The 72089-nt window shown below is 41.4% G+C and overlaps 2 protein-coding genes across 5 annotated transcripts; one reads left to right on the top strand and one right to left on the bottom strand.

Moving 5' to 3' along the window:
* The first annotated feature begins 14198 nt into the window (after positions 1 to 14198).
* LOC133510223 (equilibrative nucleoside transporter 1-like) lies at positions 14199 to 39840 on the top strand. Of its 3 annotated transcripts, XM_061838019.1 has the most exons (13): positions 24072 to 24227; positions 24443 to 24545; positions 25538 to 25619; positions 26454 to 26635; positions 28171 to 28310; positions 29549 to 29719; positions 31089 to 31186; positions 31272 to 31353; positions 31420 to 31502; positions 36066 to 36174; positions 36328 to 36413; positions 36551 to 36750; positions 37890 to 39840. In XM_061838019.1, the coding sequence occupies exons 2-13, from the start codon at positions 24517 to 24519 to the stop codon at positions 37999 to 38001; spliced, it is 1374 nt and encodes a 457-aa protein (XP_061694003.1). In that variant the 5' UTR covers positions 24072 to 24227; positions 24443 to 24516; the 3' UTR covers positions 38002 to 39840. The 3 variants fall into 3 exon arrangements, with proteins under 3 accessions (XP_061694002.1, XP_061694003.1, XP_061694001.1); XM_061838018.1 differs by lacking the exon at positions 24072 to 24227 and adding an exon at positions 14199 to 14335 and having other exon boundaries at positions 31272 to 31502; XM_061838017.1 differs by having other exon boundaries at positions 31272 to 31502.
* A 1460-nt stretch (positions 39841 to 41300) lies between these two features.
* On the bottom strand, positions 41301 to 55036 carry LOC133510222 (atlastin-2-like). Of its 2 annotated transcripts, none has more exons than XM_061838014.1 (14): positions 54880 to 55036; positions 50692 to 50858; positions 50398 to 50607; positions 48546 to 48680; positions 48359 to 48463; positions 48242 to 48292; positions 48109 to 48165; positions 47901 to 47993; positions 46558 to 46696; positions 46362 to 46489; positions 46211 to 46267; positions 46053 to 46124; positions 45299 to 45730; positions 41301 to 41986 (listed from the first exon to the last, which is right to left on the bottom strand). In XM_061838014.1, exons 1-14 carry the CDS (start codon positions 54950 to 54952, stop codon positions 41840 to 41842), a joined length of 1866 nt encoding a protein of 621 aa, XP_061693998.1. In that variant the 5' UTR covers positions 54953 to 55036; the 3' UTR covers positions 41301 to 41839. The 2 variants fall into 2 exon arrangements, with proteins under 2 accessions (XP_061693998.1, XP_061694000.1); XM_061838016.1 differs by lacking the exon at positions 41301 to 41986 and adding an exon at positions 41996 to 43831.
* Positions 55037 to 72089: the final 17053 nt, after the last annotated feature.

Raw genomic sequence — 72089 nt, 5'->3', positions numbered from 1 at the left:
GTTATTCTGCACTTTTCTTAATAAAAAAAAGTTTGCAAGGCTGGGAGCCGAGTCGCTACAGATACGGAAATGCGCTCCCAGCCTAGTGTACTCTACTACTAAATCATACATTTTAAGCAAAAAATAACTTTATTTCCTAAATAATTTTATTATATAAAGTATTTCAACTATACATCTATTTCTACTATGCAGTTTATTATCAGGAAAAGCTACAAAAAATATAGATTTTAAAAAGCCAAAATTTAAGGCTTGGAACGCGTTATTTCTTTTTCCATTCATTGTAATGGGACACATCGATTCGGTTTTCGAACAAATCACTTCTCGAACCGTTGTGGTCGAAAACCGAGGCATCACTGCATTACAAATATGATTAAAACACGTTAGTCACAGACTCATTAGATTGCACTGTTGAACCGTTGTACCTAATGATCAGCCGTTCTCATGAACGCTGCTTAGGAACAAGTAATGTAAACAGGGGGAGTCTAAACAATGACGTTGTTTAAAACTTGGAAACTGATCAAGTGCCGCTGGTTTAGTGAGAATAATCCGAAAATAAGCAAGTGGCCTATTGGGTGGCAGTCACAGACCCCCACCCCACTGCCTGCACCCTCCTATTTTACTCCCTCCTGTTCTATGTAAACTCCATGAATGAAGCCTTTTTTTGTCGTTGTTGGTTTTTTTTTTTATTTTTCACGCCCCGATGACAGGTGAAACAAAAACCGTCTGGATCCACGCGTGACCATGTGCTTCATGCCGTCCCCCGGTTCCTGTGGGTAAGTCTGCCCGGCTACGTAACTTGCGATGTTGCATAATCTGTTGTTTTCGTGATGGAAACAAGGTCAAATAATGAGTTAACACCATGTTTGTCAAGCACCATAACCCTATTTACACTAGTGCTGTAGTGCGATCGGTATTCAAACTTCTTGGGTTGAAGGACCCCCATATTATCATAATTCAAATGAAATATAACGACCATGTCCACCCCTGAATGAGATTTATTTTTTAACACAATGTCAGTGAATTCTATATTTCAACAGTTAGCTGACATGCACTGCTTCCACTAACAACAAGGCTGTTAACAGAAGGGCTAGTTCACAAAAACACAATCATAGCAATTTGCTTGCCGTATTTAGTGACTTTTCTAACCACTCTAGCAACTATTTTTCATAAAGGTGTGAAGTTCGTTACCTAGTTTGCTGGACTAGATGCACAAATAATGGACAAGAAAACGTCTTTCTGATCAGGATGAGACTGGCCCGTTACAGTCTCCAAACACGTTCTGAACCAGCCTCTCGCATTCTATTTTTTTTTTTATTTCCAAAAACATACAAGGTCAAAAGGAGGAGGGGAGAGTACGCAAGTGAACATAGGAATATTAAAAAATAACGATGCGTGCGCATTGATGAAGTTGTCCTTGGCCACTTCTCGGAAGATAAGAAATTGGTTTATGCATTTGTGTCTGTTTCTTCAAACATTTTGAGTAAGAATGAAACCCTAACAGTTACAGTTTGAGAGGAAATGAAACCGTTAACTATAATAGTAATGATGTGCTTTTCACATGATGACTATAAAAGTAATGAGTAATCTTTCACAAATGGCGACTTCTGATTTTAATCCCTGGAACTGACTGGCTTTCTTATTGTTTTCTTTGACAAGAAAGGAGCTCGCGGGAGCTAATCACAGTTAGTTGCGCTCATTGTGCCAAAGACTTGGCGCCCCTTTGTACCTTGCGAAAGCAGTCATTTAGTTGGACTTTTTGACCTGAGGTTTGCCCTTCGAAGCTGTAAATACACGCCACGGTGAACTTTCCTCAACTGAGAGAGTGCGTGAGCGCTACAAATGCTGCACAAATTTCAGGATGACTGATTTATTACCACATCATTTATTGAGCTATTAACTGGGACAAAGTTGAGATAGGGAGGAGAAATTGCTTTACTATCTACTACTACTATTAGTTTTTTTATTTTTGGCCCTCTGGATCTAGACGCCTGTCTAGATACTGTATTAATCCATCTATCCATTTTTCTTTTGCCACTTATCCTCACAAGGATCGCGGGGAGTGCTGGAGCCTATCCCAGCTGTCAACGGGCAGGAGGCGGGGTACGCCCAGAACTGCTCGCCAGCGAATCGCGGGGCACATTGAGACAAACAGCCGCAGTCACAATCACACCTAGGGGCAATTTAGAGTGTCCAATTAATGTTGCAAGTTTTTGGGATAAGGGAGGAAACCGGAGTGCCTGAAGAAAATCAGGGATCGAACCCAGGTCCTCAGAACTGTGAGGCCAACGCTTTACCAGCTGATCCACCGTGGCGCCCAAAACACTAATTATTATTAGTTTTTGTTATTTTGCAAATCCCAGTTTGATAAACACTGTTAGCGTGGTGTGTTGTGATAGCTGAGCAGGAAGTTGAAAACTGACCTCTGGGACTCTGGAGATGTAACATCACAGTAGGTGATCATGTGACATTGCAAATCCAGAATCCGTGCACACACACACACACACACACATTTACACACAGTAAGGGCGCACATCAAGGAGTTGTGAGAATCGACCCCACTGAGCCAAAAGCAATCACTAGTGTGTCATGTAAATGAGTGTTCTCAGGCTTTTGCTGTGCGCACACACCTCTGTGGGGATTGTGAGGGTTGCATAATGAAAACAAAGAAAGAAAAAAAAAACAGTTTGTTTGCTTGTGCGCTGTGATTGGCCTGTGACCAGTTCAGGGTTTATGATGTTTTTGTCTCCAAACGTCAGCTGGGATAGGATCTGGGATTTGTCCGTATTTGCAATCTCTCTTGCCCAAAAATGACCATCAGATGGTTTGGTGCTGGCCCCTAAATTTTGCATCAGGCTTTGGAAAAAAAATAGAAGCCTCAGCTCAGCTTGTGTCGTATGGAGGATAAATCCTGTAAAATACATGAAATTTGAGTTCATTTTACTAAATAGTCTGGCACCTTTGATCAGAAATGGAAGCGAACCGAGCAGATTATATTTAGTTTGGAAAACCTCATGAGGCTAAACCTGTTGTTAGAACGCTATGAAGTAATAACTGGAATGCGGTCTCAAAGTTGCGCAAGTATGTAAATAGGCATATCTCATAAAGCACCCATTTGTGTACTGTATATACAGTCTATTGATCTGTAAAGAAGCTAACGGGGTAATTTGTATTTTTTTTTTTATAGTTTCCCCACAGGTTTATAAATGACATTAACCCATTCGTGGACAGCGTCCCATTTTTGGGACATCATGATTTTCACACATTATATCAAAATATTGAAGTGTTTTAGTCTGAAGCCATAATTTGGTATCAGTTGAAGATAACTCATCGGTCAAAGTTAACACAGAGTTATTTTCCTTTCCTTCCTGACCAACATGGCTGCCTCAAGGTCAGTATGCAACCAAGTTTGTCTTCAAAATACTAATCCATTGGTATTATTAATGAGGAAGTGTCGTTCAAGAATAAGAATTAATTAATAAACATATCTCTAGTATGTACCACTTCACGGAACTGATAACATACCCGTCCCAGTTTTGGGACTCTACCCACGAGAGGGTACATCTTTTTTGCCCTTTGTTTTATGCATTAAACGAAAAAGAAGTGTTATTTCCTTGATTGTGGCCTGTTAGGAGACTTTTATCTCAATAAGGCAAAAAATTGCCAGTCTGCCCATGAATGGGTTAAGGTATCAATTAGATTTAGTAATACAATTTGTGGCAGGACCATGTGTGTTTCATTAAGAAGGAAAACATTCAACGGGTGTTGAAATGAACCAACTCCCATCAACAAGGATTCCGTGGATTTTGGCCATGTTTCTTCCAGGTGTCTTCCAAAGGAGCAAGTATACTAAACATGGCTGACTCTAAATTGCCAGGAATTTGACTTTTATACACTGTGTATGACCGAAACAGGGAGGCAAAGTTTGAAGATGTGACATAGATCATGGAACTCGTAGTCATTACTGTATCTCAGATTGCTACCAATATATCTACGTATATATACCGTAATTTCCGGCCTACAAGCCGCCACTTTTTTCACACGCTTTCAACCCTACGGTTTATGCAGTGATGTGGTGCTAGCGTTTGCGCGGCGCTAGGATTAGCGTGGTGCTACCATTAGCGCACCTGGTTATAAGCCTCGGTACCGAGGCTGTGTGCTCTGTAGGCCGGGAATTACGCTATATAGACAAAGTATATATTTGAGTTTTTGCCACTCTGTGCCACCAGAGCACGGTGCTAAAGTCTTGTGACTTTTTGGAAAACAACTTTATTATGCCAAAACCTTGGCAGTGAGGGGTCTGTGACTAATTTAGTTGCTGGGTTTTGCAACACCACCTTCCAAAAACATTCCTTTTTTTTTTTTTTTTTTTTTAACATACCATAATCTGCATCCATGACTTTTTTTGTGGTCAGGTTCACTGCATTCAAGTGAGTGGGTGAGGAGGAAATGAAAAAAAAACATCTGTTCAGGTTAAAGTGGAACCACAGACAGACAAAGGCACACAAACTAAGCCACTTACCGGAAATTTCTGGACTATGTTTTAGACGTGTGCAATTTTAAGAAGTACGCCTGAGGACACACACACACACACACACACTTGTGTATAGCACGGCAAGCTGACTCGACATGTTTTACTTCTCATGCACGTGACGGATCATGTGTTGGACGCTGATGCGGCAACACTTCTTACCATCTCGGTGTCATTCATTCGGATTTGCAATGACGGTGCGTTCATTGGTCTATTAGTTGGCAGAATTATGCTCAGACTACTGAACTGGTTTAATTTGGTGGACCCCTGTCTATATCCGGCACCACAGCCTGCCCACCAAAAACAGAAGTAGAACCTATTGAGTTGGCATCATGAAGGACTTTTACCCAAATTTATCAAGCCATACGCACCGATCAGCACCCCGATCTTCACCACAAATAAACCTCCCCGTCCCACCAAAAAAAAAAAAAATGACAAACCTTTCACATAAAGCTGCATTGATTTCATGAAACAGGCCTTTCCAAACTTTTAAAGCCATGCACCTTGACAGTCAATGCATCTCTACCCCGAAACCCACATGAAAATCTTCTTTGTTGCACAGCTTTTCTCCATCACCTCAGCAGCCACAGCTGGCACACCATTATCACCTCCACTTTCACCACTGATCTAAAAAAAAAAAAAAAAAAAAAAAGACTGGATGGCTCATTGGCCAACAAAACTGAAGTCACCATCCATCATCTTGATACTCCAAAATAACCATGCCGACCAGTGCAGCAACGTTAATCGCCAGTTTTGTAGCTGTGAGAAAATATTCCACAGGTAAGTTACAAAGATTTATGTATACACTGTTAAAGTTTGTTTGTAAAGGGCTTTTTATTTTCTGATGAACAAAGTTTTGTTTACGGTTCTTGTTGTTCACTGTTCACTCTCTGCTTCACATTTATAGGCCGACAGTTTTTCGCAAAAAAGCAATCTCAATATTTTCCCAAACTTCATCTGTGGATAAGGAAGAAAACACATTTTCTGTGAAATTTGGATGAATTTCATAATACAGAACTCTACAAATTGAATTTGATTTTCAGATGCGAGGAAACAAGTTTAAATTTTGTGTGAAATAGGACGTCGCAGAGACAATAAAGGAAAAATGCGTTTAGCATGCATTTGCCCATTGCGAGTCCTTATTTCCAAAAATATATCTGATTGACTTAAAATTTTATGTTTTTATGATCAAAAATGTTTAGTTTTTTTGCTGTTATGATGATAGTGCTTCACAGCGTATTTTGGGAAAAGTTAACATGTCACGGAAATCGGGCCCGAGGTAATATGCACGGTTTCTTGGTAGTCACGGTGTTCTATGCCTTTCCTTTGCACTTAGCCTTTTTTGGCTTATCAAATCCAATTAAAAATCCTTCATGTTACCAGAACTGAAAAAAATGTCAAGCTCACACAACTAGTTTTAATTCTACATGCCAAACTTTGACAAAAACCCCGCCATAATCCAACCTGTAAACCAGGTCATCCACACGTTTTGGGAGTACCAAAATGGCGGCCAACTGGCTTCAACCAATCGACATACCGCTCGATGTGTATGGGCTATCCAGTCTTTTTTTTCACCCACTAAAAATAACAAAGTATCTAAATAAAAGGCTCTTTACCGTTGAGCTACTTTACGTTGATTTAACACCATAAAACAGTCTTCGCCAAGTTTTTGAAACCACACACGCCCTTCAACAACACAACAGAGTTGCCGCACCCCTGTACAAAGATTTAGTCTTTTGCGAGCGCTGTTTATTTGCATGACCTGACTTTGGACTTCAACAGTGGGGTCAATAATATCATAAGAGAACAATTTAAGTTGTTTGGACATTTCATTGGCGGTGGATCAAGAATAGCAAGTCGTCACGCAGCGAAATGGGAAAACAATCGAGCGATGGCCTCCAAGTGGGGGCAAACAGGATGCGCGATGGACCGAACCACACCACTGAAAACATGATGCAGCGCAGTGCTCCAAAATATTGATGAGGAAAAGTTATACCTGTATTTAGTTTTCATTTATGGTTGACAGGATAGATGACAGCTGCTGATACAATGGAAAAATAAATAGTTGAGCAAGAACTGATGGGGATTTTTTTTTTTAATATTCCATAAATATGAATCACCACCAGGAAGAGTTGTGTGCATGTTCTGATGATAACTCTTCGTACTTACTCCCATGTTGTCTTCATTTCATATTCAACAATTAGGTTATCGCGGTCCAAGAAAAAGCACGCGTTTCCAAATGTTCTTGACTGATTGCACACTCACAGTTTCCACTTTAAAAAGATTTACGATCAACCCAGGATGCCTTTTGGAATTTGCAGCTAATTATATAAACATGCCTCTGGAGATACTGTGCGAGATACTGTGGTGAGAAAACACTTAAATCGCGAGTTTTCTCAATTTTCCTCTTCCCAACATGAATATTTTTTTAAGTTGATGCAATAGTGAATGTCCAGTGTTATCAACCGCTCAAAATCAATATTTCAAAACAAAATATGAGAGGAATGGAAATGAAATGTAAAAGAGGTCATCCCTTCTCTGCTGATTTTCCACCGATTGGAAGCGAGGTGTGAAGCGAAGGTCACGCAAACAGAATTTTGACCCCGCACGCCTCTCCACGTTGGTTTCCGGTCCACGTCTCAAAGTGTGGAATTAATCTTCAACACCATCTGTGCACTTTTCAACCTTTAAGCATGAGAACCTGAGTGACGACAGGCCACGTTCCGACATTGGAAAACATGTAAATATTCATTCGGTGCACTTCAGGGATACAAGAGCACAGTAAGAAATGAAATATTTTAGTAGGCCATTGCCTCATGTTGAGAGCTATTCATCTAAAAATATGCACAAAGATCAAAGGACAAAACTAAGCTAAAAGGGAAGTCTAATAAACTATCAACAGTTGTGGAAAGCAACAACAATACACATTTTAATATACAGTAAATTATGAAATGAGAAAAAAAGGGACGTCTAATAATTAAACAATGCATCCATCCATTTTCTGTACTGCTTATCCTCATGAGGGTCGTACTGGTACTGCAGCCTATCCCAATTGACTCTGGGCGAGAGGCAGGTACACTGTGAATTGGTCGCCAACCAATCGCTGGGCACATACACTATGTATACACAAAAAACCATGAGCACTCACATGCACTCAGATGTGGGAGAAACCTGGAGTACCCAGAGAAAACCCACGCAGACATAGGGGGGACGAGCAAACTCCACACAGGTCAGGCTGGATTTGAACCTGGTTCCTCAGAACTATGAGGCAGATGTTAACCATATGTTTAAATGAAAAAAAAAAACAATTGGAACTCAAGTTACAAATTAAAGTACAAGTAAAATATACAAATTATTGAAAATCTAACCAAAATATTGAATTTAACTAATTATAAAAAATACATAAAATGGAATAAACAAATACATATTGAATGAACATAACCAGCAAATTCAAAATGTAAATAAATTGAGTGCCACTCCCACACAAAAAGTGCAGAGCCTACAATAAAAAAAGTAATTTTAATTTAATAAAATATTTTAAAACAAAAATAGTGACATTAAAATTATTCTTAAATCTTATTTATTGGACGGCACGATGGATCAGCTGGTGAAAGCGTTGACTTCACAGTTCTGAGGTCCCATGTTCAATCACAGAACCGCCTGTGTGGCGTTTGCATGTTCTCCCCGTGCCTGCATGGGTTTCCTCCGGGTACTCCGGTTTCCTCCCACATCCCAAAAACATGCAACATTATTTGGACACTCTAAATTGCCCCAAGGTGTGATTGTGAGTGCGGCTGTTGTCCGTCTTCCTGTGCCCTGCGATTGGCTGGCAACCAGTTCAGGGTGTACCCCGCCTCCTGGCTGTAGACAGCTAGGATAGGCTCCGGCACTCCCCGCAACCCTTGTGAGGATAAGTGGCTAAGAAAATGGATGGATGGATGTTTGGTTCACTGAAGCCCGTAAATTGCCCATCGGTGTGAATGTGAGTTTTCATGGTTCTTTTTCTACTTTATCTATGTATCATGTGATTAACAGGTGTCCAATCTAGTCTAGCCCTAGTAGCCCAAAATTAGCTCGGCCCTAAGGCTCTGACGCTTCGACCTTTCTGTGTGTACTTTGCATGTTCCTCCCGTGAGGAACTTTAAGTTGTGCAAAAATTACTAAAATAATTCCAAAAAATGAGAGAACGAGTAAGGCATGGACTAAAGAAGTTTCCAGTAAAGTTGGGTGCAAAGAATTCAGAGTAGATCCAAGCTTCGAAGTTATTGTGTAATTTTATACCATTTTACTTAATTTATTGGGAAATTTTATTTTTTGGGGTGGGGACATTGTACAAAGTCACAATTTGGACATGCAGGTGTCCCTTAAGATCTAGTCGATGAGTGGATTCCATAGTTTATCAGAGTTTGTAGAATATTTTTAAATATTCCAGAGTGAAGAACGTAGAAGCCACTTATGTCAGTGCTGAAGTGGCAGAGATAAATGAATTCCAGGACTTTATCTTCCTGACGGCGCACTGAGAGAAATCCATTCTCTGTGGCACATTTCATGCAGCGTGACAGGGATTTCTTAGGGGCATGTGACCTCTGCAGACCATCCACAAAGTCCTGCTCTGTTGCTAATCACACACTAAAGATACTGAGTCGATGCCATTTTCTCGGACCTCCCTTGAGGAGTAGTTGGCTTTTTGTTTGCTTCATCCTTTAAACATGCTTAATCACAGGTGGAATTCGTTTAGGCTCTCCGGGGCCATTTAGGAGTGAGAAAGATCATCTACTGAATTTCTTCCTTTTTTATCTCAGTGTGTGGTCAGAAATGCACTTAACCCTCCTTGGTGGGTGTTCCCAAATTAGATATTTAGGATGTTTGTTTGCTCCTCAACTCTTTCCTTAAATACATTCAGCAGATGTTGCTAGTCTGACATGGTGCAGTAGGTGGAACAATGTATCAAAAGACCGGCCTTCAGTTCTTGTTGAATTTAATTTTTGGCAAAAGCAAAGCCAAATCAACTGAAAATAGGTGCGGTTAGTTCAGTCAAAGTCACTGGGACACACGGCTGACTTTGGTCCACGCAGTGTGGGTTCAATACCCGTTCAGTGATGGCATCTACGGATCCCGCGACTGAATAGCGAGCAGTTCGGGGTGTAGTCCGCCTTCCGCCTAAAGTTAGCTGGGATAGGCTCCAGCAATTCTGCGAAGCATGTTTGGAGAAGTGGCTTTGAAAAATGGGTGGATGGATTGTTCAGTGTTGTGTAAACGCAAATATCTAAACCTTAGTGTGCACCAAAACTAACTTAGGCATGGTTCGTTTGGTGAAGGGAGAACATTATTATCTGAACCCTAATGCACCCTGAACAACTCTACCCTTATGGTTTGTTTGGTCAAATGTTAATGTCAGAACCTTAATGCGCAACTAAACTCTGGTGCTGATCATTTGCCCGCGTATCGGTTAGTGTAGATCAAGCAACTGAACTACGGTGTTGTCATGACCAGAACACGTGGCTGAACTCAAAATGCACGACTCACGAGACCAAAAACATTTCGGGAAGCGTCTTTATTCAGTCCAAGATCGAAACAGAGGCAGGCAGTACCAAAACCAGCAGGCGTGAAGGCAGGGTCATTAACGAGGCAGGGTTCGGTACAAGGAGTAGCAAAGACATGGGAAAAGGGTTATGGGAATGTGACATACTTGTACAATGATCTCCAAGCAACTGAAATCCACCACTGATTGCAAGTGTGAACTTTATCATCTGTATCTTGGTGTGCATCAAACAAGTGATTGTGATTTCTTCTAACAAGTGTAAAGGCTATTTTATGAACCTTTGCCCCACCGGGCAGCTGAACTCAGCTATGGCTCATTAAGTAAACTCTGAACATAGCCATTCAAACTCTGGTCCGGTTCATTTTCTCAAAAGTAAATTCTGTCTTCCAAAATACTCATGCACACTGACCAACTAAACTTTGGTTCTGGTTTGTTTGGAGAACACTATCTTGAACAATGATGCACAGCAAACTGAACTTTGGAACACCATAAAAACCCCAGTATGCAATAAACAATTGAAAATTGGCGCTGAACACTTGTTTTAGTGGAAACGCGATCATCGGAATCCTGCTACGCACCAAACACCTTAACTCCGGTGTTATCTGTTCATTCAAGTGTGAACACTATCATGTGAATTTTGGTGCTCATCAAACAACCAATCTCTGTCGGTCTGGTCACAAGTGAACTCTGTAGAAACCCTTTTCAGTTTCCTGAAGCCTATAAATACAAGGTAGAAGTTGTTCTGGCTCCATTTACACTTCGTGTATGAAGAGGTACAAAAAAAAACCCAAAATGTGAGGACACACATTTTGGAAAGTTTATGCGGCCCCAGCCACGAGTCTCTCGTCACAGATGGTGTCTGTCCAAGAAAACCCACAGCGGGCTTTATTTAGCAACGGGGTGTGGATGTCTGCGCGCTACCACCACTACTTTATGACCAAACAGTGGAGGCAGACAGTCATCGTGACTGTCGAAAACAGCAGAGGAGATGGGTTACACGAATGTGCTGTGACGCAGTTTTACGCAGGTGTCACTTTTGACAGACACCCAGGAAAACAAAGTCTAAAAGAGAAATTCGTGTTTACACCATAAAGCGGGGGTTATGGTCCCCGTAATACGACCAACATCCTGCAATTCTAAAAACCAAGAAGTCAATATTTGCATATGCAGGCACAATACGAGCACACTCATAATTACAGTGAAGAAAACGAATATTTCAACACTCTGCTATATTGCAAGTTCTCCCACTTAGAAATCATGGAGGGGTCTGAAATTTTCATCATAGGTGCATGTTCACGGTGAGAGAGATAATCTAGAAAGAAAAATCAAGAAATCACAATATATGATTTTTTTAAACGATTTATTTGTGTGATCCAGCTGCAAATGAGTATTTGAACAACTGTCTATCAGCTAGAATTCTGACCCTCAAAGACCTGTTAGTCCGCCTTTAAAAGTCCACCTCCACTCCATGTATTGTCCTGAATCAGATGCACCTGTGTGAGGTCGTGAGCTGCATAAAGACACCTGTCCACCCCATACAATCAGTAAGACCCAAACTTGGAACATGGCCAGGACCAAAGAGCTGTCCAACGACACTAGAGACAAAATCGTACAACTCCGCACGGCTGGAAAGGGCTACGGAGAAATTGCCAAGCAGTTTGGTGAAAAAAAGGTCCACTGTTGGAGCAATCATTAGAAAAATGGAAGAATCTAAACATCACGGTCAATCTCAATCGTAGTGGAGCCCCATGCAAGATATCACCTCGTGGGGTCTCAATGATCCTTAGAAAGGTGAGGAATCAACCCAGGACTACACAACAGGACTTTGTCAATGACCTGAAAAGAGCTGGGACCACCGTTTCCAAGGTGACTGTGGGTAATACACTAAGACGTCATGTTTTAAATTCATGCATGGCATGGAAGGTTCCCCTGCTTAAACCAGCACATGTCAAGGCCCATCTTAAGTTTGCCAATGACCATTTGGATGATACACAGGAGTCATGGGAGAATTTTTTTGTGGTCAGATGAGACCAAAATGAAACTTTTTGGTCATAATTCCACTAACCGTGTTTGGAGGAAGACGAATTATGAGTTCCATCCCAAAAACACCATCCCTACTGTGAAGCATGGGGTTGGTAGCATCATGCTTTGGGGTGTTTTTCTGCACATGGGACAGGACGACTGCACTGCATTAAGGAGAGGATGACCGCGCCCATGTATTGTGAGATTTTGGGGAACAACCTCTTTCCCTCAGTCAGAGCATTGAAGATGGGCCGTGGCTGGGTCTTTCAACATGGCAATGGAAGGAAAACCAAGGAGTGGCTCCGTAAGAAGCATATCAAGGTTTTGGCGTGGCCTAGCCAGTCTCCAGACCTAAACCCAACAGAAAATCTTTGGAGGGAGCTGAAACTCTGTCTTTCTCAGTTACAGCCCAGAAACCTTTCTGATCTAGAGAAGATCTGTGTGGAGGAGTGGGCCAAAATCCCTCCTGCAGTGTGTGCAAACCTGGTGAAAAGAACTACAGGAAACGTTTGACCTCTGTAATTGCAAACAAAGGCTACTGTACCAAATGTTAACATTGGTTTTCTCAGGTGTTCAAATACTTATTTGCAGCTGTATCACACAAATGAATCATTAAAAAAAAAATCATACATTGTGATTTCTGGATTTTTATTTATAGATTATCTCTCTCACAGTGGACATGCACCTACAATGAAAATTTCAGACCACTCCATGATTTCTAAGTGGGAGAACTTGGAATATAGCAGGGTGTTCAAATACTTATTTTCTTCACTGTAACTATGGCGCATCCATTCTCGCGTCCAATGTCAACAGTCTAGTGTTTGGATTTTAAAAACACTGGTGCGGTGAAGATGCACAGATGATGTGACTCAAGATGACTGATGTTTTCCCCGTGCTTTTTTTTTTTTTTTTTGTGGTGACTGTTGTTAAGGGTTTGGCTTGTTTTCAATATAACAGAATTATTTGGAAAAAGTGAATATGCATTGAAAAAAAGGGGTTTTACACATGTAATGCTCATTTTCAAACTTAAACGTACAGAGAAGGAGCCTAATGTGAATTTCAACATTCCTTTTGTTAAAATACAATGTTTTATTTTTCATCTGTATTCTAAAGATAATGCTAAAATAATATAGCAACAAATATGTAAGCAAATGAGTTATTTCAGAAAGAACGGCAGTGTTCTGAGAGAATGCAATCTTTTGCAATATTTTAATGGATCCTGGTAAAATCCTTGAAGTATCATGGTAACATTGTCCTGATTGGAAAAAGTGAAATTATGATTATATATTAGTTTGATAGGTGGCACGGTGGATCGGCTGGTAAAGTGTTGGATTCACAGTTCTGAGGACGCGAGTTCTATCCCGGCCCCGCCTGTGTGGAGTTCGCATGTTCTCCCGGTGCCAGCATGGGTTTTCTCCGAGCACTCCGATTTCCTTCCACATCCCAAAAACATGCAACATTAATTGGATAGTCTAAATTGCCCCTAGGTGTGATTGTGAGTGTGGCTGTTTGTCTCTATATGCCCTGCGATTGGCTGGCAACCAGTTCAGGGTGTACCCCGCCTCCTGCCCGTTGACAGCTGGGATAGGCTCCAGCACTCCCCGCCACCCTTGTGAGGATAAGCGGCAAAGAAAATGGATGTATGGATTATTTCGGTAACAATGGCACCATTTTGATCACATGTGTACCATTTCTCCACTTTTTCACCTGTTATCCTGTAGCATTATCTTGCAGAACACTGTAATCCGTACATTTAAATAGTTATTTAAATTCTTTCCTATTTCCATAATAAAATACAGTAGCTTCCAAGTAGTTTTCCAAATATATATGTTATACGTTGCATACATTTATTAATTTCCAAACCTCTATGAAATCCAACCCTTTATGATACGTTTACTGTTATTTTTTGACAATTGGAATTTCCCAATTTATGAACTCCGTACGGTTAATCTATCTATATAGAGTCATTTTCGTATCACCAATACAAAAAAAAAAGGAAAAAGAAAAGATTGATTTAATGTAATGGTATAATTTTAGGTTCGCTTTAGAGCATCGGTCTGGACAGTCTTATTTTTTTTAAACCCCCCCCCGCCCCCGGCCGCCGCCCGGTCACCTCCCAAGAAGTCCCTGAAGGCATTGCGTAGTGGTCAAGCGCCACTGGCGCTGTGGATACACACACGCGTACGTACCCAGGCACGAACGGGCGCATGCAAAACAAAGTCCACGCGGTCCGTTGAAAAAAGGTAAGATCATTTTACATTTTCCACACAAGACTCGCCGCTATCACTCATTGTGACACCCGCTACGAGTCCCGTTGGTCAGCTCGAACCCCGTTGAAAACTCGCCGTTTCGCACACGAATTCGCGGATTAATTCCACGTACAACTTCATCAATTTTGCGCTGTTTGGTCTGAACCGAACCCGTGGACTGCGCGTGTAGTGGGTGCTGTGAAAGGAAAGAGCGAGGAGGGCAAGCGTGGTGGTCGGTCGCCCCGGCGTCCGGGTGAAACTCGAGCCAACACCGCTGCCTTTTTTAAGGCGACTTAAATTTAGCGCCAAGCGACGTGTGGCGTTAACCTTCTTGGCTAATTGCTAATTGCTAGGTGCACCATGTGCTTGGTACGACCACGTGGTGGCCGTTGGTTACAAATTAAAAACCTTATTAACGGAGAGATGATGAAACTAATTTTCATTAGAGGTGTCCGTGACGTATCGGGGTTCTTTGATAGCCGTGGATGTGACAAATGTGGACAAGTGTCTAGAAACTGAGGTACACTTGACCCAAATTGGCCGTTGAAGACAAATAACATGGTCCTCCTTAGTTCTCAATTTTTCTGTATATATCTTATGAGGATAAGCTGTTTGTAAAATCGACATGGACAGTTACTACAGCTTATTATAGTTTTATTCACCTTTCTCTTTAATTTACACTCAAAAGCCATAATAGTGACAACCAAAAGTGTAGAAATAGAGGTACTGGGACCCCACAATGGCCCTTCATGGAATAACGAGTTGCCATTTTGTTCATGGTTAATAACTGATTCCCATCTGTATTCTTTACCTCATTGTAACATACTGTCACTAGAAAGTGGCTAAAGTGACATGGACAAGTGTACGTACAGTATAATCTGACACCAAATATGTAGAAAATGAGGTATGCGGGCATCAAATGGCAGTTAATCGGATCCCCTGTTGCCATTTTGTTTTTCATTTTCAACCACTTTCTCATCTTGCTTGAAATTATTGAATGTCTTCAGTCTTCAGCCCTTTGTGTATTTTATTGCCTGCCAAAAGCTGTAAAGAGTGACAAAGGTGGACAAGTGTACAGCTAATGTGACAACAAAATTTGTAGAAACTGAAGTACGCTGGCCCCGAAATCAGTCACTAGTTGCCATTTCGGTGATTTATCAATCAGGCTAACTATTTTTCACGTTTTTTTTTAAAAATATATATTTAATGACCTAGTGTCTTATATATTTTATTTGCCATTTAATTTGCCGGTACAGCAATAAAATGGTGTACTTATGGTCAGTAAATCTAGGAAAGCCTTTTGTGGATCTTGACCATGATTGCAAATCAGAAAATGTCACAGGTTTAAATAGAGGTTCTTGTGGTGGATTATTCACATTTTTCATAGGTTTATCTTAAAAAAAGAACTATCGGAAGCTCAAGTGAGAAATATTGTTTCTTGCAGGCAACCACATGTCTCTGTGTAAGTAGTTTTGCGTGTGCGCGTGCTAGTACTAGCTTGATACCATTTTCTTGTGGTCAACCGTCACATGGGAAAGTAATGTGATGTGACCTTCTGGAAAGGTTGAAAAGTGATTACCGAAAACAGGACTGATGGTGATCAGGGAGATGCCTGATAAAATCAGATTCTTCTCAGCCTTTTTTTTTTCTTTTTTTTTTTTTTAATCAAGTACCGGATGTTATCAGAATGGTGACACAAGTCACGTAAAGAGCAATCCAAGCACTTTCCTGGCCGGCCGCCGCGTCACACGTGCCTGTGCTATTTGTGTTGAACACATTGGACCCAACGCAAGGACGAGGAGTCAGAATGGGGGGCTTTGTTTTCTCCAAGAGGAAAGAACAGCTGATGAGACAGCAGCAGCAGCCCACTGCTAACATTTAATGCCTTGACTCATCCTTAAGTGTGCATTTTTGCATCATTTTTGCCCATATTGACACAGAAGCTCTCAATTCTTATTCTGATATAACGACTTCATCTATTTATTTTTAAATGTCATTTTTGTTCACTTTGCTGGATAGGCTCCAGGACTCCCGCGACCCTTGCGAGGATAAGCGGCTCAGAAAATGGATGGATGGATCGAAAAAGTTTGCTCATCTTAGTCAAACCTTTTCAAGATCCAAATTAATAACCAAGTTACAGCCCATGAGTAAAAAAATACTCATGTACAGTCCACCAGTCAGGATGAGAACCAAAAGAAATTGAGTGACTGCACTTAAAGGTCAAGTGTCATGCCTATTAGCATTCTAAAATAGATATTGTAATGAAAAATACATATAACATTATTCACTTCAATGTCTATATGAAAAAATAAATATGAGCGAAGAGCGCGTCATCCATGCTCAAAGTTGCGGAAGTCTCATTTGACATCCAAGTAGTCGCTATATAGGCTGCATCTTCTGTCCGTGATGTCACACTGGGACATTCGCCATTGAAAACACGCTGTGCCACCTACTTTGGGAGACGAAGTCGCTCCTTCTGACACGGAAACTCTTTCTGAAGAAGAGAACTTCTTACAACCGAGTGAAGTGACCGGGGCACTATTACCCTGTTTCGAGCCATATTTAGATGGTATGCGGATCATGGCCAAACCTCATGCGGCCAAACCACCTTCCCGTTCGATCCACCTCCGCGGCGGCAATGAACAACGGGGTCCCCGCCCGTGAGCGACGATGACGTCACGGCCAAACTGCCTCCACGTCCGATCCACCTCCGCGGTGGCTCATCGCCCTGAGCCACCCCGTCCGCTGATCACGGCTTTGGCCGAGGTGGCACATCGACACATTTAGCACGCCTGACTCACGGAAATGCTTACTTCCTCACCCAACTATTATTGTTTTTAGTAGCTGTATTCACACACCTACCTGTCATTTGGAACCCACAAAGCTCTTGTCCTTTGCACCCGTGCAATCCATTTTTCACAACGAACCAGGTGTTTTGGAAAGGTATGGAGAGCGAATCCATCCTCCTGAGTGTTCGAGCAATATCCAGCAATATCACGAGCCGGCATTTTGGCTAACGTGAAGGAACAAAGAGCTGCCTTCCCGCAGGTAAAACTAATAGAAACAAACGAGCCCGTCTGAGTGGGCTACTGCCCTGTACGTCACTTCCTGCTTCCTCTCAAAAACAAATCCCTTTAGAGGATTTTCATGGCGAGAGTTACAAAAAGCCATATACGTCAAAATCATGTTTTATGGTGAAAAAAGGGATGGGTCCATACCGGCTGCTGTTTTTTCATTAATGACATAATAAAAATCATGCATTTCGTGACACTTGACCTTGAATTGAAAGGGACTCGATTTTGTTTCCCAACACCTTTGTTGGTGAAGCCTTGTGAGGAAAAAATGGTGATCAATGGTGATTAGTGTCTGTGATGGATGAGGTGATTAGATCCTGTCTGGGGTGATAGACGTGTGGCTTTCCTCTTCTGAATCAACAAACCTGATGGGCTTTGTCCCAGTCTTGTCTGATCGGCTGGAATTTTTGGGAGGGATTTAAAGACCGGTGGGGCCATTGATTCCAAAGACAAAGCTGAAGGAAAAAAATCTATTCAGTGTCTTTGTGATGGAGGGTGAATGAAGTGAAGGTGGTTAAGGAGTCAAAACTCTTCACTTCTTATTTGGTACGTCCGTTCTTTTTGTTTTGTGTTGAATGATTGTCACTTTAGGCACAACGTGTTGAGCAGCCAGGGCAATATTCCTTAATTAATTTCGGGTCTATGGTCATCACATTTTTATCACCCCCCCCCCTAAAAAAAAATATCACAAACAAAAACAAAAAAAATGTACCTCATCTTTAGTATGCTCACCAAACAGAGGTCTATTTTTTTTGTTGCGAAAAAAAATAACCATTTAAACTGTGGAATTGTTTTTTTCCTCTTAGATGAATCGTTTTGGCCCTGCTTGTGCAAGTAGCGGAAATGGCAGCTTGAAGGGCTAACTGCTGACTGTGGACCTCAGCCAAAAACCCCCCCCAAAAAAATCACACGTGACCACTAAATCAACTGGTCGCGAGCATTCTGTGGACGTTTCCACAATAATGATTTGTTGTGTGAGCATGACGTGACACTGATCATACAGTCAGTGGGAAAGTGCACTGAAAAATAGCCGCACCATTAATCATTGCGCTTTGTTTTGCCGTTTGCAAAATAATACAAGCATTGGAGTTATGTGGAGATGTTTGGATGAGATACCACACAAGAAGCAAGATTTTATATGTTTGGTCGTTTCATGGAAGCCATTTGAAGTTGCTGTTTATTACTCTGTCAATGAATCCCCTATTTGAAGGTTTTGTCACTGCAAAATACGCTTCATTTTGGGAGGTGGGGGGAAATGGCTGCAAAATGTGCATTTTAGAAATCCCCAACACGACACACACAACCCAGTAACGTGGAAAGTTGGAACAAATGAGCTCCTAACATCAGCTTTACCAATTGGCATGAAATCGGGTGGGCATACATGCATCGTAACACCATTACGTGGCCACAAAATATTTCGATCATTTCAAAGCTTGCTTACACTTTAAGTTAGCGCTGACCACTTGGCCTGCAAATAAAATTCAACATTTTTCTAATTTTAATCATTGCCCCCTGCTCCCTTTCAGTAAAAAGAAAACACTTGAAAAAAGCTTCCCTTTAAGCAAACCTAAAACCTTTTGGATTTACGGGAAAAAAAATTGTCACCGAACACAATTTGTCCCTAAAAATGTAAATACAATCCTCCATACAGTAACCAATAATGCCAGCTTTACTGATTGACACAAAATAGGGGCAACAGTCTCACAATAGAACATGAGGAAAAGTTTCAAAGACCCATGACTGAATTTAACAGGTAGTCACCCATTTTGGTTTGAGGGCTTCTACAATGACGAACTCATACTTGCGAATTTCCCCAAACGAGCCCCAAACAGAAGCAGGTATTCTAAACAGATGGGCAATGTTACATTGCAAAGCTGTCGCATTTGGGTATAGAACAATGTTATGCTTGTATGTTTATGTTCGCAATGACGTGCAAATGAATCAACCTTGTTGTGTCTCTGCGTGTGTGGACTGGCCTTTTAGCGAGGTCATTATAAATGCCAATACAGTTAAGTGTGTACACATTCTATAAAGGGCTGACCTTTTGTGAAAATGTTGTTCTATTCTAGACTGATGAGGAACACAATAGTATTCCTGTTCGTCGCTTGCACCTGTACCTAATCAAATGGTGTGATTCCGCCTCCCCACTCCTTTCCCGATGGGCATTGCCTGAGTTTATTACCGATTGCCACTTCAATGCCAAATCCGCAGACTCCCAAAATGTGTGTGCTGCATTTCAACAGCGAGGCGAGTGATGCCAGCTGGCCTGCATTTAATGACACGGTGACCCAAAAGAGGGACGCTTAGCAGGATTCTTGGCCGTCCAGTGAAGTTATGTCGCTGAAAACAAAAAGCTATGCTGCTGCTTTGGTTTAACTATGAAAGAGAGACTCATACCCCTGAATGTAAGCAAGGCTAACCTGCAATGTCACAAACATTATTAGTCTACAGTGGTCTGGCTCACATGGTAGCGTGATTCTTAATTTGCAGAAGGATGTAAAGGGGAATTCCAGTGGTTTGGATTAACAATGTATCAATAGGTCATGTCATATGTACTGTATCTTGAAAATCTCTCATTTAATTATGTTTTGTAAAGATTTTTATTGGTAATTATGAATTTTCATGGGTGCCGCCATTTCGGCAAGTCGCATGACCATATTTGGCGTGTAACGTGCCCTGACAAAGGCTCGCTTACTTTAGGACATAATTATGGCCAGTGTTGATTTTTTTGGATTTATCCTCATCTGATGAGGAAATAGCAGTACCGGTTGATCGGGAAGACGGAGGAATACTTCCATACAGATTTGAACCTCTGGCTGTAAATAGTGTTGAATGTTCGGATGGTTCTTCGGACGTGAATGACGTGGAGGCGACCGGCCACGAACAAGCTCCAGTGGTGGGCCGCGAGCGAGCTTCGGCGGCGAGGGACCAGCCACAAGCGACCTCTGGCGACGTTCTGCGAGCGAGCTCCGGCGGGCTTTGTTTACGCACTTATGTCCCGCGCGTCAGCCTCCACGTCATTCCCGTCCGAAGAACCACCCGAACATTCAACACTATTTACAGCCAGAGGTTCAAATCTGTATGGAAGTATTCCTCCGTCTTCCCGATCAACCGATACTGCTATTTCCTCATCAGATGAGGATAAATCTGAGAAATCAGCGCTGGCCATAATTGTGTCCAATTGTAATCGAGCCTTTGAGCCTTTGTTGCGGCACGTAATATGTCACATCCGGGCATGGTGGTCATGTGACTCACCAAAATGGCAGCGCCCCTGAAAATTCGTAATTGCCGATAAAAAAGTATTCTCAAAACACCATTAAATGAGAGAGGATTAACATCACATTTTCAAGATACAGTTCATATGACATGACCTATTGGACACATTGTTAATCCAAACCACCGGAATTCCCCTTTAAATGCTCATCGTATGGAGCGCTCTGACAGCATAATCATGATGATGTCAGGTGTTTGTATGTCTGTTGGGGGGTGGGTATGGAAACACAAGTGTATTGACATTAGATGCATATCACCAAACGATAACACATTGTTGTGTTATGAGGACTTTCATGTGGAATTACCACAACAGTTTAATGTATGACATTTGAACCTTTGTAGTTGTAGGAACTTATCGGTATTTGTAGTTCCTGGAGCGAAAAGGTTCCAATTAAATGTTCAGTGTTGCAGTCTTTGTCCCCAAAGGTTCCTTGACTTCTCAAAGTGGGTACCACCCCCATGTTTGATCGACCATCTTTTGGCCCCTGATAAATCTAAATTAAGACAAGAATTAGGCATGTGACAATGAAGACGATACATTTTCCCTAATCATTTCATTTGTTTTTCTGCACAACTGTGTCTGAAATGAAGAAATAAAGAGCCGCAACACTGTGATTCGTCCGCTGAAGACGATGGATCCCTTCACCTGTCAATCCGCTAACCTAACCGGTGTTCCTTCACCCCACCAGCGCCTAATGACGTAGTTTATCGAGTGCAGAAAAACCATCATGCCCATTTTATGAAACAAAAATCGATATAATAATTATCGTGACAGCCCTAACAACTGTTCACTTAATGGTCATCCAAAATTTTCTAGTATCAAGTGCAATCACAAACCAACTTGTACTTGGAAAGGGCATCGCAATCAATTAATAGATGGTTGATTAAAGGCGTCTGAAGGCAACTGGGTCGAAGTGGAGCGTAGTGCATCGCTCTCAACTAGTTTGCGGCCTGAAGAATAATGACTAAAACGTCAGCTATTCAAAGGTGAGCATCCTTACCTCAATACGACACTATGGCATTGAAACAGGAGTTCAGAACAGACCCTCTCTCATCTTGTTGAAAAGTATAAAGAAATACTGTAATACCAAGGACTTTTAGTCAAAAGCAGTAGTATGCTTGTTAATGCATGATATAATCCAGGCATTCCAGGCGTGTCATATAATCAATGCCGTTATTAATGGTAATCATTGCTCTGCTTTACAGAAAAGTATGGCAATGAACCTAATAGGTCCATTTGTGGGAGTACCTTAAAACTCATTCATTGCTAGTCCTCCATGTTAACATCCATCCATCCATTTTAATTGCCGCTTATCCTCACAAGGGTCGGGGGGAGTGCTGAAGCATATCCCAGCTGTCAACGGGCAGGAGGCGGGGTACACCCTGAACTGGTTGCCAGCCAATCGTAGAGACAAACAGCCGGACTCACAATCACACCTAGGGGGAATTTAGGGCGTCCAATTAATGTTGCATGTTTTTGGGATGTGGGAGGAAATCGGAGTGCCCGGAGAAAACCCATGTAGGTAACGGGGAGAACATGCAAACTCCAGACAGGCGGTGTCAGGATCGAACCCGGGTCCTCATAACTGTGAGGCCAATGCTTTACCAGCTGTTCCACCGTGCCGCCTCCATGTTAACATGGATATTTAAATTCAACAGCTGTCAATGGCATTGAAATAGACCCAAAAATCAGTTAGCATGTTCCATCATCCATTACGCACACCACTTTGCCTCATTAGGTTATCGGCTGAGCTGCAGCCCATCCCAGCTGACTTTGGGCAAGAGGAGGGGGGACAAGTTTCGACTGACTTTGGTTAAAGTGGGAAAATGTTCTATTTTTATCACTTAAAGCACTCTTTATTGATGTCTGTCTTGGTAGAGAAACAACTTGTCACATTGTACATCAATAACAATGAGGGTGAACAATTAGAGACATGCGTTTCCCCTTTACAATTTCAAACAATTCCCTGTCTCGTTATTGCATTGCAGTTGCAAACTATTTTTTTGTCATTTCTGCTGTGGTGTGGGACTTGTACATACACACACAAAAAAAGTTTCCCCTCTCTTTGTGTAAGGCAACAGTGTTGATCAAACCGCCATAAATGTTGAGCTGGTTTAACTTAGGATCGTTGGTACCAGCAGTTTTGCAAGCAGTACGAGGAAGTTTAAAAAAAAAAAATCACACTTATCACAACTCACGCCACAGGTCAATTGCTCAGAATAATCTTTTGAAACTTCCGAGAATTGGGCCTTTACTGATTTTTAATGCGAGGGAAAATGCTTAAAGGGGAAATCTGTTGATTGAATGAACTATGTATCCGATAGGGCATGTCATATGCACTGTACCTAGAAAATTTTAGCTTAATCCGATATCATTTAAGGTTGTTTTGAGAATATTCTTATCAGCAATTTTGAATGCTCCCGGTCGCCGCCATTTTGGCGAGTCACATGACCTACGTGCGGATGTGATGTGTCATGTGCGCAAAAGTTCTGTTACGTTCCTACACAATCATGGCCAGTGCTGATTTCTCAGATTTATCCTCATCTGATGAAGAAATAGCAGTATCAAATGCTTGGGAAGAAGCTTGGCTAAAGGCCTCCACCGCTGGAGCTTGGGGGTCCCGGGCTGACAGCCTCCGCCGTCTTGAAGCTCGGCTCGCGGCCCGCTCGTCTGTCTCTGCGTCATTCCCGTCCAAAGAACCATCCGCGGCTTCCGGCCCGGAGCTCCTGGGGGCCTTTGTTTGTGCACTTATGTCCCGCGCGTAGACCTCCGAGTCGTCAGACTCCGCGTCATTCTGCCCGAAGAACCATCCGAATATTCAACATTAATTACAGCAACAGGTTCAAATATTTATGGAAGTATTCCTCTGTCTTCCCGATCAACCCATACTGCTATTTCTTCATCAGATGAGGATAAGTATGAGAAATCAGCGCTGGGGATAAACAGTGTCCCCTGTAATCAAGCCTTTGTTGCGCCATGGTACACGTCACATCCGCGTACATAGGCCATGCGACTGGCGAAAATGGCACCGCCCCTGAAAATTCGTAATTCACTTGCCTGCAGTTTCAGGACTCTTCAATGAACCATTTTATTCAGTGGAGGTATTACATGATTGCCTGTTCATAGTGAGAAGAAGTTGCGGGCACCTCTGATGACACTCCGAGGTGACGCATCAATGTGAAATTTGCTGCTTAATGGAGGGAGAAATTGAAAAGAGAGGCGGTGCGGAAAAATGACGGCCGGGGAAACAACCTTCAAGCTGACGTCCTCTTAAATATTCGTGGCGATCTCTGGCCAAGAATGTCAAAAGGAGTTCTAAGGGTTTAGTGGAGGAAGGGGGGAGTGGCAAGAGGAGAGGCAAGTCCCAAAAAGAGAGACAGTAAGTAGTGTGTCCACTTTTGAGAAAAAAGCATCACAGGCACTTTGCTCTATGCTGTGCACTACAGGAGACCAGTGCTTTGCAAGTTTTTTTTTTTTTTTGGGAAGTGGAATTTACACCAGGGCTATATTTGTGGTTCTTGTCTACTGCAGTGGTTATGTAAGTTGACATTACGACATTTTTTTTTTATCCTGTTTCAATCTTTAACTATTCGAAACACCACAATGTGTTTATTCTTTACATCTCCACTTTGAACTTTGGCCATTTGTCTCGTGCTAATGTTCACATTTCTGAGGAGGTGTGCATCTCTGGCCCCTGATGATAAAAAAAAAAAAAAAACTGTTTTCGTGCATCTGTTATCTTTTTTTTTCCAGAGCCGCTGTGCCGTCCTGATCAAAACCCCCGACTAGACCGCATTACACAAGTGTTTGAGACGTAACGAACAACCATGACCCCCATCAACTCGCCCAGAGACAAGTAAGATAAAAGCAGCGATTCTTCTAATTATTTTGCCGTTTTGATTGTCAACTAAATTTTCCAAATAATCTTACAGATAACGTTATTTTATGTCTCTCCAGTTTCTTAAAATACAAATGGAATGGCTGAAATTTTGCTTATGTGCGAGTAAACGTCTCAGCAAAAGTTACTTTTTAATGAGAGGACAATGTCAAAGTCGTGATGAAATAAAAGCGTAATCATAAAAACATCAAAGTAGACTGGCAGACAACAAAGTATACTAAAATGTGTTGGTGCTTTTGTTTGTATTGTACTGACTTTAAAATCTAGCAAAGGAGGATATAGAGAGAGGCACCAGCGTGCTTGTGACCCTAATGAGGATAAGGGGTAATGAAAATTGATGGATAACTTAAAAAAATACAAATACACTAAGAAGCTACTCACAAATTCTTAAATCAGATCAAATTATAAGGCTCGCAATTATGTTTAAATGTTAACGATTGTTAAATCTACAGAATTTATTCAAACGTTACGAACAGGCCATTTTGTCCAATTGTGGTGACAAATCACAATTGATGCCGATTTTTTGTTAAGATGAAATTAATGCAGCTTTGATTAATGGATTATGATTCATACTTATTTTACATTGTATCTCAAAATTTTAGTTGTTTTTTTTTAAACCGTCTATGTACATTGCTCAATGTGAACCGTTCTAAAACTAATCCTCAAAAAATATAATTATCATTATTATATAGGAGATGGAGAAGAAATTCTTGGAGAATAAGGTTGATGAATTATTATTTTTTTTTTTTACTTTTAATGACCTAACTTAAGATTTTTAAGCAGGTCAATACAAAAAGGTGATATAATGTTATGATTTGATTTTGAAGTTATAGTGGTCACATTGGTCTTAAATTTGATCGAAAGAGACAAAAAAAACACCATCTTAAAGTAGGCTTCCAAAATCCCGGATTGGCGTGAATATGACTTGTATTCATTCATGTGTTTCTCAGATACAATGCAGTATGGATCATCTTTTTTGTTCTGGGACTGGGAACCCTTCTGCCATGGAACTTCTTCATGACAGCCACCATGGTATGCCAAAAGCCTGATGTCACCCCAACACACAGAGAGAGAGAGAAGAAAGTGATAGTCCTCATGTGTGGTCTAGTAATAACCTGGTTACAACTGAGTTTAACTTTAGCTACGTTCTCAGTTAATGTAGGCACACACAGGTAGAAAAAAACTGTCTTCTTTTTTGGCTTTTTTGTCACAAAAAGCTATCATTTCAGGGAAATTAGCTAAAACGTTTTTTTTTTGTAGTTATTTGTATTTTTTTCCATTGTAAATTATATGTACATTTATTTTTTAATTTTAATTAAAAACATTTTTAAATTGAGTACATAAAACCATTTATTTTGATTATTTTTCTACTTTTTAATTATTATTTTATTTTCATTGGATATAGCAGCGGTAAGAATTCCAAATTTTCATCAGCGTGAGTCCATATTAACTTTATTTCCACCTGTTGCCCTAACAGAAGAGTACAAAATGGTGGCTTTGAAGTTTATTTGTTGCATTTGTTTTTATTCATCTATTTATTTACCAAAGATCGATGGCACCCTCAGAAAATTATATGTCGATTAAACTGATTAATCGCCCATTCCTACGTCGATAAAATGTCAGTAATATTGTATCTGGTACAATTTCAGTAATTTCCCCTTTTTTTTCCGAGACCTACAATAATTGTCAGGCAGTATTCATTGTTGTACTTCGCTATGGTTTGTGTTTGTCATGAAGTTCGCCTTCGCCTTCTGTGCTGTCACTGGCCCGGTTTTTCACGCCCAATCATTGTTCTCCTTGTCAGCAATTATAAGAGCTACCACTCAACGATTCCTGTGATACAATTCTTGCGTCATTTCTCGCCAGTACTTCACCAGCAGGCTGAAAGACCCGCCTAGCGAGCTCTCCATCAATCGGACGGCCAACGGCACACGGGAGGGGGGCGACACCCGCAATGTCCTGGAGTCCAAGTTCAACAACGTAATGACGCTGTGCGCCATGGTGCCTCTGCTCATCTTCACATGCCTCAACTCCTTCATCCACCAGAGGTGAGCTCCGCTGACACGCCTAGTTCCTGTTGTGTGAAAAGTGCATGCAAAAGTCTTGGGCCATCAGCATCCATTTTGGAAGGTAGTAGTAGGATGCATACAATTGGCGGTGGGTCCCGAGGACAAACTCATTAATTCTTGGAGAGGCTCAGGATAAATATGGATTATTTTTCACCGTGTGAGCCGCTCCATCAAGGGAACCTCCACAGAATCATGATTGGCCCACCCGTCTGTTCCCTTGTCCTCCACGAACCAGAAAGTAGTGCTGATGATGTTAAAAGAAATGGACAAATTCTTGCGATTCTTCACAATTTCAAAATCATTGAGGGATTAGGACTTTATATTTTCTTGATCGATAATTAAATCGCTCATCAATTAATTTTTTCTCATTTTATAATTCTATCAGTGTTCTTTATTCCACATTTCCTTGATCAGAAATTCAATGAATGATAAAATATTAGAAATTAAAAAAACAAATGTCTTAGTATGAGGATTTTACCAATTTTCTTTCATTTATTACTCAGTCAATAAATAAATAAGTTTACTCATATGTAAATTTTTCAATCAAAATTGAGATAAGCATTATATTAAATTCCCTTGATCAACTGTTATCGTAATTTCCGGCCTACAAGCTGCGTCTTTTTTCACAAAGTTTCAAGCCTGTGGTTTAAGATGCGGCTAATTTGTGCATTTTTTCTAACGGCCGCAAGGGGGCACCCGAGTGGAAAAGGTAAGAGTGAGACCGGTGGAATAAATGTTCTAAGGAAATTACTTTTACCGGCCCTGTTAGCGCTGCGCTAGCGTGTTGCTGCTGTGTTAGTGGCGTGTCTTAGTGATATTTACCGGTAAATTTTATTTTAACCGGCCCTGTTAGCGTTAGCGCCGCACTAGAGTTAAACTCTGTTCACCGTCTTTGTAAATATGTGGTGTTTCAATGTGGGTTTCAATTTGAGCACTTGCAGCTTTTTCACAGCTGCGGCGTTTGTATGTACCAAATGGTATTTCAAATTGTTCTCGGTGAGGCTCGTAAGCAGGTGCATGCGCTCTGTAGGCCGGGAATTACGGTACATAAAAATCACATTTTCCCCACTTCATGTACATTTTTTTTAAACCAAACTTTAACGTTATTTTTAAGGGTCATGTTGTGCAATACATTTGAAATGATAAAAGTGATTTTGGGTCAAACTTTGTGGTATTTTTACAGTTCAAACTATTGACGTAGGTCATTGTAAACATTTGTATCGAGGCCAAAAACGACTCGGGGTTGCGTGCTATTCGCGGTACGGCTTAGCCCCTCTACCCTCTGCAAGTAGTGGGGGATTACTGTACTGTGAAGTTGCAGTTTGCAGCTACAGTGCTCCCCAAGATCCACACCACTATATGTGACGTGATGTGTGTATGCAATGTTTGCTTTAATTTTGGTCGGATTATGTTTTTGTAACCAAATATACATGCACGAATGTTAAATTCACACTGAGTACTTTCACTCCACTATGGTGTAGTTCAACATTTACACACTGACGGTTTGTGCTAAGGATCCCTCAGAAGCTGCGTATTTCGGGCAGCCTGTCGGTCATCCTGGTGGTCTTCCTGCTGACGGCCCTGCTTGTCAAGGTGGATGTGACCCCGCTGCCCTTCTTCACCCTCACCATGATCAAGATCATCTTCATCAATTGTGAGTCCCCAAGGCACAATATGAATGGCGGTCCGAGTTACATTATTAATCAAAAACAGCAGCGAAATAAGAAGTCTCTCAAGTGAGTAGAAGTGCGGAGACTTACTTAAGGTTGTAAATTTCACATTCACGATTGGACATTACGTTCTTATTGAAACGTGGCAATACCACAATGTCCATGTTACTATTGTGCGTGGTAAGATTAGCATTTCATCACGTCACGTTAGGAATGATGCCCGACTGAATGATCCTGTGTCATCTGCTCTGGGAGATTTTGTTTGTTGGAAGCGCCTTAGAAAATGAATGGAAGGCTGTTTCTCTACATTTCTCAACTAACATAATGGTTAGTGCGACCTGTTATTTTTCTGTATGTTGGCATACCAACTGCTAACATATTGTCAAGATTTTACATTGGGTGCTGCTTTCAGGCAGGATCTGCTTTGGCAACTTTTGTACTATTTTTCCACATTACTCCGGTGATACACTGGTAATACTGACTCATACTCTTGTGTTTTAGCATGCCAACTAAAATTTCACCAATTTCCATTTTAACTGGTAACCGACGAGACGGAAAGAATTAAAACTCCTTAGCCAACTGACACTGTTATTTGTACTGTGGTTGTTCCCCTGCATGCCATCTTATGATCTAACTCAAATCTAATTTTCACTGGGAATTTTTCAGTTTTAACATCATGATAAAAATGGCCCTCCCCCCAATGCAGTTGAGTAAATGAGCACCCTCGGCCTCTGACGGGCTTTGAGTATACGTTCAAATATTTTAAGCGCTGTTTCTATCCTCAAACCTGAACCTAACAAATAATAACAATGTGTCCTACCCTTATTATTCTTCCGATAGCCTTTTCGCTTCCAAATTTCCACACTGCAAACCATGATTTCCACATCCTCAGACCCTGTGAAAACAACCAGACAAACTCTGCATCACAGAGTTTCTTGCGTAGTGTGCGATCTCACGCTGCGTGTTTGTTTGTAAAGAGCAGCGGGAGCAGCAAGCCTCAGCTTCGCCGTGTTTGATTTAGACCATGAGGAGGCTGTGGCCTTGAAGCTTTGATACCAGCGCTTGCGCATTCCTGGCGTTTTGACGTGAACATTTTGTATGTGAGCACATGTTCATGTGAATTGTTTTTCCTTCCGGTCCCACTTCTTATTAGGCTTTGGCTGTGTTGTTTTTAATTGATGCGAAAACATAACTTCACCACGTGATGTCTTTCCTCCCTTAGCGTTCGGGGCGGTTCTGCAGGGTAGCCTGTTCGGGCTAGCTGGGATCTTACCCGCCGCCTACACCACGCCCATCATGAGCGGCCAGGGCTTCGCTGGGACCTTTGCCGCCATTTCCATGATCTGCGCCCTGGCCACTATGAAACACATAACGCCAAGTGACACCAAATCCAGTACATGCAACTCAAAAGACTGCACCACAACACCAACTCCACACACTACAAAAAAAAAACAAATGCCTTCAACACCAAATACACTAAATACCACACAACACCCAACATCACAACAACAAATAAAGAAACCCACACCAAACACAATCTTCCTCACAACACTAAACAACACAACTCCAAACACCAGAACATGACACTAAATTCCACACCAAAACAAACACCGATATCATCATACAACACTCAATGCCACACGGCACCAAACAACCACATGACACAACAGCAAACGTATAACCAAACACAACGCAACATGAGATAACACAACACCATCCAATGAAGAAAATAAGTATTTGAACACCCTGCTATATTGCAAGTTCTCCCATTTAAAATTATGGAGGGGTCTGAAATTTTTATCGTAGGTGCATGTCCACTGTGAGAGAGATAATCATAAATCACAATATATGATTTTTTTAACGATTTATTTGTGTGATACAACTGCAAATAAGTATTTTGACACCTGAGAAAACCAATGTCAATATTTGGTACAGTAGCCTTTGTTTGCAATTACAGAGGTCAAACATTTCCTGTAGTTGTTCACCAGGTTTGCACACACTGCAGGAGGGATTTTGGCCCACTCCTCCCCACAAATCTTCTCTAGATTAGACAGGTTTCTGGGCTGTCGCTGAGAAACACGGAGTTTCAGCTCCCTCCAAAGATTTTCTATTGGGTTCAGGTCTGGAGACTGGCTAGGTCATGCCAGAGCCTTGATATGCTTCTTACGGAGCCACTCCTCGATTTACCTGGCTGTGTGCTTTGGGTCATTGTTATGATGAAAGACCCAGTCACAATCCAGGTGCTTAAATACTTATTTTCAGCTGTATCACACAAATCAGTCGTTAAAAACATCATACATTGTGATTTATGGATTTTTCTTTATCGATTATCTCTCTCAGAGTGGACATGCACCTATGAGGAAAATTTCAGACCCCTCCACATGATTTCCAAGTAGGAGAATTTGCAATATAGCAGGGTGTTCAAATACTTATTTTCTTCACTGTACAACAGACAACCCAAAAAAGAATCTGACACTTCTAAACCAAACACAACAGTGATGCTGCTAATGAATAAAGATACTCGAAGCTAATCCTAAAGTCCAAGCAAATCTTTCAGTATGTCTTTTCAACAACAAAATAATCGGAATAATCTGTCCCATCACTTCATAAAAGTCTGAAAAGAAGTTCTCCAAAACCATTTTTGCCACCACTGATGAGATGTAGCAAGTGTGTAAAAATCATAAAATAGAAAAGTGTTAGCTATGATGACATCTCTTTCTTGTCTGCTCAGGACGTTTTAAGTGAGTGTTATCTTTTTGCAGCCGACTCGGCCTTGCGGGAGAGCGCCTTCGGCTACTTTATCACAGCGTGCTTCGTTATTCTCATCGCCATCATCTCCTACCTCACGCTGCCCAAGATGGTAGGGCCTCATATGCTTTTATTTTTTTCCACTTCAATTTTCTCCCTGCTCCTTGGATTGTACCAGTTGTTATTGTGCTCATCAGGCGTTTTTCCAGTACTACATGGAAAGTAACCGGTCCAAGTCATCAGCTGATGACGAGAACAAAATGGACCTTCTCAGACAAGGTACGTTCCTGTTAATTCATTTGCTCATATGTATTGATAAGAGCGGCGGGTTCCCTTGTCCCTCAGAGAATGGAAAGGAGCGTCCGATGGCAAGTCTGACAGAAGACGACGGCAAAGTGAACGTGTCTGTGGTCAAAATCTTTCGCAAGGTAAAAAAAAACAAACCAAAATGTTCTTTTTCCTATACAATAATCCTCCATCATTTGCATGGTTTACGTTCTAAAATTTGCAGTAAAAACCTTAGACAGCACAGGCTGGAGGTTCCTCTGCATGTTTGGCCATCTTTAGTAGGTGTTATTACTTTCATTCCCGTAAACAAGGAACAAAGCAACAAGAATGGCGACTGTGTAACACAGTGATTTCCAACCTTTATAGAGCCAAGGCACATATTTTACAATTGAAAAATCGCACGGCACACCAACAAAAGTAAAGGTCACCAAAAATGGATAGATTAATTACAGTATGTACTTCCTGCCATCTAATAGAGTAGGATTTTTTTTTTTTTTGTCTGTATTGTGCCTCACTGGCATAAATAGATGAATAAAGATACATTATTTCTTGGAAATGTTTTTTTAGCAATTACATAAAACTGGATAACTTCCCATGGCACGCTTGAAGCGCTCTCACGGCACACCAATGTACCCCCGGCACACTGTTGGGAATAACTGGTGTAACAGTGTCTGCTAGAACAAATGGTCATAGATGTCCAGTTGATACCTGTATGTTTAATTATACTGCAAAATCGATCAAGGAGGTGGTATGTGGAACCAAGGGAAACGCTGTGTACTTATCACAGCATGTGACTAAAACGGACCAATCATGAGAGACGATCTCCACGGCATTCTACGCGTAGCAGCTGCATTTTGCCGCGGGAGATGCGACGTAGGTGGCAAAGTCTAAACAAGAAGCATATGACGACATGTACACCAGGTTGGATACAAAAGAAGGAGAAAAGGATCTCTACAGGTTGGCCAGACAGAGGGATTGAGATGGGAAGGATGTGCAGCAAGTAAAGATGATTAAGGATAGCGATTGGTGCCAGTAGTGTGCTAATTAGATGGAAGGAATACTTTGAGAAGTTAATAAATAAAGAAAATTGGAGAGAAGGTAGAGTAGAAGAGGTAAGTGTGAATGACCGGGAAGTGGCAATGATTAGTAAGGGGAAAGTTGGAAAGGCACTGAACAGAATGAAAAATGGAAAGACAGCTGGTGCCGTTGACATAACAGTGGAGGTATGGAAGCAATTTGGAGAGGTGGGTGTGGAGTTTTTGACCAACTTATTCAATAGAATACTAGAGGGAGATAAGATGCCAGAAGAATGGAGAAAAAATGTGCTAGTCCCCATTTTTAAGAACAAAGGCGATATTCAGAACTCTGGAAACTATAGAGGAATAAAGATGATGAGCGACACAATGAAGTTATGAGAAAGAGTAGTGGAGGCTAGACACTGGACAGAAGTAAGTATCTGCGAGCAGTAGTAGGGTTTCATGCCTATAAAGAGTACCACAGATGCATTATTTGCCTTGAGGATGCATGTGGAAAAGTACAGAGAAATTCAGAAGGAGCTACATTGTGTCTTTGTAGACCTCGAGAAAGCCTATGACAGGGTACCAAGAGAGGAACTTTGGGACCGCATGCCCAAGTCTAGTGTGGCAGAGAAATATGGTAGAATAGTGGAGGACATGTATGAGGGCAGCAGAACAGCGGGGAGATGTGCCGTTGGTGTGTCAGAAGAATTTAAGGTGGAGGTGGGACTGCATTAGGGATCCGCGCTGAGCCCCTTCCTGTTTGCAGTAGTAATGGGTAGGCTGACAGATGAGGTTAGACTGGAATCCCCTTGGACTATGATGTTCGCAGATATGCAGTGAAAGCAGGGAGCAGGCAGAGGAACAGTTAGAAAGATGGAGGCACACACTAAAAAGGAGACGAATGAAGATTAGCCAGAGTAAAAGAGAATATATGTGCGTGAATGAGAGGGGGGGAGGAGGAAGAGTGAAGCTCCAGGGAGAAGAGATAGCGAGGGTGGACGACTTCAAATACTTGAGGTCAACAATATAGAGCAATGGAGAGTGTGGTAAGGAAGTGAAGAAACTGGTCCAAGCGGGGTTGAACAGTTGGCAGAAGGTGTCTGGTGTTCTATGTGACAGAAGAGTCTCCGATAAGATGAAAGGGTAAGTTTATAAAACAGTGGTGAGGCCGACCATGATGTACGGATTATAGACAGAGGCCCTGAAGAAACAACAGGAAACAGAACTTGAGGTAGCAGAAATGAAGATGTTGAGGTTCTCGCTTGGTGTGAGCAGCTTGGATCGGATTAGAAATCAGCTCATTAGAGGGACAGCCAAAGTTGGATGTTTTGGAGACAAGGTGAGAGTGAGCAGACTTAGATGGTTTGGACATGTTCAGAGGCGAGAGAGTGAGTATATTGGTAGAAGGGTGCTCAGGATGGAGCTGCCAGGCAAAAGAGGGAGAGAGAGGAAGACCAAAGAAAATGTTGATGGATGTTATGAGGGAGGACATGAAGACTGTGGGTGTTAGAGAGGAAGATGCACGAGATAGGCTTGATGGGAAAAAAATGACACCCTGTGACCACCCCTAACGGGACAAGCCGAAATAAGGAGAAGTATAAAGAGGCCGTAATTTAATCTTCATAATGTACCTTAAATTGAATGTTTGTTTACATGCATGGAAACGGCACAAAAGGCTCACCAGGCACAGACTGCCTTGAAACCGCAATGTGCTTTCTCGAGTTTAGAGTGGAGCTCTTTTAGGCTGCAGTGTTGACATTTTCAGGCAGACACGGATGACAGCGCATTACATAGCTGTTGTTTTTTATAGTCTGTTAGATAAACATACACTGAATGTCAGGCCAGGAGTATTCAGCCTCTTTTGACCGCAAGTCACACTTTCAGGCATCGTGTAAATTACACTGAAAACTTTGCTTCCTAGTGCGACTGCAGAGTTGTGTGTGGTCATGTGACTTGCCTGGTTCCAACTTCAGTGGTGAAATGGAGTCAAACATGTCACGTAGTGGTTAAATTAGCTTTGTGAAATTTAGTCATGCGACAGCACCCGGTCGTCATAAGTCTCTCTAAGCTGTAACAAAAAGACTGTGCAAGGAGAGATTGATCAGAAATAAAAGTTACGAGTGGCGTGTAGCGCAGTAGTGGAGTGAGAGAAGTGTTTCCAAATTAAATGTAGTGTGTAATTACAATTTATCCAAAAAGTTACAACAGAGTAAATGTTGCACATTACAACCTGCTGGCAACAGTCACAAAAAGCAACATATTGAGCTTCTGGAACACATTGTTAGAATGAGCTCAAAAGGCACTATAACATTTACAGGTGAACTTATAATAATTTACCGTAATTTCGCGAGTATAATGCGTCCTGAAGTATAATGCGCACCCCCAAAGTTGACCTAAAAAACTTGGAAAACACTTCTACCAATGTACAATGCGCACCACCAATTTGCTGCTACCCATATGCTCAGAATATTAGGAATGATCCGTATTTATATTTTATAAGGTTTGTACTTGTATTGTTTTTCCAAAAACTGTCCGTACAACAATCATTAATAATAATCATTGTGCATGTGCTGATGTAGCGGTACTATAAGCTCGGGACAGGCCACAGGACATGCTTGTCCTGGTCCCTGTAATTGTCAGAACAGAATCCCTCAACCAACTAAAATAATTGCTCAATGATGGCACAACATTTTAATACGGTTGCTAACACATATTACAGTCATAAAAATAGAAACTATGTAACACTGTTTATTAAACACTGCATTAAATCATTGTGCATAAAATGTTTGTGCAAAGTGCAGTTTATCCACTACATTACACATCCTTGTCCAAGCCTTCAAAATAAACATCTGACTCCTATCCGAAAAAGATCCATACTAGCTACCTTTGGTGCATCGCTGTGGAAGTCATCATGAATGACTTGAAACATTTTTTTTTTGTAATCCCAAGAGTTTGGGTTGTGCAGCGCAACCTTTTCCCCTCCGATCGGCTCCAATCTGTTGCATCTTTCACGATGGCGTCAGGTGGCTATAAAAACAACGTGAGCTCAAACTATGTAGAAACAAGCGTAATGGGTACATTTTTAAAAAAGTAACCATTTCAATTGTGTGCACCCTCCCATTTTTTTAATGTCCCTGCGACGCTCGGTGTACGTTGTTTTGATACCCACCTGAAGCCATTGAGGCGAGCTATCCTTGTTTTGGACTGCGGCGTGACTTCCGGCTTGCCGGCGTCATCGGCACGAGTGATGACGCATTTCTTTTCAAAGCAGCTGCACAACTAGTCGTTGTAGTCGACATTTTTTGTTTAAATTAAAACAAAATCACGGGCAGTCACTTCTGGTCTTTGGTGCGGTAGCAACAAACGTGCTACGCTAACGATTGTAAAATGCAAGCTCTCGGAGGAGCTCAAAAAGCTCAGGTTGCTGAGCGCACATTACCGTCATATAAATGTGTAACATAAGACATCGAATATCATATGGAAATGTATATGTATACATTTTTTTTACCACTCTATGCACCTGTGTATTATTTTCATCCATACCTAAATATAATGCGCTCTATTAACTTTTTGAAAATATTTTTGGAAAAATGTGTGCATTATTTTTGAGAAATTATGGTAACTGTATATTAAACTAAAAAACAACAACAAAAGAAGTGATGAATGTTGTTGTTGCGGACATAGATCTGGGTGATGGCTCTGTCCGTGTGCTTCATCTTCACCGTCACCATCGGGACGTTCCCGGCCGTCACCGCCGACGTCAGGTCCACGGTGGCCAGTGAAGGCAGCTGGGGTGAGCGAGTCCAAATCATCCTGGGTCAAACTGATCCTGTGGTGAAAAGCTCTAAATCTTTTGCCAGTGTTTGAAGTTACATCCTGTACACTGTTTTACATAAATGTAATATAAGTGTTCAGGCAAGTGTTTTACAAGCGTCACTCTTTTCAGAAACTTACTTCATCCCCGTGTCGTGTTTCCTTCTCTTCAACGTGATGGACTGGGCCGGCCGCAGCCTGACGGCCGTCTGCATGTGGGTTAGTATCGGAACTCGGATCGCATTGATCAGACCCGCGCAGACGTCATTGTGTCGTATCCTCCGTAACTGTGTAAGCGTGCTGCGGTACCGCGATTTTACGAGCGCCATCAAACGATGCGTTTGTGTGTGTATTAGCCTGGCAAGGACAGCCGGTGGCTGCCCTCTCTGGTGGTCATGCGGCTGGTGTTCGTGCCGCTGTTCATGCTGTGCAACGTGCAGCCTCGGTACTACCTGCCCGTCGTCTTCTCGCACGACGCCTGGTACGTCGTCTTCATGGTTCTTTTCGCCTTCTCCAACGGCTACCTGGCCAGCCTTTGCATGTGCTTCGGACCCAAGTGAGTAAAACGCCAGCGTCGCTCGACAAACCAAATTCTGATGAAGTGTGGATGTTATGTTGAATATAAGTAAAAATGGAATACATTTGCAAATCGCTTTCAACATATATTTCATTGAATACTTTTTTGAACGTAGGTTGAGCATGATTTGCAAATCATCGCATCCTGCTTTTATTCATGTTGAACGCAGCGTCCCAACTTCCTTGGAATAGATACTTTTCACGTGACGTCATGAGTCACATGACTTTTGTTTACAATGCCCACTGGACGGCAAAACTACAATACAACTCGTGAGGATTTTTCGTAATAAGTTTTTAGCGACTTACCTTCGTCTCCGGTGGGTATCCACGTATTGCCGACATCCCCTCCTTTATCTCCGATCCGCAGCAGGATTAACTGCACTTTTCCTCTTCAGCTCTGTTTGAAGCGAACACGAGTTCGGCATGTTGCTTGAATCTCCGCCACGCATCTGGTAAATTGGATGAGTCCCAGTCCATCTTCAGGCTTGGAACACTGAACGTACGCCGTCGTCGTCCTTGTTTGCCCCCGCCCCCCATGAGTCCGTAGTTATGCTACCATCACTCTGACACCATGTTGTAACTTTGCTGTCATGTTATTGAATAACATAGACGTGAGTCCAACTGTACTTTTTAACATGGTTGATATTTATTACGCTTTTTCCCCCGCCAACCTCTCTCGCTCACTTCCTTATCTTCCTATCTCATCGCGCCCGGCTGGACGTTGACACAATCACAATCACACCACACTTACGAGAAGTACTATAGCTCGATCTACTAATAACGAGACTATACTTGCTCTCGAGTTACACATGTGGCTTCATTCTTTATTCCTCGCGGCAGCACGAGTGCCTTCATCACTTCTGGTTACAGTGTTCGTTTGTCAAAGTTCTTTCAAGATAAATATCAAACGATAACTGTCGCCAAAACATTAACGTATACGCTTATCGCTTCCTAGCCGTGATATGTAGACACGATCTTACCATCCAAAATGGTGTTGTAAACAAACAAAAAAAAAAAAAAAGTGGTCGGCGTGACGTCAATGAAATGTATTTATTGGGTTTGTAAAACAACACAAACTTAAGTCAGTGCTACGTGTGTGTGTGTGTGTGTGTATTACAGGAAAGTGTCACAGCAGGAGGCGGAGACGGCGGGGGCCGTCATGGCCTTCTTCTTGTCCCTGGGCTTGGCGCTGGGAGCCGCGATCTCCTTCGCCTTCCGTGCTATCGTCTAAAATTGCCGCTGCCACGTACATACTGCAAAGTGCACACACACAACGTAACGCAGTCCATTCTTCCCGTGACTGTGGGTGAAGGCCACCGCTGAGAGGAAGACCAGAGGCCCCCCTATTCACCCCCCCTCCACCCCCACTTGGCCTTCCCATGGCAACCACATAAGCTAAGAAAGGGACTGACACTTTTGCGCTGACTGGTTGTTACTCAGCATTCAACCTGGTAACCATCAATATTTTTTTTTTCTTTCAAACAACGACTGAAATAAGGACGGACTAACGATTGTATGGCAAGAGCCTCCCTCGATTATAACTTATTTGAGACATTTTACGAATGAGGCTCCTTTCAATATATATTTATGGCTATTTTGTTCTAGTTTTGTTTGTTTCAAAAATACTTGTACAAATAGATTACTTCAGGCCACAGCAAGGAGTATCAAAATCTAAAATTTTGCCAGCCTATACGAAAATTTAAAAAAAGGCATAATTTTCACAAGAATTAAGTAGTAATATTTCAACAGTCATGAGAATAAAGTCATTTTACATGGAAACTTTATTCCCATAAAATTCTAGTGATGTTAAAGACGCTATTCTCATTTTCTCAATATTATCACGATTATTTTTGTTGGACCACAAAAATATTGGACGAACTATCTGGATTGCTGTGAGTCTTTTAGCACAGGTGCTAATTCTAAGTACTTTTCCATTGTCTTGTGAAAAGGTAGATATAGCACAAGAGTGAAAAATGAATATTTTTCCTACATTTAGCTGGGATAAAGGTGTAAATTTATAACAACTTTTGTTCTCAGAAGAAGGACTATTTTCCAAGATGTTTATTTTAATATTACCACAAACAAGTCATTCAGTAGTCTAAAAAGTTTTTATTCTGAGGAATTATGACTTGTATTGTGTATTATTTTTGGGTCATAAAATTACATTTCACCCTTAATTTTTGTGAGGGGACTTTTTTTTTTTTAAAGATGCTTGAAAATTGATGGGAAACATTTTATTCTTGGACAGCTTTTTTGGGGGTGGGGGCTACAACTAAGACCTAGCAAAAATGTAAATAATTTAGCTCTATTGCAGATAAGATTTATTTGATTTTATTCATACAAAATGGACTTTACATACTGTATATATTCAATACATTTTATTTTTTTGTAATTCATTTGAGAAAACTACTCAAAATCAGACTTTTTCTTGTGTAAGCACATGCTAATCTAGTTCAAGTGGAAAGTAAAAGGTTCTCAAAATTGCCTAAATTCTCAACTATTTCTGAGGAAGTATGAATGTACATTACAGGAAACGTGTAAAATGAAGCTTAGTCTCATAAAATGCCTTGTCATATTCTGTCTGCATGCATCATGTAAATGTTTCCTGATTTCTTGTAAAATAACCCCCCCCCCCGGCCTTCCATTACAACTTTCTCATGACCTTTATTCTCATGACTATTTTCCAAAGGTTTTCTCGTAATATTCCAAAATTGGCATCGTATTAACTTTCCTCAATTAGTTTCTTTTAATAGTTTAATAGCCCCCTCACCGTCCTAGCTTCTCTTCAGCGTGGTTCAATGAACAACAAAGTCTCTTGTGTTGCAATGTTCCACCTGCTGTCACTGCTGCCATTTGAGTATCCAGTATTTTTTTTACCATCTCGGAGTTTATTTTTGTATGGTTGTCAATAGCATAGAGCATAGTTTATTTTTTTTTCTGATGTGGCCTTCATTTTGTATTCGAATGCATTAGATGCAAAGAAGCTTAAAAAGCACAAGTTGGCTTTGTTTACTTGAGTTGGCATTACGTTCACTTGCAGTACAGGACAATATATGTATTTTTAAGGCTATGGCACCCCCACGCGTTCATTTGTGGTACCACAGTTCCAACTCGCAAGGTCCATCAAGTTTGTGGTTTTAAAAACAACACAGGCGAAAGTGAGTCTTAACGAATGATTTATTCTCAAGGTAAACACTTTATTCAAAAATAAATTACCGTAAATGATTTTTTTTTTTTTTTTTTTTAAAAGGTGTACGGGCATCATCACACCTGCGCCCAACTCAGCCCAATGACTTTGTCGTCCTCGCTCAGCAAACGTCTACAGCAACTTAACGGGAAGGGTAAATAAAGTCACACAAAACAGGCTCGATTCGCTATAAAATGTATAAAGTTGATTTGAAGATTCCGACTCCCAACATGCAGGCTAAATGTAAAAAAAACCGGCGCTTGAGGTGTTTCAATGAGGCTACTTCTAGCTTATTAGCTCCTGAGAATCAAACGAGTGACTTTTAAAGGGCAAAAATCACGATTCATTACAGTTTTAACATAAATTCTTACAAACCTTTTTTGACGAAATTACAAAATACCTGTACTTATGTCCAATAAGAGGTTGCGGCAGGGGCTAGCGGCTAGTTAGCTTGTATTAGAATACTTGGAATGAGCAACATTTTGCGTTACTTTTTATTACACTGTCACTGTTGGGTTAATTAGCCACAGTAGCACTACTTAGAAATGTTTGTTATATTAAAAAGCAAATGGTGTTTCGCCTACATTTGGTAGATGCATCTAACTTGCAAGCTAACAGCCAGCTAAAGCCGTAATCTTCCTTAATGTTAAGCTTAGCTGCTTTTAATGTCAAACGGAGCTAATAGTGTTTATTCAAAAATAACTTTGGGAGAGAAGCCCTTTCTCTTGCCTCCTAAAGCTTAACTGGTTACTTTTGACAGGGCACAGCAGCTAATAGATAATCACTCAAAACAGCTACAATACTGCTAATTTACAGTTGTTAGTTCAGCAGTTTAATTACAGTAGATAAAACCACATTTCTGACTAAAGAACTGGTGGTTCGTCGAAATGTTTCAAGATTTTTAACCATTCTTGGAAGAAACAAAACTTCAGGAAAACATTTTTAGCCTGCTAACAGCCAGTAAAAGTGTTCCACTTGTTCAATGTCACTTAAAAAAAAAAAAAAATTGTGAAAATGTCAGCGACGGAGCAAATTAAATTGTTTGTCCGTAAACAAATCAAGTCTTTAATATAACGAATTAAGCTTGAAAGCAATTTTTAAGTAGGGGGAATAAAACTTACTTCAGGAAAATGTTTTTTTTTTAGCCTGCAAGCTATACCATCAAAAGCCTTAAAACTTTTTTCATGTTAAAATGTTAGCCACAAAGCAAATTAGGTGTTTTTAAGTGATCAAAAAATGGTGGGCCAGTAAGAGAAATTAAGTATGAAAAAAAAAAATATATAACTTGGGCAGAGAAGCATTTTTAGCCTGTGAGCAGCTAACAGCCAAATAAAGCCTTAAACTTGCTTATTGTAACTTTTAATTGGCTTTACCGTGTCAAAATGTCAGCCAGGGAACAAATTTAAGCGGGTCCATTAAGAAGTGGTTCATTTCTCATCCTAAGTGCAACATCATCGAAAGGCAGCGCAGTTGAAAATGTTTCTCCAGCCGCTTTATCTTATTTTAGCGCCATGCAGGATAGGACTACAAAATATTTTCAAGTGTTCAGCTGTGAACTCAAAACACAAAAGGCTGGCCCTTACACTTTCTAATGATGACAATGCCACAAAGATACAAACGCGTCTTTTAACGCGTAGAGTGTGATATCACTTCTTAATGCTTGCATCTGCCCTCCATTTTGTTTCCTGAAGACCTCGATGGGAGTAGTTGTGCTTTCAAGGCAACGCGTTTGCGTCCACTGTTGAAAATGAAAGTTCTTTTTTTTTTGGGGGGGGGGGGCAAAAGGCCACTGCAAGCTTTGGTGTTGATCTACTTGTCACAGTTCTAAGGACATGAAGAAGAGTGATGTGATGATGATGATGAGGAGGAGGAGGGAAGTGCATCAATGTGTCTTTAACTTGGTGTTTTGCTGCTGTGAAGAAGAAGAAGAAGAGCTTCCGCCGGGTTCGGTCAGGCTGGCTTTGAGCGAGTTGACCACCGTCTGCCGCACGTTGTCTTCCATGTAATGTTCACTTAGCGGCTTGAGAACCTGCAAGCACATGAAATAGTCAGCGACACTCGTTGCCAAATAGCGAAAAAAGTGTGTCCACAGACACCGCATTCAAGTATTAACATCAAATAAAATCTCCACTAATGGAAAATATATACTGGACATACATACTGTATTTGTTTTTCCAACTTCAAACCTTTTTAATAAAAAAAAAAAAAAAAAACACTTTAGATACTGGATTTCAAGTAATATCGTTTTCATCAAAATACTGTATTTTAAAAAGTTCAATTAAAAATTAAGAAAATGTACAAAACCCAAATTCCGATGAAGTTGGATCGTTACTTATTACTCCATTTTTTTGTACCACTTATTTTCACTAAGGTTGCAAGCTTGCCGGAGCATAGCCCAGCTGACTGACGAGAGGCACGGTAGGTGCTAAACCGGTCACCGGAGAAGTGCAGGCTATATATATAAACAACCATTCCACCCACATTCACACCTACGGGCAATTTAGTCTTCAATCAACCTACCATGCATGTTTTTGGGATGTGGGACCAAACGCAAATACCGGGCGAAATCCCACATAGGTACGGGGAGAACTCTAAAGAGATGTGACTGGATTTGAACGTGGTTCCCCAGAACTGTGAGGCAGATCCGCTAACCAGTTAACATCGTGCCGATGTTGGAAAGTTATGCAATATGTAAATAAATACAATACAAGATTAGAAAATCCTTTTCAAACTATTAAATTGAAGGCGCTACGGAGACATTTAATTAAACTTTTTTCCCCCAAATATTGATTTTGAATTTGATTCCTGCAACACTTTAAAAAAAGCAGTGACGGGGTCATGTTTACCACTCTTCTACATCAACTTTCCTTTTTAATTCACATTTTCTGTAGCATCAAAGGATTTGACACTAATTATTGAAGCTTTGTAGGTGGAATTCTTTTGTATTCCTGCTCAACAGTCTGGGGTCTCAGTCGTCGTATTACGTCCCTGATTTTCAATGGGAGTCTATTTCACAGACTTTTTTTTTCTTTAAACAAAGGAGCCACACTGTTCTAACGTGCAAAATATGGCTCGGCATTGACTTGCTGGAATAAGCAAGGACATCCCTGAAAAAAACTGCCTCAATAACATACATTATTATAATAGAATATATTTTATGTCGCAACGTCAGTGGAAATGGGGTTAGTAGATAAAACAATTATGCTATTATACCTACATTGTATATACAGGGTGTCCCAAAAAAATGGATACACACTTTGAATAATTGTAAACTTACTATAATTTGAATAATTTTTAACATGTAAAAGAATTTACAAATATTATTTAAAGTGTGCATACATTTTTTGGGACACCTTGTACTTTTAAATTATAATTAAGTATTTTTAATATAGTGTGCAAGTGGTTTAAGTAGTGTATTTAGATTATTTAAATATGTATATACAGCATATATTTTCTGATTTACGCGTAAGTTGGGTTTGAGAAACAGTAAAAAAAAAAAAATTATTAAAACCAATGGCTAAATTAAAACAACAACAACAACAACATGTCCTGAGCATGCGCAGGACGCCACCAAAATACAAAACTGAATCCAACTGATGTGGTGTCCAAAACACAAGACACTAAGATGAAGACTAAAAGCAACCGTGAGATCCTGCCAAAGGCCCGGCCACAGAATCCAACGCCTCCTGCCCCAACGTGAACAAACGGCTAAACGTGTTGACGCAACAAAGTGCGGGTCTTAGTGGCTCTTCCTTTGGCAGTAGTTGTTGTTGGGGGGCGAAAGCCCCGGCGCTCCCAATGCCAGCAGAGCGGCGGGCCACCTCAACGGCCACGCCGCACCTCTTGTCACGCGCTCGCAAAGTTTGGAAAACACCTGAGGAGCACAGCGGGGAGGAAGAGGAGCCGTTACCCATGACACCCGGGAGGAAGATCCGGGATGATCATATCGGGAATTAAAGAGGAAGAAAATGGAGGTAGTGAAGGGAAAAAAAAAAAGACAGGAAGTGAGGCCAGATGAGGAAGGGGTCAAACGTCTCTCGAACATTTCCTTTTTTTACTAAGGGCGTACTCACGTTTTTGAAGAATTTTTTTTTTTTCCATTTTCTTTAACTCAACTGCTACCCACCCACACATCGTTAACTGAGTTCTTAGCGTTTATAGGCAAGATCAAATTTGGAGTTGTGACTTCAGTGTACACCATGTACGGCAAAAAATGGATCAGAGGCTGCCAACTATTCTCCCGTTAATAGTCAAGAATAAAAGCCTGTGAGCATTGTTGCTTGTTGTTAGCATGTGTTCCTGCTCGGTCTGTTTTAAAAGAAGCATTTAATTCTTTTTTTAAGGTTTATAGTTAATGCCACATTGATGTAGAATTCTCTTAGCCCATGTATAGCGTTATTTATCGTTAGCATGAAACTACTCATTGCAGACTTTATACAAAACTGCTTTGGTTGAACATTTGACAGTAAAAATCAAACAGGAGCGACAAACAGCTTGAAGAAGCAAGCACTTTAGCTTTTACTTGCAAAAACTGCAAGCAAGAGTGTTTTCTCAAAGTGATAAGACTCCCATTTCTTGACATTCAGAGAAAGAAAAGATGCCAAGGAGTACTATAAAGTGTTGTAATAAGTTTGTGTATTTAAATAGGATTCAAATTCTAATTTGTGCAGATTTTTCTAACGGCCGCAAGGGGGCGCTCGAGTGGGGGAAAAAAAGGTAAGAGTGAGAACAGTGGAATATATGTGCCGAGGAAGTGACTTTTACCGGTCGCTGTGCTCGCGTGTTAGTGCTGTGTCTTGATTTTGTGTGTTTTTTTTACCGGTATGTTTTTTTTTTTTTTTTTTAAACCGTCCCCGTTAGCACGACGCTAGCGTTAAACACTGTGTAGCTTTTTTTCCTTTTGTGTAAATATTTTGTGTTTCAATGTGGGCACTTGCGGCTTTTACACAGCGGCGGCGTATCTATGTACCAAATGGTATTTCCTTTACAAATATACTCTGTGAGGCTTGTAACCAGGTGTGCTCTGTAGACCAAGAATTACGGTATACCCAACACAGCACGCAAATGAGCAACCAAGTGTGTTGCGGATTTTGACTGGATTATTTGTACTTTATTTTTTCCCCCAAAACTGTACACTGTGATGTTTTTTGTGAATATCTGCCGAACGGAACAAGCTTCATTAACAACCTAATGTGAGTACGCCCTAAAACAAATGGTTGTTGATTGGAATATGGAAATCGATGTACTCAATACACCCTTTTCTACTTGCAGGATAGTCTGTATATAAAGGAAAACCCCCCCAAAAAAACGCTCATAAATTCATGCTTTTAAATAAACATACCTGTTCCCACAGCGTCTCGGCCACCAGGTCTATCATAGTTCCGACTTCGCGGAACTCTCCAGAGTACTTGACGTACGCCCACGTGCACAGCGACATGAGCGCCAGGCCCATCAGCAGGTTGGCCAGCGCCGCCAGCGTGCTCAGGCCCACGAAGCCCGTCACGCCAGACACCACGTAGGCGGCGAACATGACGGCGAAGAGCGTGGCGGGCGTCCGTGCGGCGTAGAAGATGTTCTTGCCGTCGTTATGCTTGCAGAAGTTGCCGAAGGCCTCGTCCAGCTCGGCCTCCAGCTGGCTCTGGTAGCGCTGGCAGAACTCGTCGCCGCCCATCTTCTTCACCGAGCGGAAGTAGCGCACGGAGTGCTCGCGGAACTCGTCGTGGCAGCGCTCCAGGTCGGCGGGCGCGATGTACGGCTTGTCGCCACCGCACACCTGCAATCCCGCAGCGACGTCAGGTGAATCCACACACAGATACGTCGCGATCATTTCAACAGTGTCAAAAGCGCCATTTTGTTGGGTAATTTAATTCAAAAAGTCAAACTCAGATGGACTATTCACTAATTAAATATTTCACTTTTTTTTTCCAATTTTGATTATTATGGCTTACTTTTAAACAACAACAAAAAAAAAACCTCTAGAAACTAGAATATGTAACAAGAAATGTTGACAATGATTTTTTTTAAATGTAGAAACTCTGCAAAATACATCAAGTGGTCATCTGCTTGAATTCCTCTGCCGTAACGCACGTGCTGACCTGCTCCATGTTTTTGCTGTACATGTCTTTGGCTCCTGCTACAGCAGTCAGGTTGTTGGCTTCGGCTGTTGCCTGGGAAACCGCAAACAAACATTGATTGGTAATCTTTATGGAGCAGCACAACAGGTGAAAGGTTAGCGGGGGGAAAGACAGCAAACCTGCAACATTGACTTTGGATGAGGCAGCTCTTCACCTTGATAGATCTTTATGTACGCCTAAAGGTCGTTAGAGCTCATATCAGTAATAGAAGGGTGAAAACTGGATCTTCCGTTACAGCCTTTTTGTGGGATCTCAGCGTTAACAAGGTACCTTGAAGTACTCGACCAGATCTCGACAAGTGACTTTGTTGCCGCCGATCTCTTTCACCACCAGTCGTTCGGGGCTCAGCAGCAGAGGCACGAGCCGCGACAGCTCCCGCTTAAACTCGCTGTCGATGTCTGAAACAAAAACTGATGATGTACTCCCTGTGATGCGCAACATCCCGCCTATTTTATACAGAGTTTACCCCTCAGACGTCCATCGAAGTAGGGGTTGGTGGAAACCTTGAGGCCCGGGTGAGGCAGCAGGAAGCAGCCGATGTTGGAGAAGCACGAGTGGATGTGCTTGCGGACGTTCTGCAGCTCCTCATGCTGGTTCTGCTTCACCTGTGAGAGTGGACCGCATCACACTTGTCACGTTATAACCTGCTCGGGGGCAGATTTTAATTGGGGGTGCACACAAGACAACAATTGGGCCATATTTGACAATGTTCCCTTCCCTTTTGACCAAAGTCAGTAAAGGTCCACTTGTTGGAGCTCTCTAAATTATACTGGGCATGTATGTTATACTGTGGGATGTATAAAGATAGAACACTCCTTGCCAATCGGTCACGGCCTACAATCATAATAGTTAAACCTGTTCAATATTTATGATGGAAAATGTTTGCGTCATCAACTTGTGCTGAGCCAACTAGCCGATCCGGAAACTTGCGCTGTTGCCTGACACAAACTGGTTTTGTTGAGTAACCGTATCACGTGTCTCACAAGTCATGCATCACAAGGAAGATGAAAATAACAGCAAAGCTTGTTCTACCACTTTTTCATCGTTTTGTCTTATGCCACCATGCTGCCTGTCACAGGTCACTCTTGGTACTACACCAGACAGCTGGTTAGGGGACTTGCACCATTGCACCTTTCCAACCTGTCAATCACTCGTACAATAACAGCCAATCAGATAGCCGTATTATCTTAATCCCTGTCTTGACACGCCTCTGCCGCCATGTTGTCCTACAAGCAATGCCGGTTGTCAGTGGCGTGCGCTTGGAAAAGTTAAGGTTACAAAGAAAATGGTCCTCAGATGCGCTTGGGGAACGTGCAATTCTGATAAAAGATGTCCTGCTAGGTTACAAGGGGCCCGGTTGATTCATTTTCCAAAATCTTAATTCCATGTATATATCCCTGCGTTAAATAGTTGAGACCTCTCTGTAGAACCGTCTCGGACAAGTCTGACGCTTTTGGCAAAAAACATACCCCAATATTATCTGTCAATAGAGAATCCACTTCAAACCTGTTCTGTTCAGTAGCCATTTTGGAAGCATGTGGGACATGGCAAATGTAGCTAAGGGGGGTGGGGGGGGGGGAGCTTAAGATCGCCAGTCGGAAAGGTCCATTGTTGGCGGACATATCGTTGTATGTGGTGTGTGATGTTGGTCAACAAGTGCCCTATAAAACACCCTATAAAAGCAGTAAGAACACACTTGCAGATTGTGTCTGACTTTGTGTGCCTTCTCTCATGTTGAAATATCACATTTAGGCATTAAATATTGGTAGCGTATGCGTTTCTTAAACCATCACATATCGGACAACTCACCTGAAGTCGCTTCTCCAAGAAGGCGTTGCCTCCCTCCAGGCCGTAATCGTGCTCATAGGGGAAACTCCAATCCCGAATCAGGAACATGAGGGACTAATGAACAAATAAAAAAAAATAAAAATACATACAATACAAATACAATAGCTTTGTAGTCATAACTTTGGAGACACTTGGATGAGAAGGTGTGTCTGAAGTCATTTGTGAGCACCTGGAAAGGCTTCAAGTAGATCTCTTCCATAGCGAGACGGCCATATTCTGTGAAGAGCTGCATGAGGGGGAAAAAGACAAATAAATTTTAGTTAAAGGAGAGTGACGGAAAAAAAAGAAAAGATGGCACTAACTTGAAGATGCTGCAAGTCGTCTTCCTGAATATTTTGCGAGAGATTGTACACCTGAGAAGAAAAACAGAGGTGTTTTCCAGAATTTTCCATTACGAGGGTGAGTGTTTTCAGACTAACCTGCACAGAACTGGTCATCGTGCTGAGGGCAAACACGGTGGCGCAGTCCTTGATGGTGGACTGGCTATCAAAGGCTCCCTGCGTGTCCACGAGGAGTACGGCAACCTTAAAAGCGATAGCCGTAACGGTGATGCATCCGCTCATTTCAAAGATGACATCCTTTCCTCGTCAGATTGTGCAGGTGTACCTGGCTGCCGTCCGGCTTATTGACCACAAAGACTTCACTCCAGACTTGAATCCCCGTGGTCTCCCTCTCGCAGCCCCCTCTCCAGGTGAAGCCGGTCAGTGGCTCGTCATCACCGCCAATCCACTGCTTATGTTGCTGATGTCACGTGGAACCAAAACGAGAAGACAAAGTCAAGAAAGAGCTGTAGTAGTATTATTCATTTTAAATCAGAAACTATCCTGCCATCCATCTTTTTTTTTTTACACCCTTGTCCTATTCAAGGTTATAGGAAGCTGGACCCCAGCCAAGCTGATTAAACCCAAGACTGGTTGCCAGTGACTCACAGAGCCAGACAACTGTTCAGTTTTCACACAGTGATTGAATGGAAATCAAAACCACACCGTCAGGTGAGTAAAACACAATCATGTGGAATTTCGTCAGTGTGACATTAAAAACAACAACACGGTGATAAAAGCAAATACAAACGTAGAGCTGCTAACAGTGGAGGGCCAAGGATTATCGACCCAGTTGGATTCCTGCCTAAACGGGCCGCAAAAGAAATTCTGACAGGACATAAATACTTCTTCTCACTCACCAATGAAAACTTGATACTGCTGAGATGACTGACCGAACATATTTGTGCTCTTCTGCGTAAAGTGTCGAACGTATGTACTGTATGTTTTACGGTGTCATGTTTTGACATTGTTCAAGATAATGTTTCAGTTGGCTGGTGACGATTCCAGGATGTAGACCCCTTCGGCCCAAAGTCAAATGCGTTAAGATCCAGCTCACACGTGACCCAAATGCGGACAAGTCACACAGAACATGGACGACTGATAATAAAGTTCATCATCTCACTTCACTGCGGACCAAAATAGCCCTTTAAAAAAAAACAAACAAAAAAACATACTGGTGCTTCCATATTAGACAACACATCAACTGTTAACCTTGGACTGAAGCCAAGCAGCGAGTGTTGTAAATCGAGACGCATTTACAGCCACGATTGTCATTAATAAATATTTTTGTCTTATATCCTCAGTGAAGATGGCAGTTTGTAATAAAGAGAGTGATGATGTGGAATCGGTTTGACGGAACAACAGCTGAGAAGGTAATGTTCACTCAAAGGAGAGAACCGTTTGAGATACAAAATGATCACATTCTGTATATGTTTATGTACTCCCATCTTGAGTATCCATAACAAAGCATAAGAAAACCGTACATCCATCCTTTTTTTCTCTCAGTCCTCATTAGGGTTGCGTCAGACTTGCAGCCTGTCCCAATTGACTATGGACTAGAGAAGTGGGGTTTACCCTGGACCGGTTGCCAGCAGATTGCAGGGCAAATATTGACAAACAAGCATTCACATTCACACCTATGGACCTGTGAACCCAACATACATGTTATTGGAATTTGGAGGTAGCCAGAGGCCAAAAAGACGCATAAACAAAAAAAAAAGACCAAAGCCGACTCCGAGCTGACATTCTTATCTGGAACATCAGAACTGTGAGCTGGATGTGCTAGACATCAAATCACTGTGCTAGGGTACAAAATGAATGAAACTATATAAATGATGCATTCCAATTAGAGAAATAAACTGAATGCCAATTTTTAAAATGACAAAAATAGAAAAATGTATAATAATCATCTCCCCTTCATGACTTCAGAAATATTTGTTGCACTTGTAAAACTTACGTCCACATAACTGAGGATTTCACATTCCAAATTGTGCATTGTTACAGTAGGTGTGAAAGACCGCGACTGTAAGCTGATCCTGCTTGCCATGTATCACTTTCTGTTATTCATAAACAAACACGACCAAAGCATCATTTGACAAGCACCTCTTGTGATAGTAATATGTCCATGGTGCTCTCACCTGATTGTACATGTAACGGAGCATAAAGTCCAGCAGGAAGGACTTTCCCTTGCGGAAGGCACCGGCCACTGACACCACCACCACATTGAGATCCCGCACATCCTCCTGCAGCAGGATTTTTTCCAGCGCGGCGGCATTCAGCTCGAAGCTGTGCTCGTCCTCGTTGGCCACCAGGATCTGCACGGGCCGGGCCTTTTCATCCTCCTCATCCTGACGACACCAGACATTAAAAAGGACACGTCGAACGGCAAGTTCTATGCGTAAGACTCAAGTACGAGCATGCGGGAAAATAACCTGTAATTCTTGAATGCCTTCATCAGGTGAAGGGGTGAGGCCGGCCTCTGTGGCCCAGTCAGAGTTCATCTTCCCCGGAAGGAAGTCGTCGTCGAGATCCTCGGGTCTGGCTGGAGCAGGCCTGTGACTGTGTCGAAGTACGGTGACATCTTGTCTTCCACCCGAGCCTTTGCGAAAAAAAGGTGAGGTCATCTCTGCACTATTTAAGACACACTGCATGTATTTGGGCAATTTTCATTGGGATCGAGGTCATGCTCAAAAATAGCCGTGTACCAAAAACCACACAGGAGGATACAAGACCACTCAGTCCAAGGAGTGTTTACAGCTTTTCTTGAAAGGACGGGACTGAAGCAGTGCAGTCAAACGATTCAAACGATGACCCATTCAAATGTGCTTAGCCTCATAGTTCCACACAGCACTCATACAAATTAGCTTTGAATGCGCCATCCACTCACCGCAGCTGCAGGAAGTACCGCTCATCACGACTTTGTAAATAATTCAAATCCTTCCCTGGTAGACCTCGTCCTGATGCGTAATGCTTCCATCTCCCTGCTTGGAGTTGTTCATTATTGAAAAGTACCTGGAGCCCGTGTTACGCCAGACTAATTCCTGATAATGCGAGCTCGTGAGCTTCCATCTCGAGAGGGTAAACTAAAATTAGCCACTTTCCTCCGTTCGCTGAGCAGATGTTCACTGGCCTGCTTTTCCGAGCTTGCGCACACTAAAAAAGGTCAGCGCGTCAGGATGAGGACAAGTTTGTCAGTCACACATCACTTTCTTTAACCATACCAGGCAAGAACAGCACATCGATGCGGGTAATCTTAATCCCCGCATTAGCTCTTTGCTTCCCAGGACTCCCAATATGGCAAGTTTCTCACTCAAAGGACAAGAGAGGGGACCAAGGCAAACGATCAACCAATGACCTCCTAGTTAGAACACATTCACCCGGCCATTTGTAATCTCGCCTGTGGAAAAAGGGCAACCGTTGCTTGCATAAAACCTCTTGCAATACGGAGGATCTCTGCCAAGACTTCTCGAGCACGGCTTACTTCAGTTATGTGTAATACACTAATCGCTTTAAAAGCTACCGGAAAGTCAACGAAAAAGTGCCACTAAAGATCCCATTTCCACTGCCTGGAAAATTATTTTCCTACCGTTGACAATGTCGCTGTTCACATATGTGAGAGGACAACATCAACAAAGCCATTGTCTCTTTCTCAGGTCGTATCACAGCTAAAACATCAGGACGTCGCCTGTCTGTCTTGCAGAGATTTTTACATGCCATGGCAATCTAACATCACGCATCGAACTCCGATGGCTCCCCGAGTTCTATTCCTACTGATTTATCCCACCAAAATTACCGAATCTCTGTGGAATATACCATGGTGCCAGTCTTTTATGAAGCCTTTACCACATGTTCGCCCCCTCGTGGCTGGCTGGCTAAGTGTAGGGCGCTGCTACAAATGCACTTTTCAGATGCAGCAATGTCCGCATTTTAAATCTCAGGAAAATCACTGATGATCATGCTCATTTAATTGTGGCAGACACAATTAAATTTTGGTTGCAGCCCTAGCTAACACCAAACATTCCTTATTACAACCAATGATCTTAAAAAAAAAAAAAAAAAACTGGATGGCTCATTGGGCACCAAAACTGAGGTCGCCATCTTGATACTCCCAAAACAATTAATTAATTGCCAGTTTCGTGGATGTGAGAAAACATTCCACAGGTAAGTCAGAAAGATTTACTAAGACACTGTTAAAGTTTGTTTGTAAAGGTTTTTTTTTTTAATTTTCTGATGAGCTTCATTCACTTGAACAAAGTTTTGTTTACAGTTGTTGTTCACTCTCTGCTTTTATAGGCCAATGGTTTTTCGCAAAAAAGCAATGTAAACATTTTCCCAAACTTCATCAGTGGATAAGCAAGAAAACACATTTTCTGTGAAATTTTTGATCAATTTCATAATACAGAACTCTGAAAATTGAATTTGATTTTCACATGCAAGGAAACAGGAATTTTCTGTCTGAAATAGGGCATCGCAGAGACAACAAATGAACAATGCGTTTAGCATGTATTTTCCTATTGCGACTCCTTATTTCCAAAAATACATCGGATTGACTTAAAATTTAATGTTTTTATGATCAAAAATGCTTAGTTTTTTGCTGTTATGATGATAGTGCTTCATAGCGTATTTTGGGAAAAGTTAACATGTCACGGAAATCGGGCCCTAGGTAATATGCAAGGTTTCTTGGTAGTCACGGTGTTCTATGCCTTTCCTTTGCACTTAGCCTTTTTTGGCTTACCAAGTTGAACTAAAAATCCTTCAGGTTACCAGAACTAAAGAAATGTCAAGCTGACAAGTCCAGTTTTATTACTACATGCCAAACTTTGACAAAAACCCCGTCATAATCCAACCTGTAAGCCATGTCCTACAGTACCAACATGGCGGCCAACTGGCTTCAACCAATCGACATACCGCTCGATGTGTATGCACTACCCAGTCTTTTTTTTTTTTTTTTAGATCAGTGTTACAACCCAATCCTCACCATGCCACGTGTTTTATCTACTGTGACCCATTTTGCTTCCCTTAACTTTGAAATCAGAACTGGAAAGAAAAAAAAAAAACAGATTGGGCCTTTTTAGCATGAATACACCATGGAATTTCAATCAAAGGTTCAACCCGTTGTGGGGCCTCTTGGGACGTGAGTGGAGCAAATGTCCATTTGTAGCGAGATCAAGAGGACAAAGTGCACAATAAGAGTAGTAGCCAGCAGGGTTATACGAAAGTGGGCTAATTACACCTATGATAAGGGGGACTCAGCGCCTGTATGACTTAGCCAGGCAATCAATATCACATATGTGAACAAACTAATACATTATTACGAAATAACCAGTGAGGATTGAGACGAGCTGTTGTGCAAGCTTACTTGGCACCAACCATAAAAAAATACAATATAGGGAAAGATGACACTATCCCTGTTAAGATGAAAAATGGAAACAAATTGATTTACAACTAGTTTTGAATTCAGAAGTCCACAAAACTAGTTCAACAACTGTTCAATTCATTTTCAAAATGTATTTAGTCAAAAAGACTACTTGCAATTTCTCAATATAGTACAATGCGCATGATTTGCTTTTGGGGGCTATGTAAAAGGACGTCAGATTCTTCTCCCAGGCCTTTTTGAGTTTGACACGTGGTAAGCAACCACGAGAAAAGCCGTGGACAAGTAAACACTAATCTATGGAAGTACTTAAAGCTACCTACCACACAGACTTTGGACCAGAAATAAAACAACACGCTAATCTATTGTTAAACAGCATAGTCCAGTGATTCTCAAACTTGGGAATGTCAAACTAAATTTTCCCATTTGAACATTAGCATAGTATTTTTTTTTTTACAGGAATGCATATTTTTTCCTTCTACCCATCCCGATGGATGTATTTGTGACAGGCACATCAACCTTCAATGGCAGAACATACCTAATGTAAATACATTTTTGGGTTGCATGGTGTGTCGAGAGATTTTCCTGCAAAATAAAATAAAGGGAAACCATTCACCTTGACTCAATACACTGGCCTAGTTGATCCACAACAGTGAGCAACAGATCATTAGCATCGTTACACGGATGATCAGCGGGCGCACTAATAATAGGCCGTGTAAAAATATCCGAGTTAATAGTGGAGCGACGGGGTTGAACGTCTGTGTTGTGTTTTGATCACTAAAGCCTTTGTTATTGGGGGGGGGGGGGGGTAAACGATAAGCGGCGCTTATGGATCCCGGGGGACGTGAGCCAAGAAACGGGGCGAGATCGAGCCCGAGGACCGAGACGAGTGTCCAGGTGAAAGTGGCAGAGAGGAGGGGACAAGGGAGACAGGTGTCCCGCGCCAGGCGCTCGAGTGGCCAGCTTCGGCTCGTATTACAGTACTTTCACTCGAATGCAGGTTAGGAAACAATTCTCGCGGTTGTGGGTGTTTTTTTTTTCGCCGCGGTTTTGTCCGAGCCAGCTGTGTACGTGTGTGTTTTGTTTCGTTGGCGAAAACATGCCCAAACGTGGAAGCCGCGCGGCTAACGAGCTACGACAATAGAAGGGAACCGAACGAGCCGCTGTTCGCTTTTCAAACCGCTCGTTCGCCTCGACGATGAGCCCACACGGCGACCGCGTCCCCGCTTGTAGAGAGGCCACTTACCTCGCTGGGCTCGTGCGCCTTTATAGTTGGGCTCCAAGTGAGTTGTGCTCCTCAGCCCGCTCACCTCCGCCATCTTGGGTCTGAGCTAACAGCCCCGTTGACGTCACAGCACATTTGTGTCCGCCGCCTGGTTCCATGTTGGCCCTCCGCGAGATTTGTCGCCCTCAAAAATTCTCCTCCTCCCCCCACGAGAGCGTTCATTAAAGGCTGCGAAAGATAACCGACGCCAATTTTGGGGACGTTCGTAGTTCTTTATTGCGAGTCAACGTTTCTTTATTGTATGAGCCCAAACTCAGGAAGTGCGACCAGTAGCCTCCATAATACAACAACTTAATTTCGATTCATTCTAGCAAGATATTCGTATTAATAATGCGGTGCTCCATTTGCAGCTCCAATACGAGATGTGCGATACCTTTTACCATGTTGGGTCTCACAAAATAATGTAGAATTCTCTGGCAGACTCAGCATGGTACACTGGTGGGTTGCACACCTGCCTTACAGTTGTGATATTTGGGGTCGAATCTCCGTATGGAGATTGCCTGTTTTACTTGGTCTCCCATGCATTTCTGATATCTACAATTATGCATGTTAGGTGATGAAAGATTAAGTCTTATTTTTATACGAGTGTGAATATTACCAGGCGGCACGGTGGATCAGATGGAAAAGTGTTGGCCTCATAGTTCTGAGGTCCCGGGTTCAATCCCGGACCCGCCTGTGTGGAGTTCGCATGTTCTCCACATGCCTGTGTGGGTTTCCTCCAGGCACTTTGGTATCCTCCCACATCCCAAAAACATGCAACATTAATTAGACACTCTAAATTGCCCCTAGGTGGGATTGTGAGTGTGACTGTTATCTGTCCCAATGTGCCCTGTGATTGGCTGGCAACCAGCTCAGGGTGTACCCCGCCTCCTGCCCATTGACAGCTGGGATAGGCTCCAGCACTCTCGGCAACCCTCATGAGGATAAGCGGCAAAAGAAAAAAAAAAGATGGATGGATGAATGTCACCAAAGTCATCTGGGTTAAATAGTCAAGTCTCCAGCTGTCAAAAAGTTTCTTGTTTTATATAAAACTGATGGACATAGTTGTGTATAGGTAGCATGGTGCATTTGTGGTTGGCACATCTGCTTTGCCGGCGGGAGATCTGGCTTTGAATGCAGCTCCCCGAATCATGCATGTTTGTTGTAAATTGTCCATATTGTGAGTGCAAACGGTTGTTTGCACCCTACAATTTGCTGCCGACCAGAAAAGGTGTGCGCCACCTCTTGCCTTAAAAGGGCATGACCCTGATGAGGACAAACGAGCTAAAACGGATGGAATAATAAGCCCATACATCTCCATCCATCCATTTTTTTTGCCGCTTATCCTCACAAGGAGTGTTGGAGCCGATCCCAGCTGTCAACAGGCAGGAGGCGGTGTACACCCTGAACTGGTTGCCAGCCAATCGCAGGGCACATTGAGACAAGCAGCCACTCTCACAATCACACCTTGGGGCATATTAGAGTGTCCAATTAATGTTGCATGCACACAGGCACGGGGAGAACATGCAAACGCCACACAGGCGGGGCCGGGATCGAACCCGGGTCCTCAGAACTGTGAGGCCAACGCTTTACCAGCTGAACCACCGTGCCGCCTCCCATACATGTCGCCATTTCACATTTTAATTATTCACACATCAATGCTATTCATAGTTACAAATATAAATGTTCCTATTTCAGGATCATCTTTCACACGACAGGACCACCTTGACACCCACCCCCACACTGAACAGGTAAGCCACTCAGAAGGCCACAACAGTAGCTGGCTAGCATGGTTGATCCTGACTCATCCATTTATTTACACTTCTTCCACGGGGACAAAATGACTGCTTTGTGTTGATTCTGTCCCCAAAGAACCTCATCCATTAGTTCATTTGGTCAGTCATTTCCGACAGTAAGTCATTTCCCCCTCAAGCCTGATCGTATGTGATAAAAATCGCGGAGGTTAAAAAAAAAATTCTTCCGCTAGGCTGTCTTGTGTTTACACGCTTTTCTTGTGCACGCTGAAAAAGATGAACCTATTGGAATTGTTTTTTTTTTTTTTGCTTGTTCTTTGTTTTTTTTCATGTGTAAGAGAAAAAGTGCGATGATGGAAGTTGGCAATGTTAAAATGGTCATGACTCCATCGTCAACACACTTAACAAAGGTTTTACGACGGCGTCAGATGCAAAAGCATCGCTTTACATTCACTTTGCTTTGGCAAACAAACGGCCCCACTGTAAAGATAAGCCGTATCTCCTGTGTTTGAACACACTATTGAGCTTCAATGGCATTTAACGGTGCTTTCAGTGAGGCTAAACGCTGAAGCAAATCAAGCCATAAAACTCACTCTTCACCTCGATTGATGAAGTAACTTGAAGTGTTTGCGCAGCTGTCTACTGACACGCTGGAAAGACAATCTGCTGGGAGCAGAAATAGGAGGGCGGCGTGTCTTGGAGGACTTGTAATCCTTTGACAAGTTCCTCTCGGCTGCAGAGGGCCAGCGTCTGTGATAGGGAGGAACCGGACGTGGGGGGTGGTGGCGGGTGGGTCGGCCTGCCCCGAAAGATCGCACTGCAAACCAGGTCCTTGTGCTTTGAGGTCCCTTTCCTGTGCAGCAGCCCTTGTGCGACAATATGCGGTTTTATCAGTATTAATATGCAAATTACTGTAGCTTGCAGTAGCATGTGCAGTGAAGAAACTATGTATTTGAACACCCTGCTATATTGCAAGTTCTCCCATTTAAAATTATGGAGGGGTCTGAAATTTTCATCGTAGGTGCATATCTACTGTGAGAGAGATAATCGAAAAAAGAAAAATCGATTTATTTCTGTGATACAGCTACAAATAAGTATTTGAACACCTGAGAAAACCAATGTTAATATGTGGAACAGTAGCCTTTGTTTGCAATGACAGAAGTCAAACGTTTCCTGTAGTTGTTCAACAGGTTTGCACACACTGCAGGAGGGATTTTGGCCCACTACTCCACACAGATCTTCTCGAGATCAGACAGGTTTCTGGGCTGTCACTGAGAAACACGGACTTTTAGCTCCCTCCAAATATTTTCTATTGGGTTTAGGTCTGGAGGCTGGCTTGGTCACACCAGAACCTTGATATGCTTCTTACAGAGCCATTTCTTGGTTTTCCTGGCTGTGTGCTTCGCGTTATTGTCATGTTGAAAGACCCAGACACAACCCATCTTCACGGGGACTGAGGGAAAGAGATTGTTCCCCAAAATCTCACAATACATGGCCACGGTCATCCTCTCCTTAATACAGCGCAGTGGAGAAAAACACCCCCAAAGCATGATGCTACCACCCGCATGTAGTAGGGATAGTGTTCTTGGGATGGAACTCATCATTCGTCTTCCTCCGAACACGGTTAGTGGAATTATGACCAAAAAGTTTCATTTTGGTCTCATCTGACCACAAAAAAATTCTCCCATGACTCCTGTGTATCATCCAAATGGTCATTGGCAAACTTAAGATGGGCCTTGACATGTACTGGTTTAAGCAGGGGAACCTTCCATGCCATGCATGAATTCAAAACATGACGTCTTAGTGTATTACCAACAGTCACCTTGGAAACGGTGGTCCCAGCTCTTTTCAGGCCATTGACCAAGTCCTGTCATGTAGTCCTGGGCCGATTCCTCACCTTTCTTAGGATCATTGAGACCCCACGTGGTGATATCTTGCATGGGGCTCCACTACGATTGAGATTGACCGTGATGTTTAGCTTCTTCCATTTTTCTAATGATTGCTCCAACAGTGGACCTTTTTTTCACCAAACTTCTTGGCAATTTCTCCGTAGCCCTTTCCAGCCGTGCGGAGTTGATTTTGATTTTGTCTCTGGTGTCGTTGGACAGCTCTTTGGTCTTGGCCATGTTACAAGTTTGAGTCTTATGATTGTATGGAGTGGACAGGTGTCTTTATGCAGCTAATGATCTCACACATGTGCATCTGATTCAGGATAATACATGGAGTGGAGGTGGACCTTTAAAGGCAGACTAACAGGTCTTTGAGGGTCAGAATTCTAGCTGATAGACAGGTTTTCAAATACTTATTTGCAGCTGCATCACACAAATAAATCGTTAAAAAATCATACATTGTGATTTCTGGGTTTTTCTATTTAGATTATCTCTCTCTTAGTGGACACGTACCTCCGATGAAAATTTCAGACCACTCCATGATTTCTAAGTGGGAGAACTTGCAATATAGCAGGGTGTTCAAACGCTTATTTTCTTCATTGTATCTCTATATTTACAGCATAATAGATGCAATTGTTTTCACACAGATGTTAAAAAAAATCGACATTTGAAATCTATTGCTAACCAAAATAGCAGCGCACACCAAACTACGGAAGCAATCTCTCAGATGAATTTGTTCAGTTCCCCTCCTCCCGAGTGTGTTGATGTTTATGTTTTAGAGACTGGACTTCTAAACAGACATATCACTGTGGCGCAATCACATCTCAGAGCTTCAATCTAAGACGTGCACACACAATATTCTGGATGGAGCACGATCACATGTCACAGCCTTAAGTAGTCTGCACAACAAACACACAAATAAACATGTTTTATTGACATGGCAAAGAGGGGCGGAAGGCAAGGACAAGCGGTTAACAATCGGATAAAGTGGTTGAAAGCCGCACGTCCTGAAATAACCTCACACTCACGGAAGTCATTTTCAGACTTGGTCGTGATGGTCGGACCATGTGTCCGGGACATCCCCCCCCTGCTTATCCGTCTCCATCCAGGGATTATAATTGACATTTGGGTACCCATGGGTGGGTTTACATTCAGACATACACACGGGAGCACTGTCCTGTGCCATTCCTTGAGTAGAATTCATGCTTATTTTGATTCAATTTGACTTGGACTTGGACCCTGATGTGTGATCGCCACACAATATTGCGTGTGTCTTGGATTGCGGTCTGGAGATTTGGTTTAGATTCTGGCACGTGATCGTTTCACAATGTTGCAGTTGTCTGACTTGCTCACTTGCTCCACGATATTGTCTACATCCATCTTTTAACCTGGTTTAGGCTTAGCTTCTTGGCACTTTTGTCTGCGTTTTAGGAAAAAAAATGAAACAAAAACGCAGTGGTTCTGTCAGTGGATTAATTTAAGTGTTCTGGCTTTTCATACATTGGAAGTCACTGAAGAGGTTTCACCTCATTGGCATCTCAGTACTTTTCCCGATATTGTGAATGCTGAGGTATAATGTTTTGATGTTTTAATTTTTTTTACGATGCCCAATTACAACTGCTCTTCATATTTATTTTTTTTCATGCCCTAATATAAACAGTGGCTAATTTATTTTTACAGTGATGGTCACAATTGTTAAAATGTTCCTAAAAACATTGCCTGTACAGTTGATTCAGGTTTTATAATGGTTTGATTTTACAGCCGATTATTTATTTTTACAGGATTTTTCTCATGGAAAAATAGTCGTAAACTGAACAAAATGGAGGTCGACCAAAATCCCACAGTACATTGCTCCACTCTAATTACCTATTTCACATGTAGTACATTACCCAAAGTAATATTTTATAATCATCATTGCCTACAATATGAAAATAACCAATTTGGTCCTTATGAAATAAAATCTAAAATTCCTCAACTTCACATTGCATCACATTCAGGAATCTAGTACAATAGTGGTTGGAGGGCTCCCTCTAGTGGTGTAAGGCTTAAATGCATTTAAACCAGGTTTGGACAGTATTTTTTCAATACTTCCACATAGAGGCAGCAGAGTTTGGGATTTAAGTCTTCTTAGGCCAGCAGCGTTTTTTAAACTCATAATTTGATATACATCTAAATGTTATTTTTTCAGCAGCATAAAATAAACTAGTTGGCTTTAAATGATTGAATAATGGATTTTCATAACATTCAGTTGCACCCTCGCCTAAACTAAATGCATTTCAAGAACCTCGTTTAGGATGAACCTGTGCTGTTTATATAACAATCGTGAATTAGTATTTTATTTTAATTTGAGTAAAATTTGAATTCCACAAAGCATCATCGAGATGAATCTTAGAAACGTAGACTTTTCCCCTCTATTTCAAATCAAACTTTGACTTTAATCTAGCCCATTAAGTATGTATTTATTTATTTAAGAAGGAAATACCTTTTTTTCTAAAATGGGCTGATTGAAAAGTATTTATTAATTTTTAGTTATTTTTTTATTGGCATAGCTCATTGACTAATTGGTTGTGTTATTTATTGTGAATAAAGTGGTAGGAAGTATGATTTTACATTTCCATTCAAGTTTAACTTTAAAAGCGATTATTAATGATAATATGAAAACAAGAGAATGAATTATCATTAAGAAGAGCTATTTTACATCTTTTTTCTTTATACCTTATTGACAGATGACCTGACCCATTTTCCTTCTTAGAAATTAAATAAGACCCTTGAGCAGAAAAGTTTGCACACCCCCGGTTTATTTAAAAAAAAAGACAAACATTGTGTGGAGGCACGATGTTAAAGCGTTGGGCTCACAGTTCTGAGGACCCTGGTTCAATCCCGGCCCCGCCTGTGTGGAGTTTGGATGTTCTGCCCGTGCCTGCGTGGGGTTTCTCTGGGCACTCCGTATTCCTCCCACATCCCAAAAACATGCAGCATTAATTGGACACTCTAAATTGCTCCTCAATGTGATTGTGGGTGTGGCTGTTTGTCTCAATGTGCCCTGCGATTGGCTGGCGACCAGTTCAGGGTGTACCCAGCCTCCTGTCCGTTGACAGCTGGGATAGGCTCCAGCAATCCCTGCGACCCTCGTGAGGATAAATGGCAAAAAAAATGGATGGACAAACATTATGTTGGAAAATGGATAAATGGACTTGTCTTGACCGGCCGAGAGCTGCGGTAAAACCTGGACTGGTTGCAAGTCAATCCTAACACAATACGAGTAGTCCTAACAGAGTAGTCAGTTTGTAAGGCCGGCTCTGGGCCCCAGCAGAATCTGCTGGAGAGGAGACTCCTGGGCCGGGTTAGCTTGCCCGGTGAGGGCCGGCAGGGGGCCTCATCACTCTCTCCACACTTCTGCTGTCAACGCCTTTTGTTCGCGGCGGCATAGCCGAGTGCCAAGGCGCTGACTCCCAGGTAACTGGACTCCACGCGGGGATGCTGGCAAAGGATGAAAACCACGTGAACCCGATAACTATACAACACTCAAGTAGATGACTCGACCCTGACTCTTGGCACGTGATCACGCCACAATATGGGGCGTGTTTATGTTCTGTAGACTATCAGAATCAAATTTATTGACATTTTGACTTTAGACCGAGACTCTGACGTGATCACGCCACAACTTGTTTGTCTATGTTTAGGTTCTGTCGACTCGACTTAACGTAGACTCGTCCGTTTAGTGCCACTACTACAATCCCATTTTGTTTAGATTTTTCTTTATAAAAATAGAAATGTTTTGGTGAATATTGGAAAATATAGATGAAGTACAAGAGTGTATAAATTAGACAGATCAATCAGTATTCAATCAATGTTCATTGATTGATCTGAAGAATATGAAGAATGTTTTTATTATCTCGCTCTTGTGTTGGATCTCATTAGATTGCGCAGGTGTTCCAGAAATGTTTTTTTGAAGTTTGTGTTCATTTTTTTTTTTTTTTTGGGGGGGGGGGGTTTCACAGCATACAGCTGAAGTAACTCAACGAACGAGGCACGTAATATTTTGCTGTCGACGTCCTGCTGGGATTTTTGAATCCTGTTTTTGTCTTTTGCTCAGTAATTAGCCGGAGCTTTTAATTACGCGACAACATTTCAATCACTTTTTACTTTCTTGTTTCTCCCCAAGCAGACAATGCCGTCTATCTCCCCCAAAATTACAATTTTTCTGTTGACATTTTCACTCCTAATACGGCAGGACGTGTTATTGTCCAGCTTTCAGCGAGGCCGCAACCTTCTGGTTCTGCTTTGGCAGGCGAGTCCACCGTTTTAGTGCCGTTGCCGTGGCGATAGCCGTCCATCAATTTAGCTTGTGAATGAGTGGCGAAAATGAAGGGGCGTGTTTGTTTGCAAGTTGAGGTCAAAGATGAAAAAAAAAAAAAATCAGTCAACCTCCAGAAGAGCGGAAGCAACCTTTCAAGAAAGTCCTTAGAGTGGACAAGTTTGTGTTTAAATTTATAAAAATATTAAATCTGAATTAATGAAATGCAGATAGCTCCAACTAAGTTGTGACTTTGCGATAAAAAAAAAACATATTTGTCATGCTATATTTTCACTTCTCGTAATCATTTTAACCCGGAGTGCAAATTAAACATGATGGGCAACATGAAGTGTTTAAATTTATATCAAGATTTTCCTGAGATCGAATTTACTCCATAATTGTCCCCTCTGTGGATATTGCGCAATTCGCGTCACTGACCAATCAGAGGCCAGAGATCTGCATAAACCAAAACCCGTTTTTGCTCCCGCCATTTTCTCAGACAACATTGCAAGGTCCAGTATAGGTTTTGTTAGCGTTTTATCGCGTATTTGGGTTATTTAACAAAAAATATGGTTAAGAGGTGTAGTCACGGACTTTGTAATAGTGACGACAGGTATCTTGAAAGGCTATTTGGTGGAGTTCGATTCGTACCCTTTCCAAAACCGAAGACCCCAGTACGAAAAATGCCTTCGATGGATCAAACTTTGTGGAAGACCGCATCATCAACTAAATCCATCTAATATCAACCGGAACACATATGTTTGCACGAAGGTATGCCCTATATATGATTTTCAATACTTGTCTCGTATAAATGAATTCGAAGTTCTTCGCTAGCATAACACTGCTGCGTGTGAACGATTGACACACTTATTCTTTGTTGAGCGATATTTAGCGATGATCGGACTGCACAAACGTGTCGCTTTCTTGCCGGCTCGCGGCCGAAGCTTAACCAGACTGTGTTTGCACGAAGATATGCCATAAATTTGATTTTTAATACACGTCTCGTATAAATGAATGAGACGTTCTCCGCTAGCATAACATTGCTACGTGTGAACGATTGACACACTTATTCTTTGTTGAGCGATATTTAGCGATGATCGGACTGCACAAACGTATTGATTTCTTGCTGGCTCGTGGCCGAAGCTTAACCAGACTGTATTTGCACGAAGATATGCCCTAAATTTGATTTTTAATACACGTCTCGTATAAATGAATGAGACGTTCTCCGCTAGCATAACATTGCTATGTGTGAATGATTGAATGAAATCAGAAGCATGACGTCTCTCTCAGTTAAGAATGTATTGTATTTAGAATCTATAATATATCGTTGATTTGAATGAAATCAGAAGCATGGAGTCTGTCTCAGTTCAGAATGTATTGTATTGTATTTGCCATTTTTACTGTTTGTCTTACGTCAGCGCACGTGGCGTGACGTCACTTCAGGAGGCGTGGTTAAGTGCCCTGTACGGAGGGGTCAATTGAATATTTGTAAGCGCCGCTCAAAATGATTCAGTGTCTTGTGTAATTTTAATTATTCTCTCTTAACTTGTTTTTTTCTGCATTTTCATCACACTTAAGTATTTAGTTACATATAAAATTATCCATCCATCCATTTTCTTAGCCGCTTATCCTCACAGGGGTCGCGGGACATGTAAAAATAAATAATAGTATTTCATTTTACTGTAACATTTTTATATAGACTTCCTCATTTTAATAATTAATTCAAATATTTTTTTTAATATTAATTGTAATACTGAATTAGAAGTAAATAACATACAATTTAATTTTTAATTTTAATCCGTCTTTTGAATGACATTCTAATAAACATTTTAACGTGAAATATTTTGATAAAGTTCCCTTTTTTTACATTAAACATTTTCCCTTACATAGTTTAAATGTAACATTTCAGTCTTGTATGTTACTTTTTAAATTATATTTTTATTATTTTATTATTATTTAAATTGAAGATAATATTTTCCTTTTTAAAAATTTATTCTATTGGTAGTTTTTTTTAAATTTGATTCTGTTCGTTCATTTAGTATTGCAGAGATGCTACACTGCTCTGCAAGTAGACATCAAAATTATTTATTTCCACGAAAATGTCTTCTAGGTGTCTGACATTAGAATATATATATATATTTTTTGCTTTTTTTTCTGCGGTTATATTGTATCATATTGGTTACCAGCACGAGTGTCTCCGGCATCGCTTTCTGTCCCCTTTTTTTTTTTTTTTTCGCCATCAAAGGGGCCCGAGCAAAGAGACATGAGCCTTAATTGTTGTGCTTTATCAAGGGGATAAAGGCGGGACGGGCATCAATTGAGGACGCCTTTTTTTGTGCTACAAAGTGTGACAGACTGACGGGGGAGTAATTGGCGGGGGGCGCAGGGTGTTTTGGAAGAAGGGGAGAGAGAACCGAAAGCAGGCGAAAGTTATTTAGTTGGAGAACTGAAGCCGTTCAGAGGGCAGGGAAGCATATTTTCAACTTAAAGTTGTGTCAAAATGGATGCTACACGTCTCAGCCGGATGGTGATAATTACACGACATCCTGTGGGAATAGCATATTTTCTCCCAAAATCTAGTGGGCAACCATGTAGTTGCTCCACAATGTTGTGTCCGTCAATGTAGAAAACTTAAACTATATTGTCATTTGTTTTTTTTTGTTCATATTCTGTATTGTAGACTCGGCTAAGACTGTGATGTATGAATGCTCCTGTTCTGTAGACGAGACACCCCGATTTGATCGCTCCACAATATCGTGTGCGTCCATGCCTTGGACTTCAACTCTGATTCTTTAGACTTAGACTTATTCTCTGACGTGATCGGTCCACAATGCAATGTGGGTCTACGTTTATGTTCCGTCGCAATGACTTAGTAATAGACCTGTGATCACTCCACAATGTTGTGTTCCTCTATGTTTGGGACCGACACTGACGTGATCGGTCCAGTCCAATGTTGTATGTGTCTACGTTTCTGTTCTTTCTCCTAGAGTTAGACACAGAGTCAGACTTGCAATTGCTCCTGAATGTTGAGTGCCTCCATGTTTCAGACTTGCACTCACATGCAATTGCTCCACAACGCTGTGTCTCTCTGTGCTTATTTTCTGTAGACAAGACTAAGACTTTGATTCTGATGTGTGATTGCGCCAGTTCTATTGACTACCCTTAGAGCGCCTCTATGATTTGTGATACCGCCATTCTTTATTGTACGTCCATGTTTAAGTTCGAATCTGTCATCGGATCGGTGGACAATGTTGTGTGTCTCTTTTTAAGTTTTGTCACCTAGACTTACCCAAACTCCGACATTTGACCGCTACACAATGTGTCTATTTGTTAATGTTCTGTAGACTTCGTGTTCATCTCGTTTCTCATTTTTCACCTTCCTTATAACTGTATGTACCATAATTTCTGGCCCACAGAGCTCGCCTGATTATAAGCCTTACCCAGTACATTTGAAAAGCAAATATCATTTGGTACATACGTAAGCCACATCTGTGTAAAACCTGCACGTGCCCACATTGAAACACGAGATAAAAAGAAAGACGGTACTCAGAAAGTGTTTTCAAAGTTTTAATACCTTAGCTTAACTTAACATAGCAACAAAACGGTAGTACGAACTGGGCTGGTTAAAAAAAAAAAAAAAGCAACATATCGCCTCAATCACTGAGACGGCACTAATGCTAGCGCAGCGCTAACAGGGCCAGTTAAAAAAAAAACATACTGGTAAAAATCCCTGTGACACGGCAGTAACACAGCAGCAACACGCTAGCGCAGCGCTAACAGGGTCGGTTAAAAAAATACATACCGGTAAAGGTCACTTCCTTGGCGCATATATTCCACCGGTGTCACTCTTATCTTTTCTGCTCGAGTGCCCCCTTGCGCCCGTTAGAAAAAATGAACAATTTAGACGCATCACCGCATAGTTTAAAGCATGTGAAAAAAAGTCGCGGCTGATAGGCGGTACGGTATATTAGCTCTTCCTACCAGGAATCTCATTGAGGAGGCAAGGAGATTGACGGAGGAGTGAGGCAGGAAGAGGGACAAACAATAATGCCATAACGTGTCAATGTTTTGTAGACCACAGTAAAACTTTCACTAATTACGGCGCAATGTAGTCCGCATTTATTGTTTTTTTTGCCCAATAGCCCTTTTTTATTTTGATTTCAGCTCCACTTTCACTTGACATAAAGTGACGTTTAATATTGTTCCAAAAATGTACTAAACGCCTCCTCCCATCTGCTTTTGAGTAAATAAATGTGTACAATTTGCGGAAATCCGGTGGCTAACTTTTCTTTAGTGTCTGCAAATACGGCAATTAGCATTTTAAGAGTTCTGTAGGATTTAAATGTTTGCCGAGTCGGATATTCGCAGCGCGGCGCAGCTTGCTAATGTCGCCGGCTAATGTTGGCCGGCGTCCATTACCTCTGAACTGATGGCTCCGCGTCTGATTATAGCGCAGCCATGTGACGGCCGTTAGAGCATCATTTCCAATCTGTGCTCGACACAGCACTTTTAATTAGCGCGTTTAGTTTTGATCAAGACTGAAAGCGCGTGGGGGGGCTCATCTACTTTGCGCTATGCTGACTGGAGAGGCATTTGTTTGCTTCCAAAGGTTGAAAAACGACTCAGACTCTTTACTCTTGTGGACGTACAGATACTGGTGTAAAAACAGAACTGGTAAGAGTTGAACGATGATTAAATCCCTTTGATAAAAGTAAAAAAAAAAAAATAATAATAAAATAAGATTTACGGAACCTGAAATGTATTCAACTAAAAAGGTGAAAGGTAAGTTTAAATTCTTACTGTAACTTGTACGTATACTGTGTACTATGCATGAGTCTCAAATAAAATTAAAATGACACTTCAATATCTGTACTCCTGATTTTCGACATATTTTAATAACTTGGCACAATTTAGCGTTGATTTAGGATTTTATGCTGTCAAAACATGTTCCCACTGCTTTCCTTGCTTTGAGAACTGACCAAAAAATGATACTTGATAATAGAAATTGAAAAAAACAGCTTACTTCTTTTTTTTCTCTCTCTCTCCTTAAATTAGACACATGACAAAGAAAACACATTCAAAGTGATAATTTTTTGGGAGCAAAGTAAGGAGTACTAAATACAGATATTGTATCTGTTTTACAGTTTCGGCAGTCGGGTGTGAACGACTAAAGATTTGTTGCCGTCGGCAATATACATATATGTGATGAAGATTTAGTCGAGTTTCATTAATTGATGACATCATTGATAGTTTATTTCAGTTCCCAACAATTTTTGCAGCACGGACCCGTTTCACACCAAAACATATTTCAATGGACTGGCATGGAAACAAAAGAAAATACAATACATCTCAGCCTACAGAGCGCATCTGGTTATAACCCTTACCCAGTACATTTGGTAATGAAATATCATTTGATACATAGATAGGCCGTAGCTGTGTAAAAGCTACAAGTGCCCACATTGAAACCTACATTGAAATACGAGATATTTACAAAGAAAGACGGTTCACAGATAGTTTAAAGCTCGCGCTACTGCGCTAACGCTCGTGCCGCTGTGCTAACGCTAGCGTTGTACTAACAGGGCCAGTTAAAAAAAAACATATTGGTAAAAATCACTGGGACACGGCAGTAACACGCTAGCGCAGCACTAACCGGGCCGGGAAAAGTCAGTTCCTCGGCACATATATTGCCCCAGTCTCACTCTTACCTTTTCCGCTCGAGTGCCCCTTTTGCGGCCGTTAGAAAAAAATGCACAAATTAGCCCCATCACCGTATAAGCTGCAATGTTGAAACCGTGTGAAAAATGTTGCGGCTTCTAGGCCGGAAATAACGGAGCGGAAAAGGTAAGAATGAGACCGGTGAAATATATGTGCCGAAGAAGTGACTTTTACTGGCCCTGTTAGTGCAGTTCTAGGGTGTTGCTGCTGTGTTACTGGCGTGTCTCAATTATATTTACCGGTAAGTTTTATTTTAATTGGCCCTGTTCGTGTTAGTGCTAGCGGTAAACTCTTTCTGTGTACCATCTTTATTTGTTAAAATCTCGTGTTTCAACGTGGGTTTCAATGTGAGCACTTGGTAAATGGTATTTCCTATACAAATGTACACGGTGAGGCTTGTAACCAGGTCTTTAGGCCAGGAATTACGGTAATCATTATCCAATCATTGAACCTGTATTTGGGGGTGAGAGCTATGGAAGCGTATTACCGCCACACCAAAAAATGAAAAAAAAGGTCACGTTTCAGATTATAATGTGGTTAATTACACGTTATAATGTGAATCGTTTTACATTATAATGTGAATCGTTTCACATTATAATATGGTTAATTACACGTTATAATGTGAATTGTTTCACATTATAATGTGAATCGTTTTACGTTATAACGTAGATTCGTTTCACATAACGTAGATTTGTTTCACATAATAACGTAGGAAATAATAAATAAAATTCACCCCTCTTCATCCATTACACATTATAATGTGAATCGTAATCACATTATAATGCGAAACGATTCACATTATAACGTGTAATAAATGGACGATTCACCTTATAATGTGAAACGCATTTTTTTGGGGGTGTGTGGCAGCAATACACTTCCGTAGAAAGCAAAAAGTTGTCTGAAAAATAAATACTGTAGTATAAAACTGATTCCTGAAAACATCTACTTAAGTACAGGAACAAAATATATGTACTTGGCTACTTCCCAACACTGTTTGGTTCGCACAGTCGTGCGCGCGCCGTTCCTGGCTGACGTGAATATATGTGTATTTTTATGTTTGCAGTCAGAAGGCAGAGTTAAGTGGGTCTCATTTTGTGTTAATGTTAAAAGGGTGGAGACGGCGGAGGTGGATGAAGGGAAGGCCCCCCTCACCCCTATCCCACCCCATGTAACACCATGCCTAATCGGCCCTTTCTCGCCAGGGTCAAGACTTTCTGTCTGGGTCCGCGGCGCTCCCTGCCACCGAGGGCCGGCCCATTCAGGCGCACAATGTCCCTGTCAGTCCCGACAACACTTCCTGCCTCCACTGGCTCCAGCCCTCGCAGGGATACACAATATTTCACGGCCCCCAACAATGGCCTGTCTGCCTGCACACACCATATGCTTACTACGGGCCCGCAATATTGACACACATCACTAATTATTCAAAGAGGCCGGAGTGCAGTTCGGATGTGCGGACGCTGGAATTCCATTTACCTGAAACAAGACAGATATGACCCATATTGGAGGTTCTTTGTGCGACTTTATGAACACGTGGGCATCTTGTTTTCGGGATCCGGTACACATCTGTTTGACATATGTCTCTTTTTATTCCCGCATTAGGACCCAAGGAATTAATAGAACACACAACTGCATTAAATTGCATTAAAAGTGCTTTTAACAAATTGAGTTTATTGTGTGTGTGTGTAAAAGTATTTAAAAATGGGTCAGAACAGAATAAAAAATGTAAAAGATTCCATTGAAATTATTTAGCTTTGAATTACTGTCCATCCATTTTCTGAAATGTAGAATTTTGTTGCGATATGAACAGATTACAGATTAGGATTAAAATATGTCTAACCATTAATATTAAAGTATACATATTTATATCATTTTGGTACAAACTATCTCCTCCCCGCAGTTGTTTAAATAATATAGCACACATTTGCTATGAGTGTCAAATTTAGTTGATGTGTGATAAATTCAAAATATTTGAAGCATTTATTTACAAATTGATGTCAACAGTTAGAAATTTCTTTTCTCTGCCTGTTAATATTCAACTTATATAGTCCAGTGTGGTTTTAGTATACAGTATTAATGCGAAATTTGTGGGTGATATGCGGTACAATTACAATAAGTCATATACTGTTGCTTTTATTTTGATCTCCATTTTTGTATTTGGAATTTTTAAACATTTTCCATACTCCTGGTAATGTTATATCACAGGGTTTTACTGTAAAGGTGACATACGTGTGCAGTGTAATTTCTTTTGAATTTAATATAAAATGTTATAATATTATTTACAAGTATTCCAGTATGGTTTACGGGTAAAGAAAAATAGGTTACACGTGTTAGAATTTAATAAGTACAGTACTGTTTTTCTTTATATAGTGCCTTGGGGCATTTTGTATACTAATAGGCATTTATTTGCGGGAAGGAATTTATGAGAAGGTCGAGCATTTTATAGTAATATTAAATAGTTTTTTTCCTCTTTTTTTTTATCTGCAGGCAATGTGAAAATGTGGTCATTAGAGGTTGTTCATCACTGCCAATGATGGCTTTAGACGTCAGATATCCATGTTAACCGAGAAGTCAGATATCCATGTTAACCGAGAAAGCTGGAATTGGAAAAGTTTTAAAAGTTAAATCCAGCAACCTGACTGTTTGTTTGTTTGTTTTAGCTGATGTGGGTTCTCATTGAGGTTATTCTTTTATCCAGCTATTAATTGTCAAAAGGTGTGTATTATAGCAAAGGATTTCTTGTTGATTTTTTTGTCTTTGTATGTACATTTCAGTCAGTTACCCACAGAATATTAATATTAATATTTAAATCTACCTTATGCTGCGATCCCATTCCCGTGCGCTGCGTTCTATTTAAACATGCAGGAACACAAAATGCGAGTTGGCTAATTAGCCGTCGTTTGCTCTACTGTGGAAATGTGCTGTGATCGTGTAATTGAGCTGCAACTACTGTGTGTGATTATGGTTTTTTTTTTCTTTTTCAAATACTATCAAGAGAAAGTTGCTGGTGCATCCAAGAAGATTTTTCATCTCAGTCTTGGCAGGAGAGCGATACGAAATGGCTTAATCATAGTTGGATGTCCGTGGATGTTTTTTGTTTTTTTTTAAACATCTTAAACAGTGTTTTCCAACATATTTTAGCGGCAAACTTTTGCAAAGTGCCAGACAAATATAAATCTGCCTGCGCGCATACAAATGTTGCTTTTGAGAAAAGTGGAAAATCGTAAATATCTCATTTTGAGTTTGACTTTGAAGCCTTCCTGGGGAACGTCTACCCGACCCCGTCAAAAGACATCGTGGCTGCGTTGGATAAAAATGGGAAATGCAATAATCATGCCTTCAATTTGACTTCCTGACTTCAATCTTTTCAATAATAATATTGATAATAATGTTAGCTTTAGCATTAGAACCTTGACTCTCGTGTCGGTTCTGGTTGACTTATGTCTCTTGACCGGCCACGCCTGCATTTTCTCACAGCAGGCCGAGTCCTCCTCCGACCGGGGAAGCGGTGGGAACGTTCCCCTGTGCAGCCGGCCG

The sequence above is a fragment of the Syngnathoides biaculeatus genome, chromosome 12 (genome assembly GCF_019802595.1).
Source record: "Syngnathoides biaculeatus isolate LvHL_M chromosome 12, ASM1980259v1, whole genome shotgun sequence".
Taxonomy (NCBI): domain Eukaryota; kingdom Metazoa; phylum Chordata; class Actinopteri; order Syngnathiformes; family Syngnathidae; genus Syngnathoides; species Syngnathoides biaculeatus.
The sequence above is the reverse complement of the archived record's forward strand: the minus strand, read 5'-3'. Positions and strand labels throughout refer to the sequence as shown.

Bases quoted from the DNA above. Each gene is read 5' to 3' on its own strand.
- LOC133510223 (XM_061838018.1), top strand. From the start codon at position 24,517: ATGACCCCCATCAACTCGCCCAGAGACAA. The intron at 24,546-25,537 runs GTAAGATAAAAG...TGTGTTTCTCAG, and splicing joins ATCAACTCGCCCAGAGACAA to ATACAATGCAGTATGGATCA. The intron at 25,620-26,453 runs GTATGCCAAAAG...ATTTCTCGCCAG, and splicing joins TCTTCATGACAGCCACCATG to TACTTCACCAGCAGGCTGAA.
- LOC133510222 (XM_061838014.1), bottom strand. From the start codon at position 54,952: ATGGCGGAGGTGAGCGGGCTGAGGAGCACAACTCACTTGGAGCCCAAC. The intron at 48,681-50,397 runs GTGAGAGCACCA...ACGTGACATCAG, and splicing joins TCCGTTACATGTACAATCAG to CAACATAAGCAGTGGATTGG. The intron at 46,268-46,361 runs GTACCTTGTTAA...AACGACCTTTAG, and splicing joins ATCTGGTCGAGTACTTCAAG to GCGTACATAAAGATCTATCA.